At 29.6% G+C, this 72,089-nt stretch overlaps 3 protein-coding genes across 9 annotated transcripts; 2 read left to right on the top strand and 1 right to left on the bottom strand.

Annotated features, from left to right (window-relative positions):
• The first annotated feature begins 4,243 nt into the window (after nucleotides 1-4,243).
• Nucleotides 4,244-22,273, top strand: LOC113870921 (protein virilizer homolog). 7 transcript variants are annotated; one of them, XM_027507481.1, is made up of 28 exons: nucleotides 4,244-4,479; nucleotides 4,733-4,821; nucleotides 5,309-5,432; nucleotides 6,132-6,788; nucleotides 6,947-7,315; nucleotides 7,405-7,509; nucleotides 7,698-7,880; nucleotides 8,106-8,247; nucleotides 8,358-8,539; nucleotides 8,676-8,761; nucleotides 8,850-8,898; nucleotides 9,374-9,440; nucleotides 9,542-10,020; nucleotides 10,097-10,196; nucleotides 13,734-13,867; nucleotides 16,525-16,592; nucleotides 16,673-16,889; nucleotides 17,078-17,293; nucleotides 17,404-17,559; nucleotides 17,635-17,688; nucleotides 17,788-17,999; nucleotides 18,080-18,149; nucleotides 18,340-18,662; nucleotides 18,775-18,961; nucleotides 19,043-20,407; nucleotides 20,522-21,298; nucleotides 21,413-21,484; nucleotides 21,888-22,273. In XM_027507481.1, exons 1-28 carry the CDS (start codon nucleotides 4,405-4,407, stop codon nucleotides 21,906-21,908), a joined length of 6,579 nt encoding a protein of 2,192 aa, XP_027363282.1. In that variant the 5' UTR covers nucleotides 4,244-4,404; the 3' UTR covers nucleotides 21,909-22,273. The 7 variants fall into 7 exon arrangements, with proteins under 7 accessions (XP_027363282.1, XP_027363284.1, XP_027363283.1 ...); XM_027507483.1 differs by having other exon boundaries at nucleotides 19,151-20,407; nucleotides 21,888-22,167; XM_027507482.1 differs by having other exon boundaries at nucleotides 20,528-21,298; nucleotides 21,888-22,167.
• Nucleotides 22,274-44,733: 22,460 nt separating this feature from the next.
• Nucleotides 44,734-45,621, top strand: LOC113871380 (dof zinc finger protein DOF3.5-like). Its single transcript, XM_027508472.1, has one exon. The coding sequence runs from the start codon at nucleotides 44,734-44,736 to the stop codon at nucleotides 45,619-45,621; it is 888 nt and encodes a 295-aa protein (XP_027364273.1).
• Nucleotides 45,622-53,110: 7,489 nt separating this feature from the next.
• On the bottom strand, nucleotides 53,111-54,376 carry LOC113871379 (E3 ubiquitin-protein ligase PUB22-like). Its single transcript, XM_027508471.1, has one exon. It carries the CDS (start codon nucleotides 54,365-54,367, stop codon nucleotides 53,111-53,113), a length of 1,257 nt encoding a protein of 418 aa, XP_027364272.1. The 5' UTR covers nucleotides 54,368-54,376.
• Nucleotides 54,377-72,089: the final 17,713 nt, after the last annotated feature.

Genomic DNA, 72,089 nt, shown 5'->3' with positions numbered 1-72,089 from the left:
TGCCTAAAGGAATTCATGAGATTATGGAGATGTGAATTGTTTTCTTGAGCTAATTTCCTATGGATACCTTTTGTTCTGCTAAAAAGATGCTTCTTTTGGTTGAAAATATTTCCAAAAACATTATTATTCTAGAGGGAGATATTATCTTTAAATTTAATAACATTCTCAACCCAAAAAGAGGAGGGGATCCAAGAATAATTGACTTGATTACTAAAATCAGGGTGGGAGATCCCAAGGGCCAAAAATTTAAAATTATTGTTGTTACTCATTTTATTATCCTTCGCACTAATTTTAAGCTAAAGACCTGCATGATTAGACTTAAAAATTGGAAAGTGGACCATAGAACTATTGGAAAAGGACTAACTCCAATTTTCATTGATTACTACCCTATCTATTCTCTCTTTCAAGTTACTTTTATGCCAAAAAAGAGTTGCCCTTGAAACCAAGATCAAATAAATTACACTCATTTAAATAATTAGAAAATTTATTCATCTGGTATTAGATTGGCATTATTTTCCTCAATTTTCTTTGTATTATTGAGAACAATGTTAAAATTTTCAGCAAGGCACAAAAAGAGATTTATAATCTTGCTAAACTCCACTAGTTCCATCCAGTATTTAGTTTTAAGTTTGTCTATAAGCTTAACATAAATGGAAGACAATATCCATTCTTGATTATCTAGGATTTTAACTTTTAAGTGAATAGCAAATCTAGTTTTGCCACAATAGTCGCCTTAACCTTATTTGTATTTCAAATGCACTATATGCCTTATAAGAATGGAACAACATCCACTTTCTCACACCTTTTTAGATTAATTTTGTTGATAGTCCTATCAGTTTTATTTCTACTAACCCTAGGTTCAAATAAAGTAAGAAAATCTAATTTGTAGAGTTGTACCAAGTCATTCATTAACCTAGCAAAGATTTTACCCTCCGCACCTTTGCAGTTCCAAAAAAAATAATTCATAAATCTAAATACAATTAGACTAAGAGGCATCCTCAAGATGCTTAAACAAAAGCATGCTAGATTCCAGTTCTGATCTATAGTCTGAACACTCAGTTCTACTAATAGGCTTGTCTTTTGTTATATCTATGTTCATAATAGGTGTAGGGTTAGGAGGTTTGTTCTTAATATCCCTTCCAAAAGGTTTATAAGAGTTATAGCAACTACCTAGACTCATCCCTATAAGATCCTGAATTGAGCCATTTTCAGAAGAGTTCTGATTTATCTCTTTCTATATATTCTTCATCAGGAAGAGAATATCCTTATCCTTATTTATGTTAGAAGAGTTCTTCTCATGGATAATTGAGTTTTATTTTTTAGGTTAAGGAACCTCTCTAGGCTCCTCATTAACTTTAGTTGGCCACTGATTATGGATAGAGTGAATTATTTTTTTTTGTTATAATTAGGAGTGAGAGGCTTTGAGCCACTTTTCCCTATAGTTTTGGACTTATTGGGATTACCCTTTAATGTTTCTTTTTGACTATTTAAATTCTGGTCTTCTGTTGTGTTTTTAGGCTTATATGGCACTCCATGCATTATACTAATCTTATTATCTCCTAAAACATCAAAATGAGATCCAAAATGTGGATCCTTTCCTTTTCCATTAGGGATAGGGGAATTATTATTCTTAAATAGACCAAGTTTCCTTCTAATGAGTTTCTTGACTAACATCCAAGGGCCAAATTTACCCTTAACCTTCGCATTCTCATCTTCTTGGCTAGAGTGTGTATTCATTTCAATATTGATTATTTTAAAATGATTTCCAACATTCTCATTAATTATGGGTTCAAAAGGTTCTGTGACAAGTGTTTGAAGATTTTAATTTGTACCAAGGTGCTCACTGCAAGAGTCCATTCTAGGACTCTATCTACCATAATTAAAGCAAATTAGATGTAAACTCTCATACTTAACCCTAAATTTCTGACCTAACACTTTAAAGGAAGGGATAAACTTTTGGTTTAAATTTAATTCCACACATATTCTAGCAAATTTTCCTTTAGAAACTAAAGTTGTATGTGGGTCAATTTTTAACATGGTCCCCAAACATGACCCCACTTGCCACAAAAATTTCTTATTACACAGCTCTAAAGGTAAATCAGGGACACGAATCCACGCTGCAATCCCTTTTAAGTTATAGTCCTTAGGTCTAAATAGAGGTCTTCACTTCTGGACCAGAAGATAATGATCTAATATTAACCAAGGTCCTTCAAAAAGAGCAAACTTGTAGTCTTATAGGTTATCAAATTTCACTAGGTAGTAATCATTATTTAGGTCTAAAATTTTAAGTTCTCCATTTTTTCCCATAGAATTCCCAATTTCTGGTGTAAAAAATTAAAGCTTGTAGATTTGCTTAGGAGTTTTACTATCAAGGCAAGGTAATCCTTAAGCAGGATTTTAATCTCAGGACATAAGTCCTAAACAACGTTCAGATCTGAGGCCTCTACCTCATCCTCTAAAGGGATATCAAATTCCTCCATCATAGATTTGAGTATTTCATCATCTCCCGGATCCATAGATATATTTTTTAATGCAAGAATTTTGTCCTTATAAGACGCACATGTAGGAGAGCATGAGTTAGAGTGAACCTAATTTGTGGACGAAATGGAACACAGATCTTCTTGCATGTGTTGATTCAGAACCTTCTGAGGTCCATAACCTCTATTTTGACCTTCTTTAAGCTGCGGGAGAGTAGATCAACCTTGTTTGTGGATCGTTTCTCAGCCTTTGGCCTTGCATATGCACTTCCTTCTTGAATCGAAGAGCCGGAGGGCTAGAGCCCTCATTTGCCTTTGCAGATGCCATTGATGATGAAGCTTTCATCGTGACGGTGATATGAAGAAAGAAAAGAAAAGGGTTAAGCAAACCCTAGAGAAGAAGAAAAGCGTATTCTCTCTCCACTTAGCAAGAAATGAAATTTTGGAATCCGTACTCTAGTTAGAAATGGAAATAGGTCAGACTGTTCAACAGAGGCTTATGACTTAGTCTTTTTAAAGTATAGCATGACCTAGCCTATTTAATTAATAGACTTAATTTAGACTTTTTAAAAAGTTTAATTAATTAAATAGGCCAACTTGAGCTTAGGAAAAAACTTATTAGAATGACCTATTTAAAATTCATAAAATTTATAATAATATATTAAATAATTTATATAAAACTATAATATAATAATATATTAAATCAATTAAATTTTAAAAGACTAAAATTTTAAATTAAAAATTCTAATTTTTTTTGTTAGAGTTGAAGAATGTCTCTACTACATACCTCTAAGAAAGAGAACCGTACTTGCTGAAATTTTTTGTATATCCTATATAAAAGAATATTGTTATTTCTGTATTTTAGATTTTGTTTGTTACTTTTGCTAATTTTAGGTCTAAAATTTATTTAGTTATATTATATTTATTGATTTAATGTGTAAGACTTTATTTTACTAGATTTGTTTAATGATTTATAAATTGATGTTCATTTTTTTTATATGTAGTAATTTTCTTATTTAAATTAAATATATAGTTTGAAAGTGATAAATATGAATATGTAATTTTATTATACGTATTCAAGGTGTTGAATCTTTTTTTAATAGTTTATTTAAATATAAGCCTTATGACTTTTAAAAGACATAATTACTTAAATGATTTAATAGTTTATTTATAAGTAAATTTAATAACCTACTAAATGTCTTGATATGAATTAGGCTATTAAAAATGTTATTAAACCAAATCATATTTTTAAAAAGGTGAGACTAAACTTAATAAAAAGTCTATGATAGATAACAAACCAGACTTAAACTTTAAAATTATTAGACAAGTTAGACTCATTTATACAAAGTTTAACTTAGTCTATTTCTATCCATAACTCCAATAGATTCTTAACAATTTTAATCATAAGATAATTTTACTGAATATCTAATTTTCAGATAAAATAATATTTTAGTTTTTAAATATGTTTTTAGTTGAACTTTCATTAATTGAAAAAAATAAAAATAAAAATATCTTAATAGTTTTTTAGTTTTAAAAACTAAAAATAAAAAAATATTTTTAAAAATAAATTTTTAAATTTACATTAAATTTTTTATTTTTTTTTATTTTTTAAGTTTAAAAATAAAAAACAAACAAACCCTTATTTTCTAAAAATTTTTTCTGAACCGAAATTTCTATTTGGCATGCATTCGTTGTTTTGGATAATGATGATTATGAATCATTAAAGAATGAATTTAAGTGAAACCATGATAGAACATTAAAAATTCTCTTTCCCTCCCCTTAAGCTCTCTGTGGGAGGTCGGCGACGAGCGCTGAACCATAAAACACATCACCATTAAACGTTCCACTACTGAGAGAGAGGCTTCGTAACACAAACCCTAGAATTTATAAATTCGCATGTTCCTCTTCTCTCGATCCCAATTTCCACATGGGTCGACCCGAGCCATGCGTCCTCTTCACCCAAACCTTCGTTCACCCTCATCTCGATGAGTACGTCGACGAGGTAACCACTCATATTCCTCTGTCTTTCAATTGCAATGCTCAGTTGAAAATTTGAACTATTATCAATGTTTTGGGTTTAGCTTTAAGCTTTGGTTGTGGTTACTACTTGCTACTCTTCCTCACCGTAGTTATCGTTTGGGTTAGCAACGAGGAAGTTTGAAATATGTTATAGTAGGGTATTGAGTTGGTTATTTTGGTTAGGGTTTGGTATATATATATTTTTTATGGGTGTCTCTGAGAATTGTTTATTGCAGGTGGTTTTTTCGGAACCCATTGTTATCACCGCGTGTGAGTTCCTGGAACAGAGTGCGTCATCGGTTGCTCAATCTGTAACACTTGTTGGGTATGTATTTTTTTTTAATTGGTCTGATATAGTTGTAGATGTGGATCAGTTTGGAGTTTAGTCATTTGCTTCGGGTTGAGAGTTCGATTGTTGTTTTGAAATGTGATGTGGTTTGTGTTGCTCATGCTTGTTTTATAAGATCGTTTTGTATAATGTAATGTACGAGAACTACTTTATATACTTGGAGTGTGTTTGGAGGAGTTTCATGGAGGTTGTGCAAATGGATTTTGACATTCTTACAAGCTTGTTTATAGTGAAACTTGGCAAAAATAATTTTTTTAACCTATTTTTTTAAGTTTCACATTTAGTCTTGTAATATAATTTATCATATGATATGCTTACTATAGAGTGGGTAATTTTAAATTATTTATCTAAGTGTTCTCTTGCTTGGTTTTGCTCATGAATTGGTCCTAAGGATTATTTTGTACTTATGATTTTGGAAGAATATTTTTGCGATCAAGTATTTAATTGCTGACGAACTTTTCAGGGCCACTTCACCTCCGTCTTTTGCAATCGAGGTGTTTGTTCATTGTGAGGGAGAGACAAGATTTAGGAGACTTTGTCAGCCTTTTCTATATTCTCACTCTTCATCAAATGTACTGGAAGTAGAGGTATTTATGACATTCTAGACAATGTTATAATCTGACTGTTATTGACAGTGTCTGGTTCCTAGTTACTCCAAGTGTTGATTGAGCTGCTATTTTTGTTGGATTTGTCAAAAGTATGTCTATATTATTATATTCCTCTCTTTGATCTAATAGTTGTGCTATGCTGTTCTTGAGTATTGGGTTTTTTACAGATAGATATGAAAAATGTATTTCTTGAAAAGTACATTGTGTATGACAAACTTCTAATTCTAAAATTATTTTTCTTTTGATATAAGAAATGTTAAATAAATATTAGTGCTTCTTACTTCATAAATCTTTTGACATGGATTGATCAAATATAATTGAAGTTTGGTAATTAATATTAGTGAAAAGAGTATGGTTGAAGTTTTGAGTACTTATGGATAACTTCTTGTTTGCTTCTGATATGTGTTTATATCAATATAATGTTTATCGTTAATTTTTATTGATTTAATTTGTAAAGAGTTTGGTTTGGTGGAGGAACTGTCTTCCTGATTTCCCAAACTTGAGTTTGAATTAGTTTACTTTGGATAAATAATTTCCTTTTGTCCCCTAGTTTCCTTAGAGAGTTTTTAAAAAAAATATTATTTCCAAAAAAGAGTGGTTTCCAAATAGTCTATAATTTTTTCTATTAAAAAAATTCATACTGTTATTACTATTTCAGTACTGCTTTCTCTTTCTCAGGCTGTTGTGACTAGTCATCTAGTTGTAAGGGGCAGCTATCGCAGTCTGAGTTTGGTCATATATGGCAACACAGCTGAGGATCTGGGCCAGTTTAACATTGAATTTGATGACAATGCATTGACTGATCTTGTTGATTCTACGGAGGGGAAGCTTGAAGACCTGCCACTTGCATTACGCTCTACTAATTTTACAATTGATGATTCTCGTTCTTCTTTGAGTGCGTTGTCTGTTCCAGTTCCTGCAACAGATATTACTCTTGAAGTTAAAGTTTTTCTGCAGTTGATGTTAAAGATTTTGGAGTTTCCAGAACTTGGGGATGCTGGACATAAAGTTGTAAGTACTGTAGTATCTGCAATCTCTTCTTACATTTCCAGTGACATATGTGAATCAATCAGTGGGAGATATCAGACGGGGAAAAAGTGTGAGAAGTTTGAAGAGTTGCATGCTGTTGTTAATGAGGCAAGAAAAGAGCTTCTAGAGGTTTATAAGGTTCTTCGTAAAAAATTTGGGACTGAATCCTCTGAATGTTCAGCAGAGGGCAATTATCTTGATTTGGATGCTGAAATGTTGGATTCAAAAATGTTGGTGGAAATGTTTAACCAGTACTTTCATTTTAGAAGACACTCTTCGTGTATAGGATGTCACTGTCTTTCTCGGGTAATCTATTTTTTTCTTCTCTAATATTCTACTAGCATGTCCCTATTAGTTGAGAAAGTTATAATGAAAGAAAAGCACTTCCCCCTTTATTGCTGCTTATTTTCTTGTCTTTTTTCTGTCTTTTTACCCTTCTTATGTGTGTATATGTTCTACTGCAGAGTGAGCATGCTCTATTAGGATTGAGCATGGCTCATTTACTATGTTCTGGTAGAGAAAGCTGCTTTCAATTTGTTAATAGTGGGGGAATGGAGCAGCTTGCAGTGTTTTTTTCCAAGGATGGGCAAAATTCTACTACTATTATGCTACTGCTTCTTGGTGTTGTAGAGCGGGCTACTAGGTATTCGGTTGGATGTGAAGGCTTTTTAGGTTGGTGGCCTCGGGAAGATGAAAGCATTCCCTCTGGTATCAGTGAAGGTTATAGCCATTTGTTGAAATTGATATTGTCAAAACCCCGTCATGATGTTGCTTCTCTTGCAACTTATTTGCTTCATCGCTTACGATTTTATGAAGTTGCTTCAAGATATGAGGTATTGATTTCTATGATTGTGCTTGATATTAATATTTCTTTACATTTCAGAGCTTCATTTTTATATTTTGGTAATTTAATTTTTGCCAGTCTGCAGTTCTATCTGTGCTAGAAAACATCAGCACTGTTGGCAGGGTTACAGATGTTGCCTTGAATATGCTCAGCTCTGCTGAAATTCTGCTCAAAAAGCTCCTGGTCAGTTTTAAGTCAATTGATTGCAGCTTTTGTAGTATTAGAAACATCTAGTAAGCAGGATCTTATTTTATTTCCCCCCTACAACTTACGTAGTCTTATTTTTTCTTTGACTTCTGAGTAGCAATTTGTAATTGTAGTTTTAAATAAGTTAATTTATTGTTAATGTTTGATGACAAGTACTAATGCAGAAATTGATAAATTCACGTGGTCCAATTGAAGATCCTTCTCCCATGGCTTGTGCGAGCAGATCACTGATTACTGGTCAAACAGATGGATTGTTGTCATATAAAACAACTTCCAGCTTGATCAGCTCTTCAAGTTGTTGCTTTTCAGACTGTGATATTGATTCACATTTATTGGGACTTTTGAAGGTATACCATTTTGTTATGACTAGTTTTTGCTCGAAATTTTTCCTGCTCTGGTGTGGATGCATCCTTTTAAACATTGTGTGTCTCTATTATGTGAAATCTGCATTCTTGTCTGTATATAATTGAAGGAAGACTGTACTTGAATGTGAGGGCTGGGAATGATTTCTTTTCTTACATGTATTTATTGTGCTTATATCTATTCATATTCTCATGTTATCTTGTATGCAGGAGAGGGGATTTCTTTCACTGTCAACTGCATTGCTGTCATCGTCTATACTGCGTGTGGAGGGGGGCCATGTCATGGAAATATTCATGGATGTCTCATCATCCATTGAGGCTGTGATTCTATCTTTTCTTTTTTGTCGTTCAGGTTGGCTACTACTAGCAGTCACACATTGTTTGCATCTATTATCAGAAAAAAGCAAACAAAACCCCAAACAAAATATCACAAAGTCACTTACTAGTTTCCTACCATTGTAGGCTCAATATTCCTATTACAGGATCCCGAACTTTCTGCTACTTTAATACATGCTCTTAGGGGTGGTCATCGTGGCAACAAGGAAGACTGTATTCCTCTTCATTATGCTTCTGTTTTAATTTCAAAGGGTTTCTTTGGCAGTCCACTGGAGATAGGAATGATAATTGAGATGCACTTAAAAATGGTTAGTTGTGCTCCAAAATATTTTGTCCTCACATTCATTGTTTGCTCTTTCCCTTCTCTTTCTGTTGGTTTTTTAAATGATATTAATACTGTTTCCAGTTTGTTTCTAATTGAGATAATTTCTATGTTTGGCCTAGGTTAATGCCATTGATTGTTTGCTTTCATCAAATCTTCAGTCAGAAGAGTTCTTATGGGTTGTATGGGAACTCTCTGCTCTTTCACGGTGACATTACATTATTTTTGTCAGAATTGAATCTTAAATATTCTGAGAATAGTTTAAGTTCTGAATAAAACCTGCTGATGATTTGTAGGTCTGATTGTGGGCGCCAAGCATTGTTGGCTTTGGGAAATTTTCCAGAGGTATGCATATAAGTATGCTCTAGTTAGTCATAATAATACTGCTTCAGGAAGTTTATGCTATTTGATTGTTAAATTTGACCATAATTAAAATTAGTTAAAACGAGCTTATTTTAACAAGCTTCACCAAGAAGCTTATTTAAATAAGCTAAGAAGAGCTTATATGGGTCATAAGCCCAAATAAGCTTCATAGAAGTTCTTCCAAATGCCTCTAATATAGGTGGCAACTTGTGTTATGCTTATTGTGGTTGTTTATCCATAAAATCAGTGATAGTATGTATTTCCAGATATTATCAGTAAATGCTACAGATGGCAGTTTCTGTTACAGAGCTAGATAACTGGAGTTTTATTTATTTCATTATTTCTGATATTAGACATTGTAGTATATGTCTTTTCAGGGACTACAGATTATCAGTATATGATATATTGCTTATTTTCAGGGACTTGAATAATATAGTATGACTTTTCTTTTCTGTAGGCTGTTTCCATCCTGATTGAAGCTCTAAGCTCCATCAAGGAATCTGAATCCATTGGGAAAAACAGCGGTAGTCAAGTCCCTGTATTCTCTTTCTTATGCATAGAGACAGTGTTGGCATGATATCTTCTTTAGTGGTCTAACTGGTTGTTCTTACTCTGCTGCATTCAGGATCATCACCAGTAAATCTTACAATATTTCACTCAGCTGCTGAGATCATTGAAGCCATTGTTACAGATTCCACAGCATCATCTTTAGGTTCATGGATTGGGCATGCTATGGAACTTCATAGGGCTTTGCATTTCTCCTCTCCAGGGTCCAACAGAAAAGATGCTCCCTCACGGCTTTTGGAATGGATAGATGCTGGTGTAGTGTACCACAAACATGGGGGTATTGGTCTCCTGCGTTATGCTGCTGTATTGGCTTCTGGCGGAGATGCACAGTTAACTTCAACTAGCATCTTAGTTTCAGATCTGACTGATGTTGAAAATGTCGTTGGGGAGACATCCAGTGGGTCTGATATTAATGTTATGGAGAATCTTGGGAAGTTCATATCTGAAAAGTCTTTTGATGGTGTCACTCTTCGTGATTCTTCTCTGGCACAGTTGACAACAGCATTAAGAATTTTATCCTTTATTTCTGAGAACCCAGTATGTTATAGCCTAATTTGAGTTGTTTCATTTATTATTATAAGTCCTCTCTTATGACAGTTTTAATCAAATGCAGACTGTTGCTGCGACTCTCTATGATGAAGGTGCTGTAATAGTTATTTATGCCATTTTGGTCAACTGCAGATTCATGCTTGAAAGGTCCTCAAACAATTATGGTAAGTTAATTACAGGAACTATTTCAAATACAATAGGTTGCCAATTACAAATTGTTGCACCTTCCCTTCATAATACTCGGTATGCAACCTACAAGACACTTGAGTTAATGTTATGAACAGTTTTCAATAGAATAGCTGGTTGACAGACAACATTTTTATATATGTAATTTTTTATAGTTATAAGTTTAACTATGTTCTGTTTACTAATGGTATTTGGTTAATGTAGGTTAACATAATTTGATAAATTCCCACTATATTTTATTCTCTATTAAAAGGCTGAATATCATGAAACTAAGTGTGTGTTTGGATTGGCTGAAATTAATAGATTATTTTAATAGTTGATTATACAAAATAAGTTTTATATTAGGGTATGTTAAGTGAGAAGTGATTTTAATATAATCTGGTGTGTTACAAAAAGGATATGGAGTCATGTGTAATAGTTAGTTTTGTATTTAAAATATTAAATAATTAAGGATAAAATGGGAAAAATAAAGGTTAACTAGAAAATAAGCTGGTAGCATATTATATAAAGTGCTCAAGTTTCAGCTATTTAATAAAAGCATTTTCCTGTGTTACTGAACTAATCATCATGTAGTCAAAATCGTGATTTAGCACGTAAGATGGTACGATCTGCTGCCGGTGAAGGGACCCCGATCTTGGGCTGTGGCTTGTTCTAGTGATACTGCTGGGATGGCACGATCTTCCTCATGAAATCGTGCAATCCTGAGTGAGTTGATTTCGGACCCATTATTTCAAAAAATCTGCTTGAACCCATTTGACCTACCCATTTTAATTTGACCCAACTTGAGTGTTTAGGTTTTTTTTTTTTTGGACACCTCTTCAATCTCACCTCTCTGCCACCTGCGACTATGTTTCTCTTCATTGTCTGTATTGTGCGAGTCGATTCTCTACCCTTTTCTCTTTCATATTGCCACTTTCTCCATCAATTTTAGACATGACCATGACTTGGGTTTATTGAATAGTGGGTTGGTTCAGTTGTGTTGCTTCCTCTGCATGTGAGTGTGACTGAGTGGGTATTGGGTTCTCTTCTCTGCATCTATTTCTTCAGTGTTGGTTGTTGCTGTACCTGCAAGTTTGAGTTTCTCTTGGGTGTTGGTCATTGTGCCTGAGTTCGTCTTGCAAATAGGTGCTGGGTGTTTAAATACGAGCTCCTCTCTCTCCATTCTTGCTTGTATTTGACTTCATTTTGTTTATTATTATGCATCTTTGTTTCTGATTCTTGAGTTGCATGTTTGCTAGTTCTTTTTTGGGTTAGCATTTGTCTACATTTTGCAAAGTGTGGGCTGGGCCGTGTGAATAAGCTTAGACATAGGTATTGTAAAAAAATGTTTTTCTTTTTCTTTTTTTGTAAAAACATATTATTTAAATAAATGAATAAAATTACATTTTTGTAATAATATTTATGGGTTATGACGTGGTTAATTAAATTTTATTAAATGTTATTCATGATTTTAAGGTTACTTTGTTTATTTATAATACTTTATATGTATATATATATATATATATATTTATTTATTTATTCAACTATAATTTTATATTTTAAGTAAGATCTTACATTCTGTCTTACAATCTTACGATTTACATGTTTTCCTCCTCCTCCTTATCTTAGGTAAGTTCTAGATTTTGACTACCTCGATGATATTCATGGACTTGAGCTTTTTTATGCAACAAAACCCAGACATAAATGAATAGCATTTTTTAAGTTTTTTTAGTAAGAATAGCTTTTAATCTGTAAAAATAATCCCACCCAACATAGATGTTTAAGGTAAAAATGACTTTTAATCTTTTATAAATAAGCTGTTTTTCCATTTTGCCCTTATGATGACGCAGTCTTTAGGTTTTTTAAAGCGTAAAATAGTCTTTTAAATTTTCAGACCTAACCTCACTTTTCCCTGCGTTTTTCTTCTTCCTTTCTCTGTTCAACACCCCTTCCTCTCATCTCAATTGCTGTTCTGCTTTGCAACTGGAGACACATGACAAAATCCACTACTCCACTTTTTTTCTTCTCCCCTTCTCTGATCAACGCTCCCTCCTCTCATCTCTGTCTCTGTTCTGCTTTGCAGCAATCTCCAATCCAGCAGTCTCACTCATCTTGGGTGACTTTTCTAGCAAAATCCACTTCCTTTCTTCTCTCTATTCTATGATTGTACGCCTCTGTAATGTTCTCCCGGAAAATCAACTTTCTTACTTTTGTGTTTTGTTGTTAATTATTCATATGCTACTTATGCATATTTTTTTATGTTAAGATGTTCCACATTAGTTAGGAATAGAGCCAAAATAATCCTCCTCCTATGAGCTAACTTTTGGAAGTGAGTCAAGCCTAAGTTTCTTAACATGGTATCAAAGCTTATTCAGTTTGAGTGTTAAACTGCCCACAAATATCCAGTCCTATTAGTTTCACCCATGCAGATGTTCAGTCCTGCAAATTTCACACACTAGATGTCTAATTCTTGATGTGAGGAATGTTTGTTAAGATGTCTCACATTGATTAGAAATAGAGCCAAAATACTCCTTATAAGGGCTAGGGTAGTCCTTCTCCTATGAGCTAGTTTTTGGGAGTGAGTGAGGCTCAAGTTTCTTAACAAGCATTATATACATAATCATGTGCATATGTATATATTTAATATCCATATAAAAGACTTTAAAATCGCAGTAATCCCATCCCATTATAGCATTTTGAGGGTTGTCAGCTATGCGCCACTATCTAAAATTAACAACTATGAGTACATGGTAGGGAAAGAGAGTAACTAAATGGCTTTGTTTTTTTATTCTTAAGCATTGTTTGTCAAACCAAAGGGCAGTGTATTTGACCATTCAAGAACGGTTTCATGGAAAATAATTTGTGATTTGTTTAGAATAGTATTGCTGAGTCAACTTTGATAACTGATCAGTATAAAACTTCATCAACTTACACATTAGTCACAATTTACTGCGAGGCATGCTAGTCAACCCCTATATACTAAATTTGAGTAGTGTTGCTGTATCAACTTTGATAATTATAAAACTTCATTCTCTTAGAAACTGAAAACAAATTGGTGTAACAATTTATGGTGAGGTATGATAGTCAACCCCTGTATACTAAATTTGAGTAGCATTTCTGTATCAGCTTTGATAAGTATAAAGCTCCATTGTCTTAGACTACAAAGCAACAATTTACCATGGGACATGCTAGTCAATCCTATATACTTAATTTAGGAGGATTTATCTCAATCTACTCTCTTGAATGTGTCAAAAAGAACTTTAGAGAAAGTTATTAAAAAAAGACCTTTTGATTAATAATATTTCTGAAAATTTGGTTTTTGACCAAACTCTGTGGTATTGTGTAATTCATGTGACTTGGTGGTTGTTGTACCTTGTTTTGCTTTTAATTATCTGTTTTGGATCCTTTATCCCATTTTACCTGTACTTTCCTTATGTTACTCTTAATGCAATTTTGTTTTTTATTGAAAGAAATTCTATTTTGTTGTCTGTTCTTTCCAAAACCTAGTAAATGTAATTTTCCATATTTTTGAACAGATTACCTAGTAGATGAGGGTACAGAATGCAATACTACTTCAGATTTATTACTGGAACGTAATCGTGAGCTGAGCATAGTTGATCTTTTGGTTCCTTCACTGGTGCTACTGATTACACTTCTGCAGAAATTACAGGTGTGTCCTTGGAGGTCTTGTCTCTTCTTTCCATGGTATTTTTATGTGGAAGTTGGTTGGAAATTTGGAACCATTTCCATTTAAGTTATGAACTTGTATCTTACTAACCAAGAAATCATTCATATTTAAAAAAAAATGTCTGTAGCTAACAAGTATTTTGGTCATATTCCTAACCAATGTGGGATATTAATCATGACATACTCTTCCTAACTCAACCAAAGCAGACCTTGGTCTGGTGGAATTTCTTTCTTTCCAGTTTATTAGAATTGATTTTGAATGCAGGTAAAGAAATATGTGGCAAAATAAAAAAATAGATCAGAGACCAGTAGAAAAGGAATTACAGGCTGATGTCTTTTCCATTACTTGCATGAGAAATTATATTATGTTGACAATATTACCAGTCCCTAACAAAAGTAATAAATATTTACTTAACAACACTTCCCCTCAAGCCAGTATACATATCATTGCACCAAGCCTGCAAATATATTCCACCCAAGGTTCCCTCAATGACTAAGTAAACAAATTAGCGAACTGGTCATTAGAGCCAACAAAGCTTGTTGCAATTTCTCCTGAGAGAATGTTTTCTCTAATAAAATGAAAATCAATTTCTATGTAATTAATTCATTCATGAAAAAATTGCTATATGTAGTGCAGCTGGATTTTCACAAATTAACTTCATCTTATTAACATCTCCTATTTTAAGTTGTAGGAGTAAGTGTTTTAACCTAATAAGTTCATATGTAGTTACAATCATAACACGATATGTTGCCTCTATGCTGGATCTAACAACAGAGTGTTGTTTCTTGCTCTTTCATGAGATTAAATTTCCTCCAATAAAGAAATAGTATTCAGAAATAAATCATCTATTTGATTGTGACCCGGTCCAATCAGCATTAGAGTAGCCAACAATTGCAGCATTATTCTTATTTTGGTAAAGTAATCCATTGCTAGGTGCAATCTTGATGTATTTGAGAATGTGGATAATTGTGTTCCAATGGTTACTAACCAAGCATCAGTATCTTTTTGGATCTTTCAAAGGCTCCCCTTGACTCGAAAGGAGCTTTAGATTGAGCTCCTAAGAGAATCAATTCATTGACGTTCAAGCATCCCTGTTTCATTAGGCATATCAAGTGTATATTTGCATTGATTAATGGCGGGTTATGTACTGCTTTGAGTTTTTGGATGTCCACACTATCATTGCTAGTAGTGACAATGTCATTCACATTTACCACCTAATAGATACAGGTATATGGTGATGAGTAAAGGAAGAAAACAGAGTGATCTACCTCACAGCAGGTCATGCCATAAGAAAGTGCTAAAATTTCGAACCAAGCATGTGGGGATTGTTTTAGGTCATAAAGGAAGGGCTGTAGGCAATATACATACCAAGGGAGATGCTCGGTGTGTAGTGAAGCTAGGAGACTGTTTCATATAAACTTCTTCCTGTAATTTTCTATGGAGAAAAGCATTCTTGATGTAATTGATGAAAGAGTCACTGATGAATGGTAGCAAGAGCTAGAAAGAGATGAACAGAAGTAATCATGACTACTAGAGACTATCTCCATAGTGAAGACCAAATATCTGAGTGTAACCCTTGATCACTAATCTGGCTTTTATGCAGTCCACCTTTCCATCAGGTCTAACTTTAATAGCATATATCCATCGGCATTCAATGGTAGTCTTACTCAGAGGGAGGGAAACTAACTTCATTGATTATTATTATTTGTGTATCTTAGAAAATGAAGGTTCAGCTAACAGGAGCTACCCATCTTCCAAAACAGTTACAACAAAGGTTGGTCTTGGCCTCCTATACAATGTGGAGGAGGCTCTATGATTAATTCTTCAGCCAGCTGACCTCATAGGGTGATAAATTTGTGCCATCTCATAACCTGGTATTTAGTTACTTGTGAGTTATGGTCATTGGTTTTCTTTCATCCTAGGGTTTGATGGGGTTTGATCAGTTTGAAATCTTGTCACATGTGAGGTGATGCAAAGGCTTAGGGAGGTGAAGAAACTTGTGTCTGTATTTAGGTTGAATGTAATTTGGGTTTCAGAGATTAAAGAACTAGACGGATTTAGATATGTTCTTCTCCTTGTGTCTTGGATTTATTTTCACCCTTTGTTGCTGCAGTACTTTTGCTTCTAGCCTTTGAATTTTTGAACTTCATACTGTACACTACAGTTAGCAATGGCAGGGAACACTTTGTTTTGAACTTCATATTGGATCTTTCTCAACTGTTATTGATGCTTAATAATTAGCAGGGAACACTTTGTTCTATAACCTTTCGTATCTTAATAGATGAAATTACATTTTGACATCCTTATAGTTCTTTGCTAATGAGCACATACGATGACACTGTAGGGTTTTGTTGTTTAGGACTTATGGTTATAATATTGTTCATGTCATCTTTTATTGTTTTGGTTCCTTTTCTGGCTATTCTTTTTTTGGATGTGATAGTTTGGTAGGAGGACATTATATCTGGTTTATTTATTAGAATTATTAATATTACTATTATCCTCTTTTTTCTTTCTCTGACCTTAACAGTTTTCTTAATTAAAAAACTCAACAATATTTGGTATTCATCTGTTGGAGTTACAGTACCTCATGCAGCACAAATAAATTATTTATAGATATTGCTTTGGTTGCAATTTTATAGGAAGCAAAGGAGCAACACCGAAATACAAAATTAATGAATGCTCTTTTACGATTACACAGGGAAATAAGGTATCTGTTAGTTTCCTTTCTCTGTGAATCTGCTTAGAGTCTGATGCTTCTTTACATTGATCAAATTCTGGTCGTTGCAGTCCTAAGCTAGCTGCATGTGCAACAGACTTATCATCACCGTATCCTGATTATGCTATTGGTTATGGAGCTGTCTGTCATCTTATAGCATCTGCACTTGCCTTTTGGCCAGTACATGGCTGGAGTCCAGGTCTTTTTCACACCCTTCTTGCCAGTGTTCAGGGTACTTCATTGTTGACTCTAGGTCCGAAAGAAACGTGCAGTTTGCTCTATCTTTTGGTATGGCTATTTCATTTAAAGGTTTACTATGCAAAAATTTTGTGTTGGGGTATTTCTTTAAGTACTATATATTGCTTAGTGCTTACTGCTCATCCATTCAGCATTGTTTTTATTTAAGCTGTGTACAATAAGATTTTGAACTGTTTATATGATTTATTCTTTTGGTTTTGTTTGCTTTCTATTGCAAGAGTGATTTATTTCCTGAAGAAGATATATGGCTTTGGACTAGTGGAATGCCCTTGTTAACTACCCGAAGAATGTTGGCTGTTGGAACCATATTAGGGCCTCATAAGGAGAGACATGTCAACTGGTATTTGGAATCTGGACACCTTGAGAAGGTGGTTGGCCAGCTGGCACCACATCTTGACAAAATTGCAGAGATTATACAGCATTATGCCATTTCTGTATGTAATTTCTGCTTAAGTGATGAACTTCCAATTTTCTAATATGGAATAAGCATTGTTATTGGGGCTTAGATAAATGTGTATTTTGTGTTATTCTGATTTATTGGCAGGCATTAGTGGTCATTCAAGATCTGCTGCGTGTTTTTGTAATTCGCATTGCTTGCCAAAATGCTAATTATGCATCTATGCTTATACGACCAGTATTGTCATCAATCATTCATCATGTTTCAGAATCATTTTCTCCATCAGATACAGATGCATACAAGGTAAGGTTCCTGTGTGTCTGAAAATTTGGGGTTGTAGTTCTACTAATTGATGTTTTGACGAGTTCTTATTTGCAGGTTTTGAGGCTTCTTGATTTTCTTGTCAGCCTAGTGGAGCATCCACTTGGCAAGGTAACATCTATTTTTTCTTTTCCATTTGTTCTTGTTTCCTATTTTCTTTATGACTATAATTTTACATGATATAAAACTGGTCCACTTTCTCTTTGTCAGGGCCTATTGTTGAGGGAGGGTACTCTTCAGATGCTAACAAAATTACTGGATAGATGCTTTGTTTTTGTTGATATTGATGGAAAGCAGACTCCTGATAGAAGTTCTGCAAAATACAGCTTTAATTTTTTTAGTTGGTGTCTCCCAGTATTCAAGTTTATCATGCTTCTTTTTCACTCTGAAAATTCCCGGCATTACCCCCGAAGACATGACTTGTGAGCGCTTTACTTTCTTGTTGGTGTTTGTTTTATTTGAGTTTGACAGCTAAGTGACAGAATTTCTGGTGGTCTGGCAGAAAATATTTGGAAAAATTGAATGATGAAGATTGTACCCTGGTTTTACGTTATCTTTTGAAGAGTTGTCAGGTAACTCTCTGATACTGTCTGTGTATATTTGTAGACCTATTTAGATTTTGTGTTGATAATGGGATGCCATTTCTTTTCCATGTTAAAACACTTGTCCTTGGGCAAAGGGGTACCAAATTCATTGGCTTGCTAATTATTGTGCTTCTTTTTGTTGTCTCTTAATGTTAACTAAGAGTTCTGTTGTTTCAAGGTCCTGCCTGTTGGAAAAGAATTACTGGCTTGTCTCACAGCTTTCAAAGAATTAGCTTCTTATGGTGAAGCTCAAATGGCATTTGGAGAGACTCATTTTGGTATCAACTCTCGTGTTCATGAACACGAGCCTCAGAAAGATGATAGGAATGTAAATTATAATGTTCCCAGTGTAGCTGAATGGAGTAAATGCCCCCCTTTACTTAGTTGTTGGATGAAGTTGTTGAGATCAATTGATTCAAAGGAGGGTTTCTCCACTTATGGGATTGAGGCTGTCTATGCATTATGTGTGGGGTCTTTACAGTTTTGCATGAATGGGGACAGGTAAATTTTTGTATTTTGTTTCTGTATTGCTGGTTCTGCTCAATTTACTGTTTCCTTCTGTTATTGTTTGAGATAATATAGCAGGACAATTTACTGTTTCTTTGTTGCTTAGTTTGAATTCTGACAGAGTTGTCACATTGAAATACCTCTTTGGGATTTCTGATGATATGGCAAGATCAGTTGACTTTCCTGAAGAAAATATAAACTATATATTAGAGTTTGGTGCTCTGTTAAGTTCAATGGCTGCCACAGATGATGATTGTATGGACACCTCTCACTCTCAAATCCCATTATATCAGGTATTATTCCATATGAACAGAACTTTTCATAGTTTTTTCCTAGATTATTTTGTAACTTCTACTGTTCCTTTGTGATGTAAGGTTTCTGAGCTGGTTAAGTCTTTGTCCCTAGTATTGCAAAGACCTGTTGATTCTATGAAATTGGATGATGTTGTTTTACCTCAAAATGAGGTTCTAGTTTTTTCAAAGGCACGTCAATTGCTTGAAAGCAGTGTTGAAAAGATTGACGAAAATCTTAATGTTGGAGGACTTGGGGACAAATTTCTTTGGGAATGTCCAGAAACATTACCGGATAGATTAACACAAGCAAATCTTGGTACCAAAAGGAAACTGCCTTCAATGGATGGACCAGTAAGGCGAGCTAGGGGCGAAAGTTTTCAGGCTGATGTCTCTGCTCAAAATGCTTTTTCACGGGGTTTAACACAGTCTACTGTTTCTTCTGGTCCTACACGTCGGGATGCTTTCCGACAGCGCAAGCCAAATACCAGCAGACCACCATCTATGCATGTAGATGACTATGTGGCGAGAGAGAGAAATGTTGAAGGGGTTACTAATGTAATAGCAGTGCCACGAGCAGGATCTACTGGTGGGAGACCTCCATCAATTCATGTAGATGAATTTATGGCAAGACAAAGGGAACGACAGAACCCTTCATCAACAGTAGTGGGAGAGGGTGGAGGACATATCAAAAATGCTTCTCCTGTGAAACCTACAGATGCAGAGAAGTTAAACAAGTCTAAGCAATTAAAAACAGATCCTGATGATGAACTTCAAGGAATCGATATAGTTTTTGATGGAGAGGAATCTGATCCTGATGACAAGTTGCTATTCCCTCAGCTGGATGATAACTTACAGCAGCCTGCCCCAGTTATTATTGAGCAAAGTTCTCCTCACTCAATTGTTGAAGAGACAGAAAGTGATGTTGTTGATAGTAGTCAGTTTTCTCAAATGGGTACTCCATTAGGATCTAACATTGATGAAAATGCCCAAAGTGAATTTTCTTCAAAGATGTCTGGTTCACGACCTGATATGTCATTAACTCGGGAATCAAGTGTTTCTTCCGACAGGAAGTATGTCGAGCATGTTGATGACTTGAAAAATGTTCAAGCCAAGCCCTCTGGCGGATATGATTCTGCAGCAGCAAATAGTACATTTCCTGTCTCTCTTTACAATAACCCATCCACAACGTCTATGCAATTACCAGTTGATTCAAGAATGGCTTCCCAGAATTTCTTTTTAAAGAGCAGTCCTCAACATGGTGGTATTACTACTGGTTCTCAAGGATTGTATGACCATAGGTTTTTGCCCAATCAACCTCCTTTACCACCCATGCCACCTCCACCAACAGTCTCGCCTGTACTATCACACGCTACAGATTCAGTTCCCAGCCATTCGTCTTCATTTGTTAATTCTCCAGCAGGTGCACAGCGTCCAGTGGCATTCCAAGTGAGGAACTTTTTCTTGTTCTTTAGTTATTTCTTTCATTTCTTGTTACGGCTTCAGTCATGTGTATCTTCTTTTCTCCTGGATCGATGCCTAGTACTAATATACTTTTTGCAGGTTCAGTCTGACTATTCATCTCAATTCAACAATGGTTCAACAGCAACATCTTCTGTTCCCATGCCAGATTCAAAATATTCCAGAACTTCTGTATCTTCCCCTGGTGGACCTAGTAGAATTGCCCCTCCCCTTCCTCCTACACCACCTCCTTTTGCATCTAGTCCCTATAATTTACCCCCTGTTAAAAATTCTGCATCCCAACCTTCTATATATAATCAGACAAGTATTGGGACCACCGAACTTTCCCAGGCCTCCACCACACCTTCAGGAGGAAGATTGCCATCTTACCCGCTAAACCCCCCAATGCTGTCCTTGGGGTTTAGTAGGCCCGCTTCTATGCCATTGACTATCTTTGGTAACACCCCAAATCAGCAACAGACTGAGACCCAACCTAATATCTTGCACAGTGTCTCTGTTCCTTCATCTTCTTTTCAGTCAATGCATTCAGTTACGCAGTTGCAACCACTGCAGCCCCCTCAGCTTCCACGCCCCCCACAACCACCTCAGCTCCTTAGGCCACCTGTTCAAGCTTTACAGCAGTTGGAGCAAGGCATGGCTGTGCAAAGCAATGCTCAAGCGCAGCAGTTACAAATGCTGCAGCAGTCTCAGGTTTCTTCAATGCAGACGTATTACCAAACCCAGCAGCAACAATTTTCACATGAGCAGCTGCAGCAGCAAGCCGAATATACTCAACAGTCAGGGGATAATCAATCTCAGCAGCAACCAGATGCAGGAATGTCATTACATGAGTATTTCAAGTCTCCGGAGGCAATTCAGGTATTTGTCAATCATATAGCATTTTTGGTGGATAAAGCCATGCATAATAAGCTAGCCAGACTATTTGATTAGTACTGTTTTTAATCTTATCATTCTACTCTTCTGACATGGCAGTCTTTATTGAGAGACCGTGACAAACTTTGCCAGCTTTTGGAGCAGCATCCAAAATTAATGCAGATGCTTCAGGTTGTTGCCCTTGGGATTTATTTTACAGATCTTGTAGTAGTTTTTATTGACCAAAAGAAGAAGGCCATTGGAATTGTTTTTAATTTTTTATATCTAGACAATCATGTCCAAATTCTCTTATTTTCCATACATCTCGTTAGTGTAGTTGAGCATGTTTGGTGGGTGAAAAGGGGGGGGAGGTAACCTGCCAAGCTGGTATAAGTATTTTCCTGTCTGTCGGTATTGTCTATAACTTGCAGTTGCTTCTGTGAACTTGTAGCAACCCTGTGAATCCTTCATTCTCCTCCCATTTATGTTTAGTTTTCATGCCGTGACACGTTCTATATTCTAGCATTTCTGTAGTACTTCACTAATAAAATGATTTGGCATATCTTTGATCCAATTGTTTCTTGCTTTCGTGCAGGAAAGATTGGGCCAACTATAGCAGCACAATGACCAAGTAGAACTGTAGAAGCATGACTTGTATGATTAATTGTCTGTAAATGTACTCCATTCGTTACATAAATGATGAGTTGTGCTGACGCTTATGCCTCAGCCATCGAAATTTTGTGTTAATATGTACATTTTGGCGTGCTTTTTATTTTTTTGAACGCGCACAATATTAATGCCCATTATGGTTGGAGTGGCTCCGGAAGAGCTTTTTTACATTGAAGTCATTGGTCCTGTGGTCTAATTATTATTGAACTGTGTATCTAGTATTGTAGCCTACATTGCTCTTCAAAGGATTTGACTACTTTTAAAATGTAAAATTCCTTAAAAGCTTTATATGAGAAGCTATATATCTTTTATGAAAAAATATTGTTAAAAAAAAAGATTTATACATGATTTTTATTAACGTAGAAAAGACATGATTAAGTATCTAAGAGAAATATAAAAAATAAAAGGATTTCTATATTATATGTTTGAACTATATAAAAGATGTATGAAAGGGTAATTGTTAAAAATTTTAGAGGTATGTCTAAAGACTTTTTAATTGAAATAGGTTTATACTAAGGCTTTGTTTTGAGCTTTTGTTTAATATAGTTTTAAATGTGTTTATAAATGATATATAGAAAATAATCTTTAGGAGGGGTATTTATTAAAACTTTAGTGGTATATCTAAAGATTTTTTGATTGAAATAGGTTTATATTAGGGTTTTGTTTTGAGTTCTTGTTTAGTTTAGTTTTATGTGTTTATAAATGATATATAAAAGATAATCTCTTGGAGTATTTTGTTTTTTTTTCTTTAGAAAATATAACATTGGTTGAAGATATAAAAGATGTTAATGTTAAATTTAAGTTATAGAAGAAAATTGTAGGGTTTAAGAGTTTTTGTTTAAATAGAAGTAAGACAATATATATATTGTAAGTTTAGCAAAAAATAATATGAGAATCATAGGTTAAAATTAGAAATGATATTATATTATAAGTTTTTAGCTTTAAGTAATTAAGATTAATTATACAAAATGATAGAAAAATAAATGAAGATATTATTTATATAATACAAGCTGAATGATTAAAGAGAGAAAGATATTAGGAGTTATTTGTGATTATAAAGTATCTATTAAGTTAAATCTTAAAGAAAAGTTTTATTGTATTATAATATGATTAGTTATCTTATATAATAGTGAATGTTGAATTTTAAAGAAACAATATGAAAAAAAAAAAGGAGTAATATAATGAGAATGCTAAGATTAATGAGTAGATATACAAGATAAAATATAATAAAAAATAATAGTATTTGAAAAAAATATTAAAATAACATCTATAGTGATAAAAATGACTGAAGTTTGGTAATATATTAAAAAGGCTTTTGAAAACGTTATTCTTTTAGTCTAATAAAAAGAGGTTGAAGGAGACAAAAAAATATTTTAAATAAAATTATTAAAAGAAACATTGTGATTAACTATATTTTTAAAATTTTGATTTTTGATTGAGTTCAATGATGTAGAATGATCCATGTAGTCAACTTTACTTAATGATACAAGGCTTAATTGTTGTTGTAAAATATAATTTTTTTTCACAAAACATTCCCTTACTTTGTGCGTAGTTATTTTGTATCTTGCATAAAAATATAATTTTACTCAATTGCAAACATTCCTAATCCAAAGGGAAATTTTGTCAGTTAGGCTGAGCTTTATATTTTCCAATACAAGTAGATCTTGCAGTTGGAGGCTGAAGTTTCTTCTATACTAGTTTGTTTTTTTTTTTTTTTTTTTTATCTATAGACTGTTTAGTATTTATGCTCGACCCCAACTTAGTATATTTGCATGTTGTTTTAAACAAACAAGTATATTTGCATGCTGTTTTAAACAAACAAAAAATATGCGTACACCTATACCCGCAATAATCATAATGATGATGTTGCCTAGGAAACATTACATGAACGTTGGTTTAGATAGGTGATTCCACTTTCTAATGATAACACGTATAATGTTTATATATTTTATATTAATTCTTGACGTCTTAGATGATAAAATACTTGTAATTATAAAGTCATAACTATATTTTATAGTGGTAGAGATTTTGGTAAAATATAGCCTCAAAATACAGTTTTAATAAGGAAAGGTCACGAGTATAAATTTTGGAGCCTTTATAGTTTATCTAAAAGATAGATGTTTAAGAATTAGGTATAATAATGTTTTATACCCACGCAGCAGACCATGCGCTAAGCAAATGAAATCGTCATAGAAATTAAAGAATTTCAAGTCAACTAGATATTTTTGAATGGTTAAGTAATTCTTTTGGAGTTAATAAAAAGATATTTCAAAAAGATAACTACTTAGTTTTTTTATTTTTGTAGATTAGATTTTATTTTATTGAGTAAAAATTTATTTACTAGATTTGCTAGTTATTCTTTGGATGTGTTTATAGATATAAAAGAAAGATATGACAAGCAAAAGAAAGTGCAAAAATATAATATATATTTAGCTTCACAGAAATAAAGATATTGTAAATAAAATATAAGAGAAATAATCTTGTATACTACTTGATAATCAGGAAAATAATTATCCTTATTAATTTGTATTTCTATAAAAAAAATGACAAGAAATAAAATTGATTCTATGTGAATTAAAGTATAAGTTGTACAAATCATAATTAGATGATTCTAATTTATATGTGCATGATTATGATATTTAACACTCCATCTTCATTTAGGTGGTAGATGTCTATCATATTCTCTTATTAGATCTTATATTTTCGTAAGTGTTCCTCTTAAGAGCCTTTGTTTAGAATGCCTCTCTTTAGGTTCTTCTTGAAGTAAAATCATCAACTTGGTACATCTTTAAGGTATTGGAGTCATAGTTTTCATGTGAATTTGAGTTGGATTTGACACGTAGCAATTAGCCAAGCTCACATCAAACTCAATATCAAGGTAGTGTGAGTTATGTATATATTAGCTTTTCATCTAGGTTTTGATATTTGTCTTTATCAGCTAGTAGACTTTCCTCTTCATTTTTGTTTACTGGTTCTATGAGAGTATTGGTTGCCTTGCATGCAAGCATGTCATTTTTTAAATTAAGTCCAATGTGTATTTCTTTTCTAATACATAAATACCATTTTCTATCGAACCAACTTTCATCTCTTAAAAATACATAAATTGACCTATGTCTTTGACTTTAAATCTTTGGCCAATAATACTTTCAAATGTTTGATTTGATCATAATTATTTTGTGTGATAATGACATCATCACCATAATTAATGAACAAAACTACCTTTCTTTCCACAAAGTATTTGAAAAATATAGTGTGATATGATTAATATTAGTTGAACTCACTTTCCTTGACAATTAAGTCAATCTATCAAACCATGCTTCCAAAGAATACTTGAGGCCATATAGAGATTTTTGAAGCCTAAATACCATGTTTCAGGTGTTGGATGATTCAAGTCTTGAAGAAATTTGTATATAAACTTTCCCTTCTAGCTAATCATGTAGGAAGACATTCTTAATGTCTAGTTGATGGAGTGACCAATCTAAATTCGCTATTAAAGAAAGTATGACTTGGACTAAGTTGAGTTTAGTCACTAATGCAAAGGTATCTTCGTAGTCTACTCCATATAATTTGATAAACATCTTAGCCACCAATTGAGCATTGTACCTGATTATACTACCATTGACATTGTATTTGATGTAAGAATATTTATAACACCACTATTTTTTTCATTCAAATAAATAGATTTTTTTTTTGGCAAATGAAAAATGAATTTATTTCTATTCATAAACTCAATAGTATTATAAAGACAAAATTTGTATTTTCTTCTTATGAAAATTTCATATCATTCTAAGGGTAAAACTTTGAAACTTGAGGTAATTAAATAAAACTTAACTTAACTTTTAACAAAACATTTAGTTCATTTTGAATATATATAAACTTAGGATTTCCACTAAAGACATTTTCAGAATATCCATTACAACGAAATTAGCCCAAGTATCATAAATTTTAAAATTCGACATTTAAAATCATTTACAAAATTTAGTCATCACAAGATACAATTTGAATAAAGTAATATAATTTCTTAAACTATTTTAATCCCTACAGAGCAGCCTTCCCTTCAATACCCTTGACTATGGTCCTAGGACGGACCAAACATCTTTATCTCTTCACTTTCATTACATGAAAATATTAGTAAGGGTGAGTACCTCTCGCCCCACTAAATCTCTGGTTAACAAGAGCAAGATAATTACATGTTTATATACATAATGTTAGAAATATTATTTTACATAGATTAGTATCAACAATGACACTCAATTACCAAATCACCATCACAAAGGAGCACACAGGACAAATAATTAATCATGTTCACCACTTCAAATCATGTATCTTTCTACTAATTTGCACGTCATAATACATATATTATACCACGTCAATTGATATGTCACAACACATGTGTTCTAATCGCACTTGTCGATGTATTACAGCACATATATCATAACAACATCAACGAATATGTTACAATGCATATATTACAATTGTACAATCTCAGTGCTACTTCATACACATCACACTTTTACATTTATTTCACATTCACATTCAATACCCCTTGAGATCTCTTAAGGACTTCACAGCTTAGATAGCTGCTGGTTAGCCGCAGCAACACGGATACACATGTGCCTTTCCATCCTCTTTTAGCAAAGGTATAGTCAGGAGTCTCGTTAGAAAATAAGTGTGTGGCCTGTGAATGTTTTCATTTTCAGTAAATCAATGTGCACTCGTTCACACTGAGCATTCACCACTCTCATTTCTCCAAGATTTTTCAAATCTTCTCTAAGATTTTTCAAATCTTCTCTGAACTCTATACCTCTATTGTATCTCTGAGCTATCTAAACTCACTACTAACATTTCTTAGTCTTTTCCACACTGTTTTTACAGGGCACGTGTCATAATACGCGAGTCTTATCCACATAGCTTGGTGTATTACAATACATTTATTTTGAGTACCCCATTGGTCGCACCACAATACCTATATTGCAATCACATCCATTTGTCCAGTTTGACTCTTGTGTTATGATCACTTGTCTAGCATTTCATTCAATTCATTTACACGTGTGCTTATGGCACTCAACCACGCTCGATGTGGCACTATGATCACGTCATATAGACAACTTTTCCTTTATTCAAGATTATTCAAACACTCTTATCAATAACATGGTTTCACTTATTTGGCATACCCAATTATCAAACAACCTAAATATATCATGCTTCACCAATTACCATCAACTAGTCTCAACATGCCTCAATCATCACAACATTCAGCAATTCACGGAACCACCAACCAACTCATTCATTCACAATACTCTAACATTTTTTATTACAACCTAGTTCAACCAATATCTACATACTACAATCATCAACAAACACTCGACACAGAAAATCCTCAAACAGTTCATACATCACATAGATTAATATAATGTGTCGGACGTCCAACACCTTCGGACTCAGCCCAATCGTACGATTTAACATGCATATCTTTTCAATAAGAATAATAATAAAGTCGTCTATCCTAAGGTCTAGCATAATCCATTATTCCAAAAGCATCAAATAACATATTCCGACCACTCTTATCAATGTCTATTTAGTAAAATTCTAATGTTCCTCAAAGACCTTTTTATTTAGAGCCTTTATTACAATTTACATTTATATAGTTATTAAGTAGTTAAGGATTCCGTATTTTGAACTACCTAAAAGAGGTTAGAGTTTGGGATTTACTCCCCTTATCTTGGAATGAAGGCCCTTCACGAAATCCATGATAGAATAGCTCTTCACATGGATTTTCGTCCCTAAAACATGGAAATCCCCATGAGAAATGGAGAATACAAGAAAGAGGGACAAGAAATCGAAAACCCTAACTCATAAACTTACCTCCAAGCGTCCCAAACTCAATTTCAACCTTCAATCTAGCTTCCAAACAGCTTTGGAGTTAATTTAATTAGTAAGAATGGATTGGAAGTAGAGAGAACTGAAAGGATTTCAAAGGGAGGGATGAAAAATATATTTCTCGAACCCTAAACCCTTCAAATACTCCTCTGATCGCGACATGCTCGCTACAGTGACACACTCTCGCTGCAGCAAAGGAAATTGCACCCTGGTTTCTGCAGAATCTCGCTACAGCGAGACTCTCTCGCTATAGCGAGATTGCATCCAGAAATGCACCGTTCACTGTCGCTCTCTCGTTACAGCAATAGACCTCTTGCTATAGCGAGAAAGCCACAGTCTCATTCCCTTCTGCTGGGGCCTTCTTACTACAGTGAGAACCCTCTCGCTATAGCTAGAACACCTATAAATACTCACTTAACCTATTTTCAACCATTTCAGCACATCCAATTATAATGCACAATCAGCATCCACATTTATCTCACATATACGCATATGTCTACATCATGCATTCACACTACCATCTAATACATATCATCATCATACACTCAAACATGCAAACACATGAAAATTCATATATATATAAAATAAAATAACCCGAAGTGGATCAAAGGAAAATCAAATAGACTGAAAGGAAAGTAGGCAGTAGCACGACTACAAGATATAAATGCAGAAATTTAAATATGTAAATTTAAGACATAGAAAATAGAACGACGGTATAACTAGCACAAATCTAGTAGAGCGAGAAGAGAAGAAAGCCAGATGACGGTAGTCCGAACAGAATCGGCTAAGAGGGAGGAGAGAGGAAAATAATTTAAAACAACAAACTTTTATTGAAACTTGGAGAAAAGCATACAAAGAAATTATCCCAGAGCACTTCTTACTAGTTTATCTCTCTAAGATTGCTGAATGAAAGGGTGTCTCACAACATGGTCGATGACTCCTTAAATAGAAAATTATAAATACTGTTTCTACTATTTCGGTTGATAACTGAAACTATTCCCTACAGTATAAGTCATAATTCTTGAATATCTATTCCGAAACAATCATCTTCATTTTGATAGATGTCATCAATATTTATCTTGGAATCTTGTTTTGCAGAAGATTCAGCTTCATCTTGATTTAGAAGAAGAAGCACTTCTTTCAAATTTTTCTTCATTTTTCTTTGGAATCACAGCCTGACAAGAAGGCAGCAATCTTGGATTTCTGATTTAAGAATTGAAATGTTGCTGGATCAGCAAGTTTTAAAAGCTTTGGATTATTTCCAAAAAATTCATTAACTCCTTGAGGCTCTACATAATCTGCATTAAATTGACTCTACCATTTCACAAAAGCATGTCTGTGAACCATAGGAAGAATGTCATCACCCTCTGTGTTGCTATATCTGTATTGCCAAGAGAATACCCAGGCCAGAGCAAAGATAGAGAAATCTTTGAGATCTGCACTTATTCTATTAGGAGCATATTTGGACTTGAACATTTCAAATCTTTCTTTTACAGGAGAAGGAGTAATTGCTTCAATAGGACCAAAGAAATCCTACCATTGAAGAAACTAGTTTGAAAAGTTATAATCTTGATTTTTCTTAAAATAAATCAACCAAGAGTCTCGATTGAGTTTATTTTGAAACCAGAAGATTTTTGTCTAGGCATCAATATAGTCCCAGTAATTGTATCCTACTGGATCAAAAGACTACGAAATTTTTTAAAATAAATTTAGGTCTTTTCTGATATTTTTTGGTGTTAAAACTGAGTATCTGGATTGTGGAATGGGTAATAATTGAGGGATCTTTTTTGTCCTTGTAATGTTTAATAGAAACAAAATATGAATCTATCAAAATAAATTCATAAAATTGTCTGGTTTTATTTAAGGCATATGGTCTAAAATGAAAACCAGGGGGAAAAACTTTAGAAATTGCTTTATAGGAATTTTTATCTAAAAATTCATATTCCATCTGGATTACTGAGAAAAATTTTCCTTTAGCTAGGTAATAGGATGAGTTTTGAGTTGGATTTTGTGTTTGTTTGTCTTTTTGAAGAATAACAGTTTTACCGGTATCTTCTTAGGTAATTGTTTTATTTAATGATTAGATAATGGTGTTTAGGCTAGCTAAGTCTAACTCCATTTCATCTTCAGAAGCAATATTTGCCCAAGATTTTTTTGGTAAAGTACTCAGACTTCCTTGTTAGAGAGCCAAGTGGGTACTAATAGGTAAAGCATAATCTGCTTTAGTTTGCTTAGTTATTTTAGTTTAAGAAGAATCAATCTTTTTGGAAGATTCTTTAGGAATTTCAGATTGCTGGGTGGATGACTCAATAATTTGGATGACATTTTGAGTCGATGACTCAATTGGGGTTGATGACCCTGAAGAGATTGAATTAGAATCTGCTAAAGCAGATTTTGCTTTTGATTTTAGAGCCAGAGCTAGCCTGACTCTTCCACGGCTGGTGGCTCTTCCTCTGGAGGAGGTCGATGCCTTTCTAGGCATTCTATTTATCTTGTAGATATTCACGAGTAAGATAATCAGGAAGAGAATTTGAAGTGCCTTTGAGATATTCTATATCAAAATCAAAAATACTTAAAATTGCTTGCCATCTTGGAAAGATTTGTTTTGAGGCAAGATTTTTAACATCCTTTTGTAAAATTTCTTTAGCAAACTTGTAGTCCACTCTAATAAGAAACTTTTGATTTAATAAATCAGATTGAAATTTTGAAACACATAAAACAATTGCAAAAACTTCTTTTTTAACAGTTGAATAATTCTGTTGTGCAGAATTTCAATGCTTTGAAGTGTATGCAATAATGTGTTCATGAGAGTCTATTTTTTGTTTGAGAATGCCACCATAGCGTATACCAGAGGCATCAGTTTCAACAATTTTGAAAGCTTGGGAAATAGGAAGATAGAGACAGTTTATATTTCTGAGTCTGTTCTTAATTTCTTTAACAACATTGGTATGGACGTTTGTCCAAGAAGGATGATTCTTTTTAAGCCTATCATGTAAAGGCTTAATAATATTATTGAGATGAGGAATAAAGTCTCCTACATAATTAAGACATCCTAAAAACCTCTGGAGTTGGGTTTTATCAAGGATTCTGTCAAGAAACTTATTACCAAATTCGATGGATCTGTTAATAGGAATGATAGTTCCCTGGTGGATATTGTGACCAAGAAATCCGATATTGGTTTGAAAGAGATTGATTTTTTATTTTGAAACAGCAAGTCCATTTTGCTTGACAACATTTATAAAAACATTTATATGCTTGAAATGTTGATCAATAGAATGAGAGAAGATTAAAACATCATCAATATAGACAATGACAAATTTGGAAATAAGGATTGAAGTTATCGTTCATAATTTTCTGAAATTCAGAAGGAGCATTTTTAAGACCAAAGGGCATTACATTCCATTCCTATTGCCCAAAGGAAACAGTAAAGGCAGTTTTGTATCTGTCTTCTTCACAAATTTGGATTTGTCAAAACCCAAATTTCATGTCAAATTTTGAGAAAATCTTCGCAGAATTGAGTCTGTTAAGAAGATCCTTTTTGTTGGGAATAAGATATCTAATCCACTGAAGAGCTTGGTTAAGCGGTTTATAATTTATAACTAGTCTAGGAGTACCTCTCTCTAATTCTGCTTGTTTATTAACATAAAATGCAGAACAAGACCAGGGGCTTTTGCTTCACCTAATAAGCTTTTTGCTAAAGAGATCTTTAATCTCTTTCTGACAGTATTGAAGTAATTCCTCATTCATTTGAATGGGTCTCGCTTTGGTAGGGATTTGACTTTCTTTAAAGTCTAGTTCATAAGGAAGATTAACAATATGCTTCTTTCTATTCCAAAATGCGTTTAGCAAGTCAGAACAGATAGAAGATTGAATATTTTCTAAAAGAGACTTAATCTTCTTCTAAAGTGATGGATTCTTCAACTGTTTATCAATACTAGCAAAAGAAACTTCTTCTTTCAGAAAATTAATTTGATTAATCTTATTTTGGATAATATTAATGTTTTTTTATAAAAGGTTTGCTTGAAAATTTAAAGGTTATTTGCTTACCTAAATGGTAAGTAGAAATACCTTCTTTTGAAATTTGAAGCGGGAAAAGAGCTTTAATAAAAGGAGTTCCTAGAATAACTCCATTCTTCAAATTTTTAACAAAAAGAAAGTTTGTTTCAACTTTAAAATCTTGGTTTTCAATAATAGCTTTAGATAATTTGTAATTAATCTTAAGTTTTGAACCACTAGCAGTGCTGAGTTTTTCAGAAGTTTTCTCAAAATATTTAGTAGGAATTAGTCCTTCTAAAATACAATTTGAATCAACACCAGTATCAAAGAATGCCAAAGTATCAAGGACAAAATCATCAATAATGATTCTGATGTTAATGTAAATTTTTTTAATTTTAACCTCGTTGATCAAACACATAAAAGTTTCTTCAATTTTCTTAGAATCATTATTCTCAAGAGGTTTTTCTTTCTCAACTTCAAATTCACTGTCATCATCGAGCTGAGAAAGAATAGTCTGATGAATTTGTTGTTGCTCTTTGATATCTCTAATTTCCTTTTTGAGATTGTTAATCTCAATCTGGATATCTTGGATAGTGGTTGGTTTAATACTAGAATTCTTTTCTAATCTTTTGAAAATATTTGTTATATCAAACTTATTAGTAGTAAAAAGTTCTTTGGGTTTGGGTTTTGTTTCTAAAACATCTTTAAATTTGTTAAAAAAATCTTTTCTTTCATGAAGATCAGATATGGAACTTATTGCTTCTATAAGAAGATCTTGTTCTTTTGTTAAAACATTGATTTCTGGAGTATAATCATGTTAAACTTGGTTAACATCCTCATTGGTTTCCTTGGCAGAATCTTCTTCAGAAGATTCAATAAGGAGGTTATTGATTTGATCTTCAATAAAAGGATCAAGGTTGAGGCTACTAATCTTCTTCTTGAGCCTGTAGTATTTACTGATATGGTCAGGTTTACCGTAGTTGTAACAAGTTATACCTGTTCTGAATTTTTTAGAGATATTGCTGGGGATGACATTTTCCCTATGCTTCTTGAAAGGAGTTTTCCTATTGTACTTCCTTTTGTAAGGCTTCTTATGGGTTTCAACAGTTTCTTTTTTAGGAGTCTATTTTTTCTTTTTGGTAGAGCAAGAAGGAAGACCAAATTGTTCGCAGAAAGATCCTAAATCTTTCTTGTTCAGGGCTCTCTCTTTGGCTAGCTGCTTATGGAGTTTATCTTTTTGACAGACCTTGATAGTATTATGAATAATAATGGCAGTGAGCTGACCATAGTCATAACTGTCATAATTGATATCTCCATTAGGAGAGTGACTTCGGAGTTTACTTCTAATAAGATCTCCGAAAGATTTGGGAAGACCATCAAGATATTTTTTTCTTCCAATATGCTTGGTTACAATCTTCTCTAGTTAAAACCCTAGACATAAATGTATCTTTATACCATTTAAAGTCCTCTAAGGTTTTACATCTAAGATTGGATAAAAGCTCACCAGATCTTTCTCTCCATAAAGAAGGATCTCCAAGAAAATGTTGAGATATAGTGTATAATAAAGTATACACTGCATCAGAGAGCTGTTCATTATCGCTGACAATGGTTTTACCTTTGTCATCAATTTTTACTACAGAGAGAATATTTTCTCTATCAGTTTTAGTGAGATAATTATTCCACCAGCCTTTGAGTTGTCCAGTGAAACCTGCCACTAGAATATAAACAATGGTGTCTTCAGGCATATTTTGGTTAGTAAAATAGCTCATAGCAACGACAAACATATTTTGAAGCTTGGAAATGATATTATATTTAGATAAATCATCAATATTCCAAATATAGATATCATTAGAATTAAAACTTTGGATATAGTCTTGCGTATCTTCTAAAATAAGATCAGGAGCAGTAGCTCTATTATAATAAAGCTTGGAAGAATTTTTTCAATTATTGACTGGATTAATGGCTAAAACAGAATCTGTTTTAGAATATTGTTCTAAATCAGCTTTAGAAATGACATTGACAGTCTTGGTAAAAGATTTAGTCCTAGGTTTGACGCTAGATTCTTCAGAAGTTTGGGGAGTATCAGGAATAGTGGTGAGCAGGCTAGTAATTTTACTAAGTAGCTCATTTTGGTTATCCTCAATAGCTTTGGTTTTTTCTTTTTGCCTAAGTTCTAGGATTTTTTGTTTAGCTTTGACGCTAATCTTAAAAGGCTTGAAGAGAGGTTTTTCTAATTGAGATTGGGAAGAGGAAGAATTATTAAATGGGATGAGGTTACTCTCCTAAAAAAATAGGTGATGGATAAAGCCTCACCCTGTATTCCTCGTCCTGCCCACCAAATCCAGGATATTTCTCAAGATATTTTTTGAAAAGTTGAAATAACCTTTGATAGGAGAAACTCTTTCTCATCTGGAATTGATGCTTATAGCAATTGATCTGATTTTGTTTCTGCTAGGAAATCATTTTCTTCTAGATCTTACTTTAGGTCTGAAATTCCCAGATCGATTAATCATGATCATTCCATAAACCTACAAGGATTAGATACTTCTTCTATGATTCCTAGAAATGTCTATCAAACTTCTGAAAAGGAAGAAGAAAAACCAGAGTATCCAATCTCCAACCTACTCTTCCCTTAATGAGTCTTATGATGTTATCTCATAAATTCATTATAGATAAAGAAACCCTTAGGAAATATTTCTATTCTGAGGAATGGAAACCTCAAAGAGAGTGGTTCTTCCAAAATTACAAGGGTAAGAATAGATCGATATCCAAGAGGAATTTTACCAATTTCTCGAAAAAGTCAAGCAAAATATTCCTTTCTTTGATTGGTATCATGCTTATACGATTCATAATAATATTGATTATCCTTGGCAAGAGGATGTCATTAGTACCTCCTCTGCTAATGTTATAACTTGGCAGATTAAAGATGGACAAATTGTTCAGAGTGAACTGCCACCCATAACTCATTATCAGTTACCATACTTGAAAGACAAAAGCGGTAACCCTGTTACGGCTATTCCTTTCAAAACAAAGAATCTTGATGAGTCTATCACTCCTAATGATATCCAAGGCCTCATGGAACAGGCCAATTACACCAACAAATACCTTCAGGTTTTAGGAGAAAAAATCTCTGTGAATCCTGTAAAATCTAAGGAGGAAGAAATAACTTCTTGAGAATAATGATTCTAAGAAAATTGAAGAAACTTTTATGTGTTTGATCAATAAGGTCAAAATTAAAAAAATTTACATTAACATCAGAATCATTATTGATGATTTTGTCCTTGATACTTTGGCACTCTTTGATACTGGTGCTGATTCAAATTGTATTTTAGAAGGACTAATTACTACTAAATATTTTGAGAAAACTTCTGAAAAACTTAACACTGCTAGTGGTTCAAAACTTAAGATTAATTACAAATTATCTAAAGCTATTATTGAAAACCAATGTTTTAAAGTTGAAACAAACTTTCTTCTTGTTAAAAATTTGAAGAATGAAGTTATTCTAGGAACTCCTTTTATTAAAACTTTTTTCCCGCTTCAAATTTCAAAAGAAGGTATTTCTACTTACCATTTAGGTAAGCAAATAACCTTTAAATTTTCAAGCAAACCTTTTATAAAAAACATTAATTTTATCCAAAATAAGATTAATCAAATTAATTTTCTGAAAGAAGAAGTTTCTTTTGCTAGTATTGATAAATAGTTGAAGAATCAATCACTTCAGAAGAAGATTAAGTCTCTTTTAGAAAATATTCAATCTTCTATTTGTTCTGACTTGCCAAACACATTTTGGAATATAAAGAAGCATATTGTTAATCTTCCTTATGAACTAGACTTTAAAGAAAGTCAAATCCCTATCAAAGCGAGACCCATTCAAATGAATGAGGAACTACTTCAATACTGTCAGAAAGAGATTAAAGTTCTCTTTAGCAAAAAGCTTATTAGGAGAAGCAAAAGCACTTGGTCTTGTTTTGCATTTTATGTTAATAAACAAGCAGAATTAGAGAGAGGTACTCCTAGGCTAGTCATAAATTATAAATCGCTTAACCAAGCTCTTCAGTAGATTAGATATCCTATTCCCAACAAAAAGGATCTTCTTAACAGACTCAATTCTGCTAAGATTTTCTCAAAATTTGACATGAAATTTGGGTTTTGATAAATCCAAATTTGTGAAGAAGACAAATACAAAACTGCCTTTACTGTTCTCTTTGGGCAATATGAATAGAATGTAATGCCCTTTGGTCTTAAAAATGCTCCTTCTGAATTTCAGAAAATTATGAACGATATCTTCAATCCTTATTCCAAATTTGTCATTGTCTATATTGATGATGTTTTAATCTTCTCTCATTCTATTTATCAACATTTCAAGTATATAAATGTTTTTATAAATGTTGTCAAGCAAAATGGAGTTGCTGTTTCAAAATCAAAAATCAATCTCTTTCAAACCAATATCAGATTTCTTGGTCACAATATCCATCAGGGAACTATCATTCCTATTAACAGATCCATCGAATTTGCTAATAAGTTTCTTGACAGAATCCTTGATAAAACCCAACTCCAGAAGTTTTTAGGATGTCTTAATTATGTATGAGACTTTATTCCTCATCTAAATAATATTATTAAGCCTTTACATGATAGGCTTAAAAAGAATCCTCCTTCTTGGACAAATGTCCATACCAATGTTGTTAAAGAAATTAAGAATAGAGTCAGAAATATAAACTATCTCTATCTTCCTATTCCTCAAGCTTTCAAAATTGTTGAAACTGATGCCTCTGGTATACGTTATGGTGGCATTCTCAAACAAAAAATAGACTCTCATGAACACATTATTGCATACACTTCAAAGCACTGGAATTCTGCACAACAGAATTATTCAACTATTAAAAAAGAAGTTTTAATAATTATTTTATGTGTTTCAAAATTTCAATTTGATTTATTAAACCAAAAGTTTCTTATTAGAGTGGACTGCAAGTTTGCTAAAGAAATTTTACAAAAGGATGTTAAAAATCTTGCCTTAAAACAAATCCTTGCAAGATAGCAAACAATTTTAAGTATTTTTGATTTTGATATAGAATATCTCAAAGACACTTCAAATTCCCTTCCTGATTATCTCACTCGTGAATATCTACAGGATAAATAGAATGCCTAGAAAGGCATCGACCTCCTCCAGAGGAGGAGCCACCAGCTGTGGAAGAGTCAGGCTAGCTCTGGCTCTAAAATCAGAAGCAAAATATGCTTCAGAAGATTCTAATTCAATCTCTTCAGGGTCATCAACCCCAATTGAGTCATCGACTTAAAATGTCATCCAGATTATTGAGTCATCCACCCAGCAATCTGAAATTTTTAAAGAATCTTCCAAAAAGATTGATTCTTCTCAAACTAAAATAACCAAGCAAACTAAAGCAGATTATGCTTTACCTATCAGTACCCTCTTGGCTCTCCAACAAGGAAGTCTGAGTACTTTACGAAAAAAATCTTGGGTAGATATTGCTTCTGAAGATGAAATGGAGTTAGACTTATCTAGCCTAAACAGCATTGTCCAATCATTAAATAAAACAATTACCTAAGAAGATACCAGTAAAACTGCTATTCTTCAAAAAGACAAACAAACACAAAAGCCAACTCAAAACTCATCCCATTACCTAGCTAAAGGAAAATTTTCCTCAGTAATCCAGATGGAATATGAATTTTGGGATAAAAATCCCTATAAAGCAATCTCTAAAGTTTTCCCCCATGGTTTTCATTTTAGACCATATGCCTTAAATAAAACCAGACAGTTTTATGAATTTATTTTGATAGATTCAGATTTTGTTTCTATTAAACATTACAAGAACCAAAAAGATCCCTCAATTATTACCTATTCCACAATCCAGATACTCAAAGTTTTAACACAAAAAAGTTTTCGGAAAAGACCTAAATTTATTTAAAAAATTTTCACAGCCTTTTGATCCAGTAGGATACAATTACTGGGACTATATTGATGCCTGAATAAGAATCTTTTGGTTTCAAAATAAACTCAATCGACATTTTGCTCTGGCCTGGGTATTCTCTTGGCAATATAGATATAGCAAGACAGAGGGTGATGACATTCTTCCTATAGGTCACAGACATGCTTTTGTGAAATGGTGGAGTCAATTTAATGCAGATCATGCAGGACCTCAAGGAGTTAATGAATTTTTTTGGAAATAATCCAAAGCTTTTAAAACTTACTGATCCAACAACATTTCAATTCTTAAATCAGAAATCCAAGATTGTTGCCTTCTTGTCAGGCTGTGATTCCAAAGAAAAAATGAAGAAAAATTTAAAAGAAGTGCTTCTTCTTCTAAATCAAGATGATGCTGAATCTTCTGCAAAACAGGATTCCAAGACAAATATTGATGACTTCTATCAAAATGAAGATGATTGTTTCAGAATAGATATTCAAGAATTATGACTTATACTGTAGGGAATAGTTCCAGTTATCAACCGAAACTGTAGAAACAGTATTTATAATTTTCTATTTAAGGAGTCATCGACCATATTGTGAGGCATCCTTTTATTCAACAATCTTAAAGAGATAAACTAGTGAGAAGTGCTCTGAGATAATTTCTTTGTAAGTTTTTCTCCAAGTTTCAATAAAAGTTTGTTGTTTTAAATTATTTTTCTTCTCTTCTCCCTCTTAGCCGGTTCTGTTCGGACTACCGTCGTCTAGCTTTCTTCTCTTCTTCCTCTACTAGATCTGTGTTGGTTATACCGCCGTTCTAGTTTCTATGTTTTAAATTTACATATTTAAATTTCTGCATTTATATCTTGTAGTCCTGCTACTGCCTACTTTCCTTTCAGTCTATTTTATTTTCTTTTGATCCACTTTGGGTTATCTGGTATCAGAGCCTGATGGGAAAGTAGAAATATAACTGTTGATTATTGATAACTATGTTCTTCTAGATCTAGACTTTATATTGCTTTTAAATTTTGCTTTTGTATAGTTCATTATTTTATGGAATGTTTTTATTGGAAATACAACAGTTTTTAGTTCTTTTAAATAGGGCTGTAGCAGTAAGTCCCGTGGTTGAAGGGTAGTAAGGCTAATCTGACGATGTTGTATTCAAAAGAACTAAGAACTGTTGTACTTCCAGTAAAAGCATTCCATAAAATAATAAACTATACAAAAGCAGAATTTAAAAGCAATATAAAGTCCAGATCCAGAAGAACATAGTTATAAATAATCAACAGTTATATTCCTACTTCCCCATCAGGCTCTTATACCAGATAACCCGAAGTGGATCAAAGGAAAATAAAATAGACTGAAAGGAAAGTAGGTAATAGCAGGACTACAATATATATATATATATATATATATATATATATATAGTAATTAAAATATTATTACAAAATATGGGGCGTTACAATATTCACTTGCATCTAACCTATTTCTTCCCTTCTACCATAGTAGTGATCCCTATGTGCCATTTTTAACCAAAGCGTGAACCTCTTCTATTACAATTATTGTCTATTTAGGTTGTTAAAGTGACTCTTAGACATTCCTTGAGATATATGTGTTGTCAAGAGCTGGTACAAAGTCTTATACCCCTATGACAATTTTCTATAAGATACATATTTCTAAATGAAGTGTTGAGTAGGGATGAAAATAAGTTAAACTTTATATAAGTAAGTTTGACCTATTTAATAATTTTGAAACCTCAATCTCACATCTTACCTGTCATAACCTTTTTATCAAGTCTAGTATCACTTTTTTAAAAGTCTGATTTTGTCTATTAGCATTTTTAATGACCTATGTCATATTAAGATCTTTAATAGGCTATTAAACTCTTTTATAAATAAATTATTAAATACTCTAAATACGTATATATTTATAAAGATCATAAGACTTATATCTAAAAGTCATAAAAAAAATGGTTCAACATCTTGAATATTTGTAATAAAATTATATATTCTTATTTATCATTTTCAAACTGTATATTTAATTTAAATAAGTAAATCACTGAGCATACAATAAACACAATTGATTGAAAATCAATCCATAAATCATTAAGTAAATTTAGTAGCATAAAATTTCATACTTTAAATCAACAAACACATTAACTAAATATATTTTAGACCTAAAATTAGCAAATGCAACAAAAAAAAATGTAAAATACATAAATAATAATATTGTTCTGAAGTAAAGTATAAAAATATTAATGAAAAAGATGCATCAGGTAATAGTAACGTAAAAGAATCTAGCAAGTGCACGCTCTTTCTCACAAAAAATATATAATAAGAATATTATTCAACTCCAACAAAATGAATTAGTATTTTTAATTTAAGATTTTATTTATTAAATTTAGTATAATGTTATATTATAATTTTTATATAAAATTATTTAATATAGTATTATAAATTTTGTAAGTCTTAAATATGTTATTCTATTAGACTTAATATATTTTTTCTTAAGTCTAAGTTTAACCTATTTAATTAATTAAATTTTTAAAAAAATTTAAATTAAACATGTTACTTAAATAAGTTAAGTTAGACTATACTTTAAAAAGACTAAGTCATATACTTTTATTAGACAGTTTAACTTAGTTCCATTTCTATTATTAAGTACATAATTTTACCATTTTTTTAAGACAATGAAAATGTTAATGTCATTAACAAGTTTAACGTTTAAAATAATATTACTTATAGAAATATCATTTTTTGGAGCTTAGGTAGATTTATGGCTTTGCCTTAGAGTTGTGCTCGACTCTAGTCTCTTTCTTCTCCTTTTGAAATATGTCATTCTGTTGTCTAATTTTAAATTTTACTAATAACTTTGATTAATTGAATTTAGTATGACCTGTGATTAAAACTGAGTAAATCTGTTGCTACCAATCATCTTTATTTTGTAATTATTTCTTTTATACAAAATTTGTATTTATTTCTCTTTCAATAAAAATTGAATAGATGAAATTCTATTAAAATTTTTAAAAATTTATCGATAGATATAAACATTTCACTACCTTTTGACACATGAAATTTTAGTATATTTTATCTTTCACTTTGATCTAAATAAAAAAATTTTCAATCATATAAGTAAATTTATGAATGAATATACAATTTATACTCTGCAAAATATTACTTATTTTGCTTTGATTTTCAAAAGTTTACATTTATATAAATTAATCTTGAAAGAGAATGACTTCCATAAGTTGATAAATTTGGAGATCAATTTGTATATTTATTGGTATAATAATTATATTTATTGAGTTTGATAAATTAAAAAATTGAAATAAGATAAAGCTGATGAACATCAATATCAAGAACAATTTATTTAATTGTTTTTAGATGATTTAAGATAAAGCTAGTGTAAAACTTCAAAATTTGTTCTAGAACTACCCCACCTCCCCCCAAAAATTACCACATTTGTTATAAATATTGTCATATTGAGAAATAGAATCTTCTTTTCATCAACATATATAACATCAACATCATAACTGTTTATTATTATTATTATTATTATTATTATTATTATTATTATTATGTGCTATTCTATATTAGACTAATTCTATTTAATAAAATTAATTATATAATTAGTTGAAATATGTTAAATAAATTAAAAAGTTAAAATTATTTTGTGAGCATAAATTATTTTCAAAGTTAACGGTAAAAATAAAAAATATTAAAACACAACTTTTAATCAAAAAACTTTTAAAAGTTATAATTAATTTTTTTATTCACCAAACAATTTTTTAAACTTAATAATAATTTTTCTTTATTTTTTGCTCATCAAATTTTTTTGACCATGCATGTTTGAGAATTTCATATTCTTAGTTGGCCAACGCTTGCAATTCCTGCTCGACAGCCCTCGTTTCACCAGTTGATTATGCATTTTGCATCATCACTCTCTAGGATACGCAGAGGTTTTAGGAATAATTAAAACAAGTAAATTGTTTACATTTTCGTTTATAAAAGTGTAGTATTTTAGGAATATTTTGATGAAATCTAATGTTACATGATCCGAGAAGCCCATGATCCAAGAAATAAGAGTCAACGAAAAATTTATCATCATTTAGGAAGAGACATTCTTTCTTCACAAAATGCTGATATACTTAGCTCCCATGTGCCTCTTTCTTGCAGAAGAGACAGTTAGACCTCCAAATTGCGAACCGTAGTACTTGTATATATAGATAGAAGTGAAAATAAGTTGGAAGTTCAATTCTTACCATGCCGATGAAATATACTTGTTTCTATTGCTTTTCGTAACTATATTTGCAATAACGAATATCATTTTAATCACAAAACAACACCTACTTGAAAGACCCCAAGTGAAGAAAACCGAAAAATAATAATTAATTAGTATTAACAAGGCCGCACAAGGTGCCCAGAAAAATTATTAGAAGGGATGATTAAATTTTTACCATTAATTTTTGTAATCAAGGGTTGTTACTCTACGCACTTTGCTTTCTCGAATACACTACTAGGGATGGCAATGGGTAGGGTATGGGTAGGGTACTACAGTACCCATCCCCATACCCGCGTTTTAAAAAAATACCCATACCTGGCCCCATACCCGCGTGGGTATGAATATTAATCCCCGTACCCGTACCCTCTGGGTACCCGCATACCCGTCTTGTACCCATTACCCGCGCTTGTTTGAGAAAAAATATTTATAAAGAAAAATATGTTTATATAACTTCACATAAGTAGCATAATAATACAAAAATTCAATATGTAGTTGCCGAACAAGGTACAAATATAGATAAAAACAAATATTCAAAGATCATAAATATTAAATGTATCTTAATATAATAATTTTCTAAACTAAAATTCTTAGAAACAATAAGCAAAAACTAAACACACAAGTTATTTGTCAGTGATAATTCTATCTTGTGTGAGATTTGATTGTTGGTAATGTCAAAACGACAACGAAATAGATCTATACAATGGTTGTCCCTTCACGTGGGATCACTTAGTAACCTTTTGTGACAGCATTAACAACTAACTCTAATGAATAACATTTTATAGTTATTAAGTTTTAGTGAGACAGACATTGAGAATGAGAATAGAGTTAAAGTAGAGAAGTTCAATACTAATAACAGAAAGTTGATACATAAAATATTTTTTTTAACTTTTGAATTTGAAATTGTAAGAAAAATAATAGATTTAATTAAAATAATATAATATAATTAATATATATATATATATATATTAATACTAGTATTTTTTAACTCATATACTATACGAAAGTATTTTATCAAAAATATAAATTTTTGAAAAAATATTTTAGTGAATTAAATATTTATAATGTATATAAATTTAAAAAAAAAAATTGAATAAAAGATAAATAGTTACAATAAAATTTTATAATAAAGAAATATACGTGTATATTAAAAAAATTATACTTTTTTATCTTTAAAAAATTAACAAATAAAAATTAACAATAACTTTTTATATTTATATCTTTTCAAAAACTTCTTTGAATGTGAATTAATAGTAAGAATAATATTATTTAGATTCAATAGATTATAATTGTACTTGTAATACATATGTTATATAGAAAAATATTATTTTAAATTAAAATATAAAAATAAAATTTAAATATTATTAATAAATAATAAGTTTATGGTAATAGTAGGTGATTGTAAAATTTATAAAATATTTATAATATATTTATTATTTATCATTCACTTTATGATTTAAACATCAATATGATTTTATTAACAAAAATATTTGTGTAAAAAATATTTTATGTGTGTCATATATAAATAATATTTTAAAAAAAGTCAATCTTATATTAACTATGTAATAATTAAATTGTGTTAGCCTAATTAAATTATATAAAATAGTAAATAAATTTTTCTATTAAAAATATAAACCAAAATAAATTTTTTGGTTTGCTTTATTATTAACTATATTTTTATATTAATCTTATATAACTTCACATAAGTAATATAATAATACAAAAATTCAATGCATAATTGTAGAATAAAGTTCAAGCATATATATATATATATGCGGGTATGGGGCGGGGTGGGTACTTAGATACCCATACCCGCACCCATCCCCATTAAAATTTGCGGGTTTTTACCCACACCCATACCCGTACCTGTATAGCGGGTAAATACCCTACCCATTGTGGATAAATTTTGCGGGTACCCATTGGGTACTTTACCCATTGCCATCCCTATATACTACACACTCTAGAAAAGTTAAATCACATTAAAAAATAAATAAATAACTGATTTCATTTCTTTTATTCGTTACCTGTGATGTAAAATTTTTATTTCACAAAGGACATGAATATTCATTATTATACTTTTAAAAAAGATTTCACTTGCATACAACTTTTAATAATTAAATAATTTTTTTACATTTTTTACTTCTCACACCTAAATGGGAGGCACAATGATATTTATCCTTTTACAAAAATGGAATGCTGTGAAACAGTGTAAGTTTCTACTTTGAATCACTACTAAGGGAAGGCAAAGAATGGGGTTGCGATGCTACCCTTTTGTGGGAATGTGCTTCTCATATCTAGGCTGTCTGCTGTTGAAAGAAACCTGAAATGGTGCCACCGATGGCTTTGCTTCCCCACTCACCCTCATCACAACCAATACCATAGTGCCACGTGTGTTAAACACCGACACCATGTATTAGCCTACGGGGTAGTGACCCACTACCAAGCTAACTTACCCTCATGTGCATGGGGTGCATACACATTTCCAAGATCATATCCATCTATGATCTCATGTGCATTGCAAAACAAACTTAAACCCCAACACTCAATGTGCTTTGGAACCTCAAGCTTCACCCTTACCACATATAACTCCACTATGTAGCATTACCACGCCTTGAAATTTCCCTCACACACACCCGCACATACACACTCAAGTAATTAATTTTTTTATGAAACAAATGCAGGTATATGCTTTGTGGTGATGGAGAGTGGTTGGGAGCCTGAGGTTGAGATATCACCAAATTGTCCAAGGTGTGGTTCTTCCAACACCAAGTTTTGCTACTACAATAACTATAGCTTAACTCAACCGAGGTACTTTTGCAAGGGATGTAGAAGGTATTGGACCAAAGGTGGATCCCTCCGCAATGTTCCAATTGGTGGTGGATGCAGGAAAAATAGAAGAGGTAACAAAACCTTACTAAGACAATCCATTGATGGTTTCACTTTCAAAAATTCACCTTCAGATCATAATAACCATGTGGGTCATTCTTATGATCCTAGAGTGAGGACTTCTTCATCTTCTAGCTCCTCCTCAGTGGTGAGTGATGGACCAAATATTGATCTTGCACTAGTTTATGCAAATTTTCTCAACCCAAAGCCTAATTCTGAAGAAGGGCTTGTGAATAATCCAGATCAAGTGCAAACAGCTTTTGATCCTTGTCTAGAAAATAATTCAAGAATATCCAACACTGAGGTTGGCCCAAGTACATTTCCTGAAGACCTTGGTCCTTCTGGGTGTTTGAATCTGCCAAAGCAAGCATCCATAGAACCCCATTTTAGTGAAAGTAGTAAAAACAGCAATAACCATATGTGCTATAGCGAGTTCAACTCTTTGCAGGCGCCTCAACAAGATGGAATTGATCAATGTAGTAGTCATGGTAGAATGAATTTTGAGCTGCCACCATTGCCAGGGGAAGAGGAAGCCCCACATGATCATATGATGTGGTCCAATTCTGAGGTAATGATGAATCATTCATTTCAAGTCACACAACCACCACTTCTTGGACCTGAAGCTCATGATGCAGACTTGTTAATTGGTAATTGGAGCCCCTTTGATTTGCCAAAGGATGCTTCTTTTTCCGTGCCATGATAAAAAAAAATGATTCTCTTCATTGTTGCATTATTATTTTCTTTGTTATATGTAGTTAATTTGATTTTATGTATAGAATGGGGTTGTTACTACTAATTAATAACTCGTAGTTGTAATTAAACATGTAGAGTCTTTGGGGCTATATAGTAACACCATATACTGGTAAACTCTCTTCATTTCCTCTTTATGAACATTTATAAAATAAAGAAATATGTGAGCAAAGGGATTTATCCTGTTATAATTCTTTTTGACTTATTGTAATGGGAGTTTTGGGTTCTGAAAATACTCATTGTTTTAAGGCAATCTTGAACATGTACGTTGGGGAAAAAAGATAACAAGAAATATGTGATTATTTTTGTGAGCATTATTCTTCATCATACTAGAATCAATTTCGTGGCTCCAAATACTTTTTGCTCCGTAAATTGCATTGTGGGAGGGAGAGCTTGCAATGATTCATTTTATGATAGATTTTAGGCTCACGAGTCGAATAGTGTTAGTTTAAAGTCTCCGGAGTATCCTCGACTCTCATCCAACATGATGATATCTGACAATTTTTCATGCGATCAATCAAATTGAATAAACAAAAGTTACTCTTTATATTTTCACAAAAGCACGAAACTTGTTTAATTATTTACATTTTTAATGATAATTTATTTATCATAAGCTTTCGTTTTAGTTATTAAATTTGTAAATATTAGTTATTTTAGTCTCTAATTTTATTTAAAAAAATTATCATTTTAATATTTGATTTCATAAACTATGTATTTGAGTTTTTATGTAAAAATCAAACAATAAAATATAATAAAATAAATATTTTTTATAAAATTAAATAATAAAATAAAAATTTGTAAAGATAAAATTTAAATAATTAACACTAATAATTTAAATTTTATATGAGAGTACTCTCTTATTTTTCTAACTTGTTAAAAATGACACAACAATGACTGTCGTATTAGTTGTGATAAGGAAATTATTGTAAAATTAATAAGAGTTGGTTCAAGCTAATAAGATATTGAATTTAAATTTTATGTATTAAAAACCAAATTACTATAAAGTATACATCTTATTAAAACAAAAAAAAAAGTTAAATTATTATAAAACTTTTAGGAGGTTTAAAATTCTCATATGGTTCCTTTAAATTACGTACTCTTCCCGCCGATTCCTACTCTTGTCTAATAAGAAGTCCTTCCTTAGCTTAATTATTGCATCGCAATTTTAATTTTATAGATAGATTGAATGAGTTGCATTGGCTGAAGTATTCTCCAATTAATTAGGTCATTTAATGGAACCCTAGAAACATCACCTACTTTTGAAGTATTTAGTGAAAGATATAATGAGGTTGTGTTTGAATTACCAGAAGTCTAGCTAGCATTGACAAGCATAAGGGTCAGCATTAGGGCATCAAACAATTTCCAAATCAAACTGTATGAAATAAAGGATTGGGCATATACAAGCTGCGGCTGGGTCTCTCCTCTTTAATTTGGTCAGAAAATCGCATTCATATAAATATTTTCTCTCTTCTTTGTGTAGTCTATTGGACCTTCCACATTAAATAAACATAAATAGCCAATTCGACATATTTTGGTGTTGATATAACCTATAGTGAAATTCATATACCACACACTTTGTGACGAGTTGGCCATTCTACAACAACTCTTTAATATTATTATTATTATTTATTATTTAGGGAAAAGAAACATTCAAAGTTTGAATTTTAATTTAGACGGACTGGAACTACAATCTTGAAAGGCGAGCGTCCACCGACATCAAATTGTGTGCAACACATGATCCCACAAAAGCCCATGATCCAATAAAAAGTGGCCCCCACGATTGACTTCGTGTAGATGAAGACGTACGGTAACAGGATAGTTCTTTTTTTTTTTAAAGAAATAATAATAAGAATTAATTTTTAATATAAAAAATAATGATTCATTTTTAAATGTATTAATTGTCAAACTTTTTATATACCTTATTTGTATTAATAAAACACTCATTTATTACTTATATAAATAAATATATATTTATTTAGTGTATAAATTATCAATTTGATAATTTGTTATCATAAATTTATAATATATAATTAATTTTACTGAATTAGTTATTTAATTTTATAAAAAATTCATAAATTTATAATAATTAAATCCTATATTTATAATTAACAATAAATTAAAAATATATAAATACAAATATCATAAATTTAAATTATTGAAAATATTTTATACAAACAAATCACTCAACTTTAAATTCAAACTTCTTTAATTTTAAATTGAGTCCATTTTCAAAATTATAATAATAATTTTTTTAAATAATCGATAAAATCCCATCTTGGATGGATCACACGGAAAACAATATTAATTTATATGTCAGTATATCTGCTTCTTAAACAATCGTCGTTTATCTTATTCCTTTTTTTCTTATGAGAGTGTTCATCTAAGTCGCTGTTCAAGCCGTATATAATATAGATTATAAATTTATTCACTACATAACCAATTTTTATATAATATAGATTAGCTAGCACAAGATGTTTGACAAATTCGTAAGGGGATTATTAATTTTTGGAAGAATATTTTTGTCATTAATCATGTGCCCGATTTAGAGATTGGGTTTCATACATTAAACGATTCATTGGTTAAAACAAATTATGAACCCTAAATCAAACTTATATACGGTAACAAAGTCAAACACGGTGTGAAGAGGTGCATGCCATATATGCAATTCTCTATAGCCACTTATAATTTATTGCTCCAAAAATGCTGATTACTCTCGGGCAGTTCTCTTCGTGCCATTCTTTTGGAACGTGGTTCCAATACCTATCTATATATTTTTGTTTTGGGGAATATAGTTATATAGTTGAAAATTTATTAATTATCAATCAATAGATTGCTTTAGGTACTTAAAATTGACAAGGGCTATAGCTTGGTCCATGAGTTTGCATAACTATATGCTGCTCATGATATATGGAATTCACTTCACAATTTTAAAAGAAAGTGAAATTTTCATTCCAAACGATACTTATTAACTCTTGTTGAAAGTTTCGAGTTGAAGCAGTATCTTTCTTGCTGAACTAATCTGAAGATGATATCGTAACTTAAAATCTTTCCTACTAATGACTGTTTCCCATTGAAATAATTAAAAAGAAAAAAGCAGCTGTATGATTACTTGTGAGGTTAATTAATTCTAAATTATTCAAATTACAATAAATAAATAGAATATACGGTGTAAGTTTGAGGAATATATGGTGTAAATTTTATTTATTTTTTTGGTTCAAAATGTGTAAGAAACAGTTTTGGGCATATAAATACATCTATACTCGTAGTTAAAGAAGGATTAAATTTTATTCCGAGGACACTTACTGAGCTAACTAGTCTCGAGAAAGTTTCAAGTAGAATAAATCTTAGGAATTCTTGCTGAACTAGTCTGACGTGAATATCAAAACTTATAATCATTCCAAATACTGACTCCTTCCCATTACATAAAAGAAAAAGACATAGCTATAGTTACCTATGAGGCTAGTTTTTAATTACTTTTGACCGATATTATTCTTTTATTAAAATTAAAATTTTACTTTAATAACCCTTGTCAATCTTAAATATTTACCTTAATTATTGATATAAAATTATAAATTAAATTAAAAATCATATAAAAATCATATAAGAACTTGCACTCAAATTCTGTTTTTGTATAAATTATTATATTTACATAGCATTTACACAAATATTGTTACACTGAGAAATGTTAGTGATCGATATATTTTTTAATATATTAATTGTGATTAGTGGTTTAAAAAAAACTTCAAATATATATATATATATATATATATATATATATATATGTATCAAATTAATTTTTAAATTTCTTTAAAGAGTGGACTAATCACAAGAAATATGACAAAAAAAATTGTATTTAAATATATATATTACTAAGGATTAACATAATAGTGTAAAGATTTAAAATTAATCCATTTAGTAAGAAATTTTGCATTTAAATCTTATATGGAAAACTACTATCTTCTTATTACCCTTTCGCCATTTAGTTAGATCAAGTTTTGGAAATCAGAAATCTATTATTATGATAAATTAATGATATTTGAGTAGACATCTCTTTAAATAGCAATCACATATAGGAGTATGTAGTATACTGAAGAAGGGTGAGAGAGTTACGTGGCTTGTTCTAGATTTAAAAATAAGTATACTGAAAGAGGTTAACTATATTGATAAGGTCAACGATTCCATCGAGGAAAATGAAAATTTCAACGATGATAATGAGTGTACATAGACCTTGCTGTTTCAAAACGGCCGTAGGTAAATTGCTTAAAATGGTGCGTAGGTTGTTTATGATTGAGGAAGATCCGAAAGACTAATTCATGAAATTCCAAAGAAGTTATTGAAATGTCCCGCAATAAAAGCAGCTTGAACCGTTGGTTGGTGCTGGATTTACTTCCTTTCTCTTCACCCTAGTTGCAGCCACAAAGTTGGACCAATCCTCCCTCGGAGGCAACTAAAATAAGGCCATATTAATAATAATAACATGTGTTTATATTAATTATAATATTTTGTAAACAAGTTTAAATTTTATTAATAAATATTTTAAGAAATTAATATGTTTTCTAAATATTACAATGACAGTATATTAATAAATTTTTGATAAAATAAACTATCATTTTTAATTTATTAATCAATATTTTAAAAATACTACTTAATATTTATTAATTTTATAACAAATAGTAAAGTATACGCAGTCACTGTAAAAGAATTGTCATTTACTTACAAATAAAATTTGTTAACTATTAGGATAATCTTTGTTGCTATAATCTTTATTTAATAAATAGTAAATTCATAATGTAGACTTTGAAGATATATACCGAAAAATAACGCATCATACTACCAGTTAATATTTTGATAATATATAAGAATATTTTACTATAATAAAATTATTTATTGGTATAAGATATTATATTGTTAATATAAGTATTTAATGTTTATACTAATAATTTATCTTTTTATTACATAAATATTATACTAACACTTAAGAATTTTTTTTTTCTTAGCAAGAAGTCATGTTCAGCTAGCTATACCTTCACTCATTCACTCATGATCATTTACACCCAGCTCAGATTGGGTTTAGGGTTTTTAGGGTTTAGAGTTTTGAACAATTTCAGATTAATTGGTTCTTTTACCTTTTAGTGTGTGTATAAATTTTTAATTATTGAAATGAAAGAGCTAATTATCATGCATATATTCAAATCTAATTGTAAATCAAAAGATTTAGCCTAACAATATAAAATAAATATCATTTATTAATAAACAGAATATTTGTGATCAAATGTCAAAATTATTTGTATTAGTATATATAATTTTTGTCTGAAAAAATTAACTGTTGATAAATTATATTTATACAAACAGTAAAATATATTATACAGTTAATATAAACAAATATTTTTATATTAATATTAAAGGAAGCTAAATCCGACATAAAACCTCAGAGATAGCTGCAGATAGTCATCAACTTAATTTTATTATATCTAAACCTACATCCTTTTCCCTTTCAAAATCATGGAAAATGCTATAACATTACTAAAACCAAAAGAAAAAAAAAGGTCAGATTTCTAGTTCTAACAAAATTTAAGTATAGTTGTTAAATGAAATAAAGTAAAAGCATATAAACTCACTTGTCGAAGAGTCAAGAAGTATGGCACATCATTCGAATAAGAAATTTGGATCTAGCATTTTTCTAATTTATCAAGAGGTCTCTGATATATTATTGCCCTTGGAATATTTTTTAGGGTCTAGTTTTGGTGGCAGGGTAAAACGCTTGATTTCAATATTTGGGTTTGGATTGAGAGCTTCTTTTATGGGTAAGGTATAGTTATATTTATTATCCTATTTAAGAGGCTTGTTTTCAAGTTTTCTGTTTTTTTTTTATAATAATATATTATATTTTTCTTTTAAAAAAATTGTCCTTGTAAAAAAATTCCATTTTCTTGTAATTAGTGGTGTTAATTTTTTCCTGAATTTGAATCTTTTAAATTAGCCAGGAATTTTCGATTTAAGAAATTTTAAATAACTCCAATTGAAAAATAATCAAAATCGGGAATATAATCAGTGTTTAAATAATAATTAACTTGTTCTTGTTGGTCTAAATAATAAATTATTGTTTTTTTAATATGATTTCAAGTTAAATTTTCAGGAACGAGAAGAAAAGAGATTTAATTTTTTTTCTAAGACTAAGTTTTTTTTAACTCGAGTTAGATTAATTAAAATTAAGAATAATTTTAGAAATAAAATTTTTTAGAGAAAAATTATAATTAAGCAGTATCCCATGTTCTTTACTTGAAAAATTATTCATTGGGACTTACTGAACGATTCTAGACTAATTTATTGCCAGTTACTGAAAATAATAATAGAGTATCGACATTTGATCTCGCCATAAAGTAGTATTATATATACTACATCTTTCTTTATTTGAATAGAGTGAGAAGAAATTATATAAATTAAAAAATAATTATTTAGTAAAATTTATATTTTTTTTAAAAGAGTTTGTAAAAAACTCATAATAGTTTGATTATTTCTATAACTTTTTAAATTTTATTTTAGTAAGTTTCATAATTAAATATTTCACAGAGTCTTATATAATAAGAGTAGTTAAATAAGTGATTATTAAATTGGTTACGTAAATAAACTCAATATTTTATTTATCATACTTAAAATTTTATAGAGATAAAATTGTAAGTTTTAGTATAAAAAAATATCAATGCATATTATTTTTAAATTCTACATAACTATATAAATAGAAACTATTTTTTCTTTCTAGGTAGATAATTAAAAGTAAAAACATATTTTTATGTTAATAACATCAATTGTTAAAAGTAACCTTAAGAAATTAAAAATATTAAAAACTAAAGATAGTCTAAAAAATTTAATATTTAATAAATAATTAGACCCTCTATAATTTTTTCCATGTTTAATTCTAACCTAAAAGCAATGTTATCTAAAGACTGCTATATGTTAATTACGATTTTGTTAGTACAATTTTTTTAAATTAATTTTAAATATATAAAATTATAAATTTTTATTAAAAATAATAGTATTCTTTACATTAAAAATATAATAAAAACTTTCATTGATAATAAAAACTTATCATCTTTAAATATTTAAAAACCAACCCTTAAAACCAATGTTATCCTCTTCTTTTTCATCAAGCAGATTGAATTGTATGTAAAGGCCGAAAAATAGAATTGAAATAGGGTGAGGAAATAACAAAATGGGTTTGATAAATTGTGTTGTGTGTCAGTGTTCCATTTATCATTATACAGTGTACGCAAAACTCAATGAGTTCCAATTTGTTTCCCAACGAATCCATTATGGGCAACATTTTATGCCCAACCCCCATCCCTCCAAATAAGAATTCTTCTGTACACTAAAAAACAAAAGAAGTAAACGAAATTTGATCGAAGCAATAAGATCGAAGCCAAAAACTCAACTCATGCATTTCACGCACTCGTTGGGTACGAAGCAAGGAAATGACTGGGTAAGCAAGGCGAATTCCTCCAAACCCTCGCATGAAGCTTGAGAATCTCCTTCGCTTTCTCCTTCGCCTTGTTCCCACTATCCACCTGAAGCACCAAACATAGCTTCGCCACCACACCCAGGTTCAGCATTTCTTGCACCAAACATGGAGTCGCAGAAAACCTACAAACAGACAACAAAATCCTCGTAGCCCTATCATTCGCCATCGTCGAAACCCTCAGAATCTTCTTCGACACAATAGCCAAACCCGCCGCATGGCTCAACAACCCTGCACGCCCATCAGCACTTTGACACAGAATCTCCAAAAGCACAAGCATCATTTCACAAGGCTTTCTCTCTTTGCAATCCAAAAGAAGCTCCACCAATACAGGAACAGCACCTGCTTCCACCGCTTTGATCCTGTTCCTTCCCCATGGACACAGTTGAATCAACGCTTGCAACGTCGCTTTCGAAGCCTTGTGTGAAATCTGGTCCTTCAGAACTTGTACTAATTCCACGAACATTTCACTTCGTAGGTGAATTAACTGAACTGGGTCACCCACTTCAGACATTGATTTCAACAAAAAAACTGCGTAAGCACGTGACTCGTATACGCCTCTTTGCATTAACCTTGTTAAGGAGTTTAAAAATTCGCCACTTTTGAATCCCATTAGGGTCTTCAAACCTGTTTCTGATAAGTGAAGAGTGTGTAAGATGCTTAAGGCTTCGTCTTCTGCGCTTGTTCTGAACACGAAATCATCGTCATCTGTTAAGGTTGAAGGAGAAGAGGAACCGGCGTTGCCGGTTACGAGTGAAGCTAAGAAGTTAACGGCGCCAGCGGATTCAAGGCAGCGTTTGTTTGATTCGCTTTGGGATGCGATGGATTTGAGGGATTGGAGGCATTGGGTTTGTAAGAGAGGGGAATTGGAAGCGTCTTTGAGGAGTTTTTCGACATTTGATTTGCTGACGGGTGGTTTTGGCGTTGGGATTCTTTGGATGCCGTTAGAGGCGTTAACGGTGCACCAGGCTTGGATGAGTCTGCGGAGGGTGTGGTTCGGAGTGAGGTCTGGGAGGAGAAGCGGTTGCTTGGTGACGGGACACGTGTCGTTTTTGGTTGAGAAGAGCCATTTCTCGATGCTGTCTCGGTCGTAGGTGATACCGGTTGCGACGGTGACGGGATCCTTCATGATTTCGAGCGATATGGGGCAGAGGAAGAAGGGAGGGACATCGATCTCGTCCATGTTGTTTGCTGCGAGTGAAAAATGAATTGGCAGAAAATTTAGACTTTGAAATGTGTGTGTTTTGTGTGAGAGAGAGCGTTGGGATGCGTTTTATATATAGCATTTGGGTGTTCAAATTGCAGAAAGTCAAAACACGGCAAAATGAAGCAACTTCCTTCTAAAAGGGGAGAGAGAGAGAGAGAGAGAGAGAGAGAGAGAGAGTAATGACTTTTCCAATCAATTAACTCAGATGGATCATGGAACGTCTCAAGAATGGCCAATTTTAATTGCCCAGTCAGTAACATCAACTTGGACGGGACCAAACTAGGTTTAATTTTTTAGGCTTTTAATTTTACACTTTTAAATATTGAAAATATTATTTATTTCACTTTATATTTTAATATAATATATAATAGTTTTTAATAAAAATCACTATGTATTAATTACTTAAAATTAATCCTAAACTTAGAATTAGTTATCAAAACTAAGTGGACATTTTCCTAATTTTAACATCCGTACCAGGTCTTAAGTTATATGAATTAATATTTAACGTGTTTCGAAAGCCATTTTGAGTTATATTTGAAGTTATTTTACTTTATTTTATATTTAATACTTTTAAAAAATTATATCATTTTAATAAATAAATATCAGTAATAAGTTATATGTTTTATTCATTTAATACAATGATATATTTATTATATTAATACTGCTTGTTTCAATATATATATATAATAATTTTAACTTTATAATTTAATATAAATGTTGTTAAACATTATGTTAATAAATTAAATTGACTTGATCTTGTCTCCTAAATTTAAGCTAAAAAAAATAATTTTATTATACTATTAATACATCAACTGTTAATTACATAACGTATTCTTTGTTAGTATAAACTTAAAATTTATTCTAATACTTCGTTTTTTTGTTAGACAAACTAATAAATATAATGTTAATATTTGATAATTCTATTTGTTAATAAAAAAAACAAAGTTTTATTTAGTGAAAATGAATAAAAATGTCGTATTGGGGAAGTATTTAAAACTATGCCTTTTTACTCTTTATTTTCTTTTTGTTCCAGTAGCATCAATGGCTTTGCAAGACTTATTTGTAATAACAAGTTTTATTAAAGAAAAATTTCAACTATTTTTAAAACATACAATACTACGTGTAAAATCCTTATACATTTATCAAAATTAAACTCAAAAGATAAATAGGAAAAGGAGCGGATAAATTATAGAAATTAATAGCTCCTGTATATATATATATATATATATATATATATATATAAAAGAGATTTTTTAAACATTTTATTTAATTTGTGTTTCAAAGTTATTATTAAAGTTAATAGAAAATAAATTTTTATTAAAGACTATAATGTTTAATATTATTAATACTTTAAAGGTTATATTTATTAATAAAAATTTACTTAAATTCTAATAATAAAATGGGGAGTTGCAGATTGTTGCAGCATTAATTTACCCCGTTTGACTTTCTCTTTTGAGTGTGTTCATTAGTTTCTCTCTCTACATTCTCGGCCTCCAACGCATGCAAACTTCCGCTAATCTTAAAAGTGAGGGGTTGACTTTTGGCCGACATTAAAAAAAATGTACAAATTGTGGATGCAATACGAAGAAAATTAAGAAGCAATAGTTGAATTTTCAATATATTGAGAATTGAATTGTGATTCGGATTAACTGATCCCAACCGAAAACGAAAAGGTGAAAAACCAACCAAAAAAAAGAAAAAGTCAGATTCATTTTGAGTGTCGCTGCCATCCTGGTTCACGTTGTCCTCCCTTAACTTCACTCGCTGCATCTTACTTACATTCAAGTTGTCACTGTTCTTTGACCGAACAGCGTGTTGATTTTTCTTTTTTCTTTTTTTATTTCTCATCATGTTATTAGACTTTTATAAATACACTAATTGAAGAGCTCTGCTACGTGTCTATAATATCCAAAGTATAGTTTACTTTGCGAGCTTTCAAAAACACTATTTGGTTTGAATTTGGACAAATTCTGATCAAGACAACAGATAGAAGATTCCGGATTATAAAGTTTGTTAATTATCTAGATACTTTGTTTTAGCTAATAATAATCCTAGCCAGCTAGCGTTATATTTATATGTTGTTGATTGACACCTTCAATTTACTAAAAATATAATACCTTCATATATAAGATAAAATCGAATTAATTTAATCTGTTGCTTTGATATCAGCATATATTTTTTAAATACATGCGTAAAATGAAATAGTTAAAAATATGAATACATTAGTTGACTCTATCAATTGAAGCATGGGTGTGAATGGAACCTCGCATTCATTACAAGAGGGAGAGGTTTAAGAGAGACTTTTATCATTATATATAAGTAACCCACATTCTAAATTCCAAAAATAAATAAAATAAAAGAGCACAATAATCAATAGGGCAATAGAGGGGGCGGGAGGGGATGCTAATATTTGTGGGTTAATAATCAAATACATTTTTTATTATAAATTATATTATATTATATATGTAATTTATGTAAGTTAATAACCTATCACGTTTTTAATATACTTTTATTAATTATTAAATAAATTTTTAAAATAAAAAATTAATTTAGATAATTAAAAATTTTGAATTATTCATATCTAAGTTTCATATTCAAAAGGTTTTTAAAAAATTAATAAAATAGTATAAATAGAAAATTTTATTTTATATTTTATCATCACAACAACGTATACTAGAACTTTGATAATTGTGTTAGGTGAAAGTTTATAATTTCATTTTCATAAAAGTTGTAGGTGAGGTAATTTTTAATTTTATCTAATAAAAAATTATAATATAATAAAATTATATTAAAAGTTCATAAATATATATAAAATGAATCAAATTACGTTCAAGTTGTGTAATTTCTTTTTATGTGAATGATTAAAAAATGTAAAAGACTTCTTTCTCTTTTCAACAATAGTGTTAAAGTTAAAAGTTTGTTTGAGTGATCATATCAAACTATGATTCTGACAAAGACGAAGGGAAATAAAATAAAAGAAGTTGAAAAGTAATTTCTTTCATAGTTAAAATAAAAAGGTCTTGTTGGTTAAAGTAAACTTTTTATCTAAATTTTATATCTAAAATCTTGAAAAAGAATAGACAAAAAATTATATAAATATGAGAATTTATTTTATGTTTCCTCACTGTAACATGTAGTTCTCTTAAATAGTTATGTGTTACAAAATAATTTGTAATTTTATTTGAACAAAAATTGTAAAAATGAGGGTTTATAATTGTATTCATTTATAAATTATAATTATAGGTAAAATAATCTATAAATTTATTTATAAAATATTACAAAATAATAAAATTATATTAAAATTTTGTAAATACAAGTAAAAAGAACTGAACTATGTTAAAGTTGTGTATTTTTTTTTTTACATGGATATAAAGAATATATTTCTCTTCTAACATATTTTTCTGAAAAATTAAATAAAACAATTTAAATTTTATTATTATTAACTTTTTACTTTTTCATAGGTGGCTTATATAATACAATCACGAAAGTTGTCAAAATAATCATTTCATACTAAAAATGGTTGAAACACTTTCAATTGATTATATTAAAACGTGTGCTGTAATATTCTAAACTTTTTTTTATAGGTATTCTACCTAAAAAAAATTTATATCAATAAAAAAGAGATATATGGTAAGTTAAAAAATATTATTATATATAATTTATTTAAAATTATATTATTTACTATGTTTTTATTATATATATATATATATATATATATAGTATGTTAAATTTTTTATTTTACTTTTTTATCAAGTTTTTATAATATTTTAATTTTAAATAAAATACAATTTATATTTAAGTAATTTTTATTTATTATAAATAAAAAGATTTATGACATAATATATTAATATAATAATTAAATATTAATAATAATAGAATTAAGAATATAAAAAATATATTAATATAATATTATTGTTTCATTTTTAAATTTTAATTATATTTTAATTTTATTTAAAGACTTAAATGTTCTTTAGCTTATTTAAATATAATAAATATAATAATTTATTATTTAAGCATGCATTTAAATGTTATTAATTAAAAATTTTCATGTACTGTAGTCTAAATTTTTTTTAAGAGTACCACATAATTTACGTTATATTAATATTCATATTGTTCTAGCTAGGTCACGTTTAGATGATTATATCATTATACAGGAAGATTAGTGCTCGTTTGAAAGTGCTTAAAAGTTATGATAGCAAAGAGCACGCAGCTGGAATGTGGCTCGCAATTTCAGACTTTTGGTTGTTAGACACTTCATTCTTCTACTTTTAATAAGCAGTACATGATATGTCAGCTGTTGATAACTTCATTCTTATAATATTTTAAATAGAAGGAAAGAAATAACCTGAGCACGTCATATTTAAAAAAATATATTCTTCGGCTATATTTCCTATGTATATTAAACAAATACATGCACAACAAGCAATCTCTTCGTCAACTTAGAGCAAAAAAATATTTGTAAGAAAATATAATTTTTTTTAATGAAAATATAAAATTTAAAAGTATACATACATACATATATATATATATATATATATATATATATATATATATATATATATATATATATATATAACGCATGCCAAATGTTCTGCAACTAGTATTCCCCGTAATTTATCCCTTCAACAAGTAGCTACGGTATCCCCAGAATGAAATTAAAAAGTCAAATTTTACTCAGATTTTCTAATATACACATCTTATATGTTGCTTTGGAAAAATAATCTTAAGGGCTCTAACAAAAATATTTTTTAAAATTCAATTGAATTTTTTCTAATATTGTTAATTTCATTGAACTTGATAAAATTGATTTAAAAAATGTAAATTTAATTCAAACTTAAAATTTTAAAAGTTAAACGCTTCATTTGATCAGTGTAGTAGGTCCATTTGGATCAGCGCAATTTGCCAACCCTAATATAATATTTAATAATATTTATGAAAGTTAATTTGGTTAATCAGTACGTGAACAAGATTAAAACTGTACATTAAGGAAAAAATAGACCATAGAAGAATCATAGTCATAGCCAGGTAAAGGGGTTGCGCAAAAATTACACAGAATATAGCGCTAGGTTATTACAATGTCATATAGCGTCTCTACTTTCTAGTCCCTTCATCTTTAACAGAAATGATCCGTATAATCACAAAAATAAAGTCACATGAAAAAAGGAAAAAAAACGAACAAAGGAGTAGGGGCAGCACTCTTTGCTTGGGTTTGGGTTCTTCATTGGAAAAGAAAAGAAATTAAGCTTTTCCTATTTTATTTGGTCTAATACAAAATTAAACAATCTATAAATAAATAATAAAACCATAAGAATATATGGTGAAAAATACAAAATTCTTTTTTAACTATTTTTCCATTTCGTCTAAAAGAGAGAATAAAAAATATTTATCCATATAAAATAGAAAAATCACAATATAATATTTTAAATTATTTTTATATTATCATCCAATAATAAATTATCAAACTATTAAATTTTTATAATATTTATTTTTAAGTATATCTCTACAATATTTTTAATTAACTAATAATGTGAAGTTTGTTACATTAAAAAATTATTACCAGTATTATGGTTTTTAACAAACACATTATATTTTTAACTTATGTATCTAACATATAAAATTTAAAAAAAAATAGATATTTTATTTCACTTCTTTCTTTTCATTCAAATAGTTGTACCAAACCCATTAAACGAGGAAGATTGTTAAAAAAAAAAAAGAGGGAGGGGGCATTCCTTTCTTCATTATTGGCATGGGACTGTTGTAATATTTTTACTTCCCTAATTAGTAGTAAAAAATAAAATAAAAGAGAAAATAGATGTAATAAAAGAAAACGAATAGAAAATGAATGACTTTATAGTTGTTTGGATTGACAGCAAAATTTAAAAAATAAAAATAAATCTGGGGTCACACTGTGAGCATTCAAATAACTTTCATATTACGTTCAAATTTCATGTTCAAATTTAAAGAAAGGTAATGAACATGAATAAAACGAGCACAGGAGAAAAAGTGATTATGTATAAAAAAAATGATAACGGAGGGAAAAGTAAGCAAAAGAAATTTAAAAAAAAAAATGTGACTAAACTAATTGTCGGCCATGAATGATGAAATGTATCACGTGATGACTGAGATTGAGCCAATTTGTAGCGAAGAAGACAGCACTGCACAACTTTAGTTTAAAATGTCATAGCCGCCACTAAAGTCCAAACCCGAGGTAGGGGCTAAAACATATCCAACGTACACATGCAGTTCCGGCTTACGAGAATTTACCTATCGTCTCCATCGGTGCAAGTGCTGCCATTATCAAAATCTGCTAAGGATAAGAGAGAAAAGTAGGATAATATTTTTTTAAAAATTTTCAAATAAATGATTATTTTATATTCGGATAAAAAAATAAATGGTATTTATGTTCTTTTAATTTTCTTCTCATTCAAACAAATTATTATTAATTTTTTAAATACAGAAAATAAAATATACAAGACATGAAGTTTAAAATGAAATATCTTTTTATTGCTTAAGTAAGAATATATAAAATAAGAAAATGAGCGAAATAAGACTCGCATTATATGAAAGCATCACTACAGATGAAATGTAAGGGGATGGAAGTTCTCTTTTAGTTTTAATTTTTCAAAAATAAAATTATTTTAAAAATTAAAATATAAATAATGTTTTATGTTAAGAATTAAATAATATAATGAAAATTTAGTTTTTTAAGTTGAGCTAATTTTTTAATTATGATAAAAAAATTATCATTCTTTTTAATTATCTAAATAAAAAATTTTTTTTATTTTTCTTATATTTTTGTATATTTAAATAACGTTTTTTTTAAAATTTACATGATTCAATCTAATACTGTGTTTGGTTTAGTGATTTAAGATAGAAAAATTTTAGTGATTTAAGAAAGAGAGAAAAAATGTAACTAGAGAAATGCCAGTAATATATTTTTTAATTATTTTTAAAAATTATAAAAATTATATATTTTATTTTTAATTTATTTTCACTTCTAAGTTAATATTTATCTTTATAATTTTTAATAAATTTTAACAAACAAAGAATGTGTTAAAAAACGTGTAATTAATATTTTTATATAATTAATTTATTTGATTAAGTAAAAAAAATTAAAGAAAGAAAATAAGAAAAAGAAAAAAAAATCATGAATTTTTTTCTCAAAAGTGAATAGAAATTAGAGAGAAAAAGAAAGTGAAAAACACAAGGAGGAGGTTGATTTTTTTAATTAATTATTATAATAAAAGGTTTAAAGTTTTTTTTATTAAATTATTATCATTATTATTATTATTAAATATTTTACCCACTGTATTTTTATTTTTATTTTTACTCATCTAATATGTGAGTAGAACTTTTTCTATTTTTTTCTCCTTGATTTTTATATATACAAATTATATATATATATATATATATATATATATTTTCTAACCAATATTTCTTACATTTTGATTTTTTGATTTTTCTTCTTTATTTCATTTTTATTATAAACACAATGTTAATGTTTATTTGGATAACGAGTGAAAGAAAGAAACAATAAAAAATGAATAAGATATATAAAATTAAAAGAGGAATAGAATTAAAAAAATATTATTTAAATAGATAAAAATATATATTAATTGAAATGAATAAAAAATGAAGTAAAAATATAGAAAACGTGCTCAACTTTATAAATTTTTTAATTTTTTGAGGTGATTAAAATGCTTATATACAGTTTGTTAATTAGTGTCTTAAAAAATTAAAAAAAATTAAATTGTTTTATTAAAATTACAACATTTAGCCCATTAATCAATTTCAAAGTTATATTTTTTACAAACCTTTTTTATTTTAATTTTTTAATTATGTTTTAGAAGTTAGATAGAGATTAGCCCTCGAGGTTATCATATTGAACTCAAATACTAAATTATTCCAAAAATAATGAAGATAAAAGGTATTGACCAAGTAAAATATGATAGGAAACCATCATATACTTAGACGTATATAAGGATAATTATAGAATTAGGTATTGACCAAGCTTTCCCTCCTCCCCCAAATCATTGGTTTTGATGGATAGACACCCAAACTAATTTGGCTTACTATAAATTAAAAAAAGGTTATAAAATTATTACATTTTCACGTATTGTGGTTTGGTTAACCAATCAGATGCAACTTTAATTTGGTAAGATAAAATGTGCACTTAGTCTTATTGAAAAAAAAGTATCTACACACTTAGACAAGTGCAGAGTCTGAAAGTATTAATTTACAAATGTGAAATATAACATTAATAATGACTTTAGCATTATTTTAAGTTATTTTTGTCAAAACTTTAATAAATAAATGGTACATTCAAGCATTTTATTTTATTTTATTTTTAATACAATTATTACATGCTTACGATCACTCATTTGTAACAGACATTTTCTCAATATTTACGATAATTACACAATTATACTACAATGATTCTAACTAAAAAATATAAAAAATGTGTTGAAATATTTAAGTGAAGTGCAATGCTAATTAATTAAACTTTTAACAGAAATTAGTTTAAAATGATAAATGAATTTTTATAACACCTTCTCTAGTTTATTTATTTTCATAAGATTTTTTACTCGGGTTCAGTTTGAGTGAAGTTATGAATAAATTTTTATAAGAGAAGAAAAATAATATAAAAATGAATGATTTTTTGATAAATTAAAAATAATATATTTCCTTAAATTTTAGTGAAATTAAATTTTATAAGTGCTTATTGAAAAATTAATCTAAATTAGACCTTAATTAATTTGGAAAAATATATTTTAAAAAGAAACTTGAGATGATGAAAAGAATTTAGTAATTCTTTGATAGTATAACTTACCTAAAGGCTCCATGCTTAGATTAATAATAAAAACACATGAAGTGTTTACCAAATTGTAAAAAAATATGAGTTCATTATAATTTGGACCCCCAAAAAAATGCAAAAAGAGAGAGACATCACTTATCCTTGATCTTATATAGTTGGGTTTTAAACATCTCTTTATTGATTATAACTTATAAGTTTTGAAACATTAATAAAATTCTGAATGTTGATTGAATATTTACCTTATGACTTTTTTTTAAAAAATATAATAAAATAATATAAAAATATGGTCAACATATTTGAAAATAAAGATATAGTCTTATAACCTTTTAAATCTTTTATTCTTTTAAATGTAAACACTATCATCACAAGTCTCTAGATTAATGCTTGTTTAAGCAATTTGCAAATGGTTTAGCACACTGTTTTCAAAGAGTTCAACTTAGTGTATTTTCATCAATTAAAAAAGAATAACAATACATTATTTGATACAATATCTTAAACCCTAATATGCAATATATTTCACTATATGTAAGAGATTTTGTATTTTATATTTAATATTGATATTATTAAATAAATGTTAAAGTATTTTCAATAATAATTAATAAATTGTTTGGATATATATTTTAGAAGTGACTTCCATAAGAGCTTTTGAGAAAATTGAATGTATACGTAAATCAGATACATTAATAATTCTTAACATATATTTTTAATTTTCTTTAGAATTATAATGAGTTAAAATATCTCTTGTACTTTAAATTTATTCTTAATAAAATGTTAATAATTAATTAAAAAAATAAAATATTAATCATGATTAATACTTTTCATTATATTTTATCATTGTATGGAATGTGAATAGATAACGAAGGTAACGTTTCAAAATTCATTACATATATGGATTGGTAGTGTTGTAATTCAGTTTTATTATATAAAAAAATAAAAAAAAATCAAAATATAGTGTTTTAAAAAAATAAAAAAACTTTCATGACAATCTTTGACAAAAAAATGTAATGATAAATTTTTAATATTTTAATTTTTTTAAAAAATTATTATTGATATTTTTTATTTTAAATTTGTTTAATTATTTGCTAAAAATATTGTTATTAAATAGTTTTAATTTTTTATAATTTTAATTTTTTTTAAATGTCAGTCACAATATTTAAATTTTCATAATTTTTTATTCTTTCCTCGCGTAAAAAAATCATCAACGATAAATTTTAAATCACATATTTTTATAATTTTTTTAAAAATATTTTATTTTAGTATAAATAATTTGTAAATCTTATGTATTAAAAAAATAAACCTTGCTTTGAAAAATGCAAATATTATACATCGTTAACGGTATTCTCTAGTGTGGCAGGGGCCTACTGCTTTACCAGGTCAATCGTCTCCCATCGTCCACGTTTCCAAATATAATCACGTGCCAAATTGAATTGTTTGGTTGACTTACTATAAAGGTGGACGACGCAACTTGAGTGAACTTTATGATTAAACTGAATAAAGAGGGCAATTCAGTTAATCAAATATGAAACACACCTCACCCAAAATAAATAAATAAATATGAAATCCATAGTAATCCCAATCGATTAGTTTCATCACTATCCAATACTACACCCAGCGTGAATAAAGTTCTTCTCGTTATCAATTGTTTAAGTTCACACTTCATATTACTCTTATTATATTGTTGGTTTCCATTCTTAGTAATAAAAAATTTAAATTCTCACAATTAAAGTGAGCCTTTTAATTTAGCAAATAAGTATATATATATATATATATATATATATATATAAGTTTAGTGAGTTAAAATTATGATGTAAATTAAATCAAATTAACTGTAAATATATTTTTACATACTCATTTTACTTTATGTTTATATTAATTAAGAAAGCAAAAAAATTATTTGATTGGATTTTTTAGTTTTAAGAGATTCTCAAATTATATCTCTCTCTTAAAAGATAAATACATGTATTTGGACTTATTTTAATACAAATGGGCTTTTTAAAAATTTTTTTTCTCTTGTTGTTAATTTTTGTCATGATTGACAACTTTTTAAAAGATGAAATTTTAAAGTTCGTAATAAATATATTTCAAACTTCTTTTTACTTTCTAAATTATTAAAATCATGATATGATATTTAAAATTAGTTGTTAATTAGTGATACTGAAAATTGTAGAAAAAGAGAAATAAAGTATCATCTAAAGGTATAATTATAATCGTTTACTATTATTGAAATTAAAGGATTGTATTTAAAAAAGATTATAATGTAACTTATATTTATTTATAAATAATATTTTTTTTAAAATATCATAAACACCTTTTAAGAGAAGAAAATTTATTCGCAATAATTCTTTATTTTGAAATGACTACCCAGTACTTTTCACTGGAAGAGAAAACTATTGCTTTGTTTCCTGAAACACACTATATACAGTGAGGCTACTTAATGTGACCGTCACCATGTTAAAAGTTTGGGGCTTTCAATCTTGTGTAGGAAAATATTATGGAACTTTCCAAAAGTGATCGCAAGCATTGATCCATCCATTAATTTTAATGAATGGGACAGATGAAGTTTGAATTTTCATTTTTAAAGCAATAAGTCTTCTAAGAGGTCAAAAGATGCTAGCCTTTTAAAAACAACGGTCAATAGTAATCATTAAATTTGTGCATTTATTTAACCAAATGTACTGTTTTTTCCCACTAATTAACAAGGTGACAATCATCCAAGAATTTGACCAATTTTTTGGTTACAGGAGAAAATTAAAAATATAATAAAATCTTTTAAAAAAACGCATACTTTTGCCTTGATCATGAATGACAGAAATAAAATATTTATCGTTGTATTTAAACAAGTTTAAGTTTTAAAAATAGATTAATAACAAAGATTTAAGATTTTATATAATAGGAATAATATCATTTTTTTCTGTTAATGTGTTAGATAAAAAGAAGTTGTTGAATTTTATTATTTTGAAATCTTAAAAGTGAGTGTCAGTAAAGTGAGTGTCATTGAATTTAACAAAGAAGATTTGATTACTCTTATTAATTGGGACCTGAACCCATGTCTTTACTTATTTAAAAGCATAAGATGACCATGTTTATGTTTCTTTATACTTTTCTTTCTTTTTAAGAATCTTAGTTTAATTTCTTTCTTTGTGTAAGAGTTTTGAGTACTTCTTGTATTTACTTTAATAATATATGTCTACTTATAAAAAAAAAGACTTTATACGAAATATTTATTTTAATCTTTAAAATTATAAATGTTAATCAATTTAATTTTTAATATTTTAAAAATATTTGTTTTATTCTTTTTACTTCATTTTTTAAGTTTGTTATTATTTTATATATAAAAATAACTTAAAGAGATGAAATTTTATAAAATAAAAGATTAAAGTAAATTTTTTTGTAAAGTCTCAGTTTTTTTTTAAATTAGCCCCAACAAAAGTTATTGTAAAACCTTGTAAGTTTTTAAATTAATCGATGTCAAAATAATCTATATAAAATAATAAGGAAAGAATAATAAAATGGTAGTAAATTATAAAAATTTCAATAATTTCTGCATTGCTATATTTTCTCTTTTTTATTATATATATATATATATATATATATATATATATATATATAAATCAATGAGCTTATTTCAAATATTAGTTCTGTAGAATTGCGTCATACGTTTCAAAATATGATATATGAAAATGATGATTTTATTTAAATGTAAACTAATTTAAAATATAATATAAGACTTTAGTTTTTGGTGTCATGAGATTTAAAATAATCTCATTTAGAGAAATAAGGTCATTCATTATTTTATATATATATATATATATATATATAAATATATATAAAAGGCTATTTAATCAATTTGACATTAATCATAACATTTTCGACTAGTAAAAATTTAATTAAATTCGTTAGTTCATCCATTCAACTAATTTTGAGTAAATATTAAATTATTAAAAGCAATAATTTTATGTGTGAGTTTAACATGATTCACATGCTAAAAAAATTCTCTTTCTCAAATTTAGGTGAGGATGCTAGTGATGTAAGTTAGGAAGAAAATAATTATCATTATCAAGAAATGTTTTATAATGTTGTAAGTTTTGAATTTAGGATTTTTCATGATTTTGAAGATAAATAAAAATCTAACATAGAGGTTGCAAGATTTTATATAGTCTTTTAGAGGTAACAAACAAGCTTTTATGTGATAAGTGTGTGAATTCAGAGTTATCCTTAGTAGTAAGAATGTAAAGCATTAAGTTAGAAAGCAATCAAAGTAAGAGATTGTTTAATCAATAAGCTACATTAATTGGTGAGCTTAATCTCCAAACTAACTCAATCTCAAAAGACTTTTACCAAGCAAAAACATTATTTCCTAAGCTTGGTTGTCAAAATTGATTGTTGTTTGACAGGATACATGCTCTATTATAAAGACAATGTTGTATTGACCCATTGCAAATTTGTGGAGAGCCTAGGTGTAAACTAAGAAAAGGTGGTAGAAATGGTAAGCATAAAAATGTACTGCAAAATATAATGCATTTTTTACCTTTCATTCCCAGGCTAAAAAAGTTGTATGAGTCTATGAGCTTAGGTCTTCAGATGACGTGGTATAATGAGAATAAAAGGAGAGATGTGGTAATGACTCATCCAAGGAGAGTGCATGGAAGTAGAAGTAAGCATAGATGATAAACAAGAAGATAGAGAAAAATGTGACATCAAGTATGCAAAAGGAGGAACAATAATAATATATGTAGATGCAGTAGATTATAGATACTTTGAGCTCGTCAGAACGAGTAACACTACACCTCTTCCTCCACCAATCAGCATTACCAATATTTGGATCAATGCGATATTTATTCTCTTTTACTGATAATGATGTCACTACTAACGACAATCACGCTAAGTACTTGTGATAATTTTATTTTTTATATTATTACTTTAAATGTTTACTTTTTGAATTGTAATGACATTTTAATTTAATATTTTTAAATTTTAAATTTTAAATTTTCTTTATATTTACAAATTATTATGATAAATTAAGAATAATGAGGGATAATTATACAAGTAAACAAAAGGAAAAAAAATCAATTTGTATTGTTTTATGGATAAGTAAATCTATTTGTAATAATGAAATATGTTGTTAACCTTTCAAAAATCTTTCTATAAATTTGTTTGTGATTCATGTATTTTTAGTGGTGACTTCTAAATATAATGAACCTTTTGATATAGCTTTTAATGACATTTGGGATCCTGCTTCCTTAGATATCTACTAAAGGTTGCTTATTATTTAACATTTTTCAATGGATGCACGAAATATATGTCAATCTATCTTACACAAAAATTTGAGGCTCTTTCTATCTTTTACCAATTTAGAAAATTAGTAGAAGTTCACTTTTCAAAGTACATTAAATTTGGTAGATTGAACACCAAATGCTTTATTGACTTTGATATTCAATATAAGATAATTTTTCCTCACATACATCAACAAAATGGTACTGTTGAATGAAAGTATTGTCACATTATTAAGATTGGTCTTATTCTATTAGCTCAAGCATCTTTTTCTTCAAAGTTTTGAGATTAAATATTCCTAATTATTGTATACTTAATTGATCATCTCTCAATAGACAAGTTCCATACATGATCTCTTTGGTTAAGAACCTAATTATTTTTTTTTATGTACTTTTGGATATATGTACTAATTTTTTCCTTAAGCCCTATAATCAACGTAATATACAATTTCATTCTAAGGAATGTCTTTTCCTTAGCGATTCCTTTAATTACAAAGGTTACATGTGCATGGACCTCGCTACTAGAATTTAGCTTCCCAATAATGTGCCTTCTAATGACTGTTATTTCTCTATGTCTTAAAATCTTATAAAAGCTTCATTATACTTTAATGAATTCATATACATTTAAATGCTTAATTTTTCACTATTACTTAACTAACTACTATTGTTTACTCCAATCTTAATGAATTCTCATCAAATGCTATTGATAATTATGTGCCTTAGCCATCTTTCTTTGTACCAAATAACTTTGATGTGTTTGAACTTAATAATATATAAACTATTAATCTTGTCACAACTCCAACCTAATCCACTCATTTTATGTAAATAAGGGAAACTTTTTAACACCATAAGTAATGTCTTACCTTATATTATTTATGGTGTTAAAAAGTTTCTCTTAAAAGAGGGGTAGATGAAAAAAAAAGGGTAAAAAAATTGAAAAAAAATATAAAAGAATGACTTGCATTTGATGGCAAGTGTTAGATACTTATATTGAGGGAAATGATTGGAAATCAAGTAGAAAAAGGACTCATATTTTATAATACTAGAGAAGTTGAGTAATATATAAAGAGTGATGTTCCATCACCTTTTGCATTAAGGTTTTAAATTAATGTGGCACTTGTACAATTAACTTATGACTTAATGTAGTGGTGACTTTCTCCTCCTCTAAATGTGTGTAGACTCTAAGCTAAATATATTTGAAATCTTCTAAAAGAATATGACATTTGGTTTGCACTTCAGGCAACACCAAGTACAATCTAAGCACAATCTCTTTGGCTCCAATTCTTTATTCAAGAACAAAGCATCTAGATTTAGACTTACATTTTGTTAAATTAAGAAAGAGTTATTGATAAAAGTTTCTCAATTTGTCATATCTTTTCTCATGATTAGATAGTAGATGTCTTAATAAAAGGAGTCAATTATTGCACTTTGTAATCTTAGAAACATACTCAATGTGATTGATTTACCTTAGCTTACTCAACCATAATGAGTTTGAGGAAAAAATATTAGAGTTACAACTCAAATTGGCAAAGGTTTAGTGTTTTTTGTAACATTCATAACTTACTCTTAATTAGTTATTGATTGAATCTTTTTCGTTCTCTTTGTAATATGTTTATAAATTTGTATTTTTTTTAAATTTATTAATGGAAAATTAAATAGCAATATTTATATTAAAACAACTCTATCTTTTTATTTTCTTTAAGATATATAAGATATTGCCATTTTTTGTCAAAAGATACTGCAACTTGAGAAATTTAGAAGAAAAAAAAAAGAAAAATAATTAAGTTTTAAACATAAAAATAAATCCAAAACGGTGAATCTTTGTTAGATTGGTTAAAGGCCCTTAGTTATGATAACCTAGTATGTAAGTTAAGTTCAATTTAAATGAATTCTTTTAATAAGAAGAAGAAATATAAAGATAAAATAAATAAGGTTCAGTTTGAATAATTTTTTTATAAGTATTTATAATTGAAACAATAAAAAATAAAATAAAGGGTTAAATATATTTGTAGACCTTACATTTTAGTGTTTTTCCATTTTAGTACTTTCAATTTTTTTAATCTCTATATTTTAGTAGATTAATAATTATTTTTAATTTTTTTTACTAACGTGGTTCAACCAAAATTTGACATTTGATAACCTTTTAATGAATCAAATCAGCATCAAAGACTAAAATAAAAAATTCATAAAAATATAGAAATGAAAACAAAAAAATCGTTTAAAGGGATTAAAATATTTTAAAAAAAATATAAGAATTAAAGATATATTTAAACCTAAAATAATTTTGTAAAAAAGTTAAAATTAGATTATGTACTTCACTTTTTAAAATGTTAAATAATTTTAAAAATTATAAAATACTTAAATCAATTATATTCATGATAGATATTAAGTTCATTTTACTTCTTTAATTTGCATCCAAACTAGACCTAAAGTTATGTCTTAACATTCGTTGAAATTGTATAATTTTTCAGAAGGGTAACATAAGTTAATTTTGTAACTTATATATAAAAATGATTTATTTTATTTTATTTCTTTTTTATAAGTAATTATTAATAAACTTTTTTAAATGGGCATTTATATGGAAATGTTTTTTTTTTTTTTTTTGCTATTCAAGAGAGCTAAACAGCCCAACAAACAAAGAAATGTTCTAATTAACTAAATAAACGTAGTTATGTTGATATTTCATAAGAAAAATTTTATTGTTAGGTTAGTTGGATGTTAAGTATATTGCTCAAATACTGGTCGAGGTCGTAGACACGAGAAAGCTCTTGATCACCTTTTTATTAATTAAACTTAGTTCTATTAAAGTGATCGATTAACAAACCTCAATAAATAAAATCCTCACATGCCTTCAATTTTCCAATTGCTTCGTAACGTCTAATATCATATGCAACTTCACTTCAGCTTGTATCTTTTCATATATACCTTGAATTATGGTAAAAATCAAATTTACAATTTCTCATTAAAAATATTATATTTATTCGTAAAAAAAAAATAAAAAAAAATACTCATGCTTCACATATGCTTCCAAGTAATTAATATTATGGGTAGAGTCAACTTTGTTATTTTCTAGTCAAGTTAAAATGTTGATCCTACCATGGCCCATTAAATACAGCCCTGAGTTCGACTACGGAACCATTCTAGATGAAGTGGATCAAAATGACCCAAATTAGATTAGGGCCAAGGGAAGTCAAGTGACCGTATTCAATAAAAAAAAAAAAAAAAAAAACTAATACAAACCAACTAGCTCTTCATTACTGCTTGCAAACCTTTTGAACCTGTTTTATAAACCCTGTCTTCAATTTTTTGGGCTAACTAATTAAAACCTTATTAATGGACTGATATTTTGATTAAGCTGGCAGATTTGGAGCGATGTGTTTACACATAGGCAAACCTGTTCTCATATTCATTATTATTTCATGCTCCAAAGAATTTGCATGACTTCCTATTTTATTGTTAACTTGGTCGCGACATGATTATGGGGACTTGATAATAGCCTCCAAATTAATTAAAAGTTTCTCTGCTACTTTCTTGCATCCAAATATCATGATCTGAATTATTTTCAAATTATTCGATTGCATTGAGTTTTGATTATTCGAGGTAATTTAAACTA

The sequence above is a fragment of the Abrus precatorius genome, unplaced genomic scaffold, assembly GCF_003935025.1.
Source record: "Abrus precatorius isolate BTA unplaced genomic scaffold, Abrus_2018 Scaffold7, whole genome shotgun sequence".
Taxonomy (NCBI): Eukaryota; Viridiplantae; Streptophyta; class Magnoliopsida; order Fabales; family Fabaceae; genus Abrus; species Abrus precatorius.
Note: the sequence above shows the minus strand (reverse complement) of the source record. Positions and strands in the feature narration are given on the sequence as shown.

Excerpts from the sequence above, each read along its gene's own strand:
- LOC113870921 (XM_027507479.1), top strand. The coding sequence starts at position 4,405 with ATGGGTCGACCCGAGCCATGCGTCCTCTTCACCCAAACCTTCGTTCAC. Across the intron at positions 7,510-7,697 it reads TTCTGCTCAAAAAGCTCCTG|AAATTGATAAATTCACGTGG; the intron begins GTCAGTTTTAAG and ends GTACTAATGCAG. Across the intron at positions 20,408-20,521 it reads AGCGTCCAGTGGCATTCCAA|GTTCAGTCTGACTATTCATC; the intron begins GTGAGGAACTTT and ends TACTTTTTGCAG.
- LOC113871380 (XM_027508472.1), top strand. The coding sequence starts at position 44,734 with ATGGAGAGTGGTTGGGAGCCTGAGGTTGAGATATCACCAAATTGTCCA.
- LOC113871379 (XM_027508471.1), bottom strand. The coding sequence starts at position 54,367 with ATGGACGAGATCGATGTCCCTCCCTTCTTCCTCTGCCCCATATCGCTC.